Source organism: Rhinopithecus roxellana, chromosome 21 (assembly GCF_007565055.1).
Source record: "Rhinopithecus roxellana isolate Shanxi Qingling chromosome 21, ASM756505v1, whole genome shotgun sequence".
NCBI classification, from domain to species: domain Eukaryota; kingdom Metazoa; phylum Chordata; class Mammalia; order Primates; family Cercopithecidae; genus Rhinopithecus; species Rhinopithecus roxellana.
Window position 1 is genome coordinate 75,596,394 of NC_044569.1, and position 72,089 is coordinate 75,668,482.

General features: G+C 34.4%; 1 long non-coding RNA gene across 1 annotated transcript; it reads right to left on the reverse strand.

Annotated features, from left to right (window-relative positions):
• Nucleotides 1-37,565: 37,565 nt before the first annotated feature.
• Nucleotides 37,566-56,698, reverse strand: LOC115895477. The gene is made up of 2 exons (XR_004055662.1): nucleotides 56,564-56,698; nucleotides 37,566-37,856 (listed from the first exon to the last, which is right to left on the reverse strand). It is a non-coding gene; the product is annotated as an uncharacterized LOC115895477 (long non-coding RNA).
• Nucleotides 56,699-72,089: the final 15,391 nt, after the last annotated feature.

Sequence of the window (72,089 nt, forward strand, 5' to 3'; positions counted from 1 at the left end):
TTGGAGATTTTAATTCTGAAACTTGTCCACACCAAGCCTCCAGCAATTCATCAATTATAGTTTAAGTTTTCCTACCTCGACACTGGTTCCCACGGAGTTTCTTGCTCCTTGGCTTCTGCTCCCATAAGTTGAGATTCTCTGTATTTGCTTGTCTTTCTCTCCAATTGTTGGGGCAGTGGCTTGCTCTGTGATCTCAGTTCTCAGATGAATCTTTGAAGAGTTGTTGATTTTTTAGTTTTCTTCTTTTTTTCTTGTTGTGAAGGCAGAAGTGATGATTTCCATGCTGCTTACACGCTGGACCTGAGACTGGAAGTCTCTGAAGTACACTTTTAATGCAAAGAAAATTACAGTATCTGCGAGCCTTTTGTGCATATTAAGTGTTCTCATGTTTAGCTATCAATAATGCTGTATTTAATACAACGTTTCTTTTTGATTCCAGGACTATGTTTTTCAGATTTCAACAACTCTGAAATTGTGATATGGTGTCTTACAATTGCTTTGCATTTGATTTCTGCTGCTCCCAACCCTGACTCCCCCTACGAGGAAGCCCAGCCACTGTTAAGGTAAGGGCTAGGCAATTGTCCCTCTCCGCTTTGAACCTCCCTGGTCTGGTCAATGCAGTCCCTTTGAATTAAACCCTCTCTGTAAAGCATGAGCCTTAACATCCTTGGACTGAATTTTACACAAGGCAAGCACATTGCAAGGCAACCAAGATTTTGAGAGGCCACAACTTAGTTCCGGTGTCTATAGGCTGTGATAGCACAACTATCCTGACTTTTTTCTTCTCTCTTTGTCTCTCTCTTTGTTTTGCTCTGTTTCTCTGTCTGTCTCTCTTTCTATGTCTCTCTCTTTCTCTGCATTTGAATAGAGGATAGGAAACACTTCTGGAGTCAGAGGATTTTTTAAAGAGTTTTTTCAATAAGTGCACAATAAAAAAAAATAAATCAAATAATTTTTTTTATGTTTGTCATAATTTAGTTGGCAGCATTATTTCTTGCTTAGTGGTTCCTAAAATGATGTTGGACAGCAATGTATATTAGTTCAAATATCCCAGTGCTGTGCTGAATCCTAGTGACTTAGGATTCTGTGTATTTCTTCCCACAGCATTACCAGTGATCTTACTTGGCGACTTCAGGTTAGCCATGCTGGGAGTATTAGCCCTATGTAAAACATTAAAAATCAGCTTCCTTGCCCTACGGTGCAATTGTTAAACATTTATTAGAACATCACTGATTTTATATCTGTATTACAAATTACATTCTGAAAAAGCAATGTCTGTGTGTAATTGGTTACTTAAGATGCAAATATGGAAAGCTAAAACAAATTTCACAAATTTACATATCACCATTTTTTGGTATGAACCAGTCTTTAATTCTCAGAAGAGTTTAGCACAGAGTTTTTTTAAAAAAATTATTTGGGTTTATTATAAAGACATTGATAAAACTCTAATAATCTTTTCCTCACCTTTGATGAACACTAAACTTACAAGATTTTAAAGAATGCATTTTAATAGTAAAACAGTGTTGTGTTGATCTATTGGTATAAAAACGATGTGCAATGACTTCTCTAGGTCTTCCAAATTTACAGCAATTGAAGATCCTTAGGCTTTTTAACAAAGTGTTCCAGATTTAGCTAGTGGTTAAGGGATGTTTTTAAAATAAAGAAACTTTAAAGTTGAAAAACTTTTTACAAAAAGCAGCAATTCCTTTAGCTAATATTTTTCTCGTTGACTATTATTAAACCATGACCTTAGAAAGACCAGTTTCTTTTTCTTTTGAGATCTAGCAATGAAGAAGCAATCCTCTGTTTATGATATAAAGGAAACAATATCCTCTGGAGAACAGTAGGTGAAAACCATAATTTTCTGCAGATTCTCAGTACAAAATGAGTTCTTAAGATGGTAGCTTTTATTGTGGAATGTATGCTTTTAACTGAAAGGGAAAGTAGAAATTAAATAAAAAAGGTTACATACCAAAATTACTTCTTAATTCTACACATTGTTTCAAAATGTTTTTCTAGTTCTAATGGATATCCTTGGAAAGCTCATCATCCATTTTGCCTTTAGGTGTTTAGGTTTTGATTGTTCATCTATTTTAGTTGTTCATTGTTTTCATCAAGCATATCCTTAGTTCTTAGGACAATGTCTTATTTATAATAGGAGCTCAAAAAGATTTATTAATTGATTATAGATATTGTGATATATGTTAACATATATGTGCATATAATATCCATTTTGTGTGTGTGTGTGTGTATATATATATTTAACTTAATAAATTGAGGACACATTTATATTTAGTCTGTGACAGGATGTGAGTTTCCACAAATTGTTAAGGGCCTTTAATTCAGACTAAATGAATCTCTGTTCCTGCTCAAGTTCCACCTTAGCTTTGCTTTCTTTCACTACAAGTCTTTTCTAATTCTATTTCTTGAATGCTTTGCTTCTTCCCTTTGTTATTTTATTCACTTCTTAATTACCTTTTATTCATGCCACTTCCTTTCACAGGAACTGATGAATCATACAGGCATGGGAAATAGTAACCCTGATTCCTTACCTTCCTTCATATTAAAATGTATTACTGCATTACAGATCACAAAAATGCTTAGTGACTAGAAGCGCTTGGGCAGTTACGTCTCTATGCACCAAATTATAAATAAAGCACATAGTGCCTCAAAGCAAAAAAATACAATCACAAATTTCATTCACTGCCTTTATCATCTAACTGGAAACCATTTCTGAAATATCTAAAATGCTACTGTATCTCCATCTTTGATAAATAAATAATAAATCATTCCTTGCTTTTTCCAAATGGTCTATAAATCAATATTTTAGAAAGTATTAACTGCATTTCTGAAGTTTACATGAGGATATTTATTGAATATATAACAAATATTAACTTCCTTATTTTTAAAGGGTATATTTCTTTAACCTGTTTATTTAAATAATACATACAGAAAAGTTTTAGTTTGTTTTTCTTAATCTGTTAATGATTATTTATTCATTACATTTTAGATAAATAAAGATTATTACCCATGTGATGCATAGTTAATTATTTTCAAATATAAATTGGTGTATAGTAGGAAAAATTATTTTCAAATGAGTAAGATAAAACATTCAACCATGTTGAAATGACAATATAATTAAGAATATCAACACTAGGAAGTTAAAATAATTTGTTTAGAAAGAAAAATACTGAATGTTTAAATGAAGAAATGCTGCTAAATATACAGTGTACGCTAACTGACAACACATTTTGTTTGTAAGTGCTCTGGCCTCTACAGAAGACAGTTACTATATAGAGATGCATTCTAGAAATGCGTCATTAGGCAATTTTGTCATTATTCAAACGTTATAGAGTGCACCTACATAAACCTAGATGTATAGCCTATTATACACCTAGACTGTATGCTACAGCCTACTGCTCCAGGGCTACTAGCCTGCATAGCACATTCCTGCACTGAATAGAGTAGGCAATGGTAATATGATGGTAAATAGTTGTGTGTCAAAACATATCTAAACATAAAAAAAGTTAGAGCAAAAATATGGTACTACAATCTTATGGGACCACCATCGTATATGAGATTATGAGGTCCATCGATGACTAAAATATCATTATGAGGCATATTCATTAATTGAGAAACCTGAGTAGAACTCAGGTTTAAATGTAATTAATCACATATTATTAATAAACGTATCAAACTCAAACCTCAAAGCTCATATATTTTTCTAGTTAAACATTATGGCAATAACAAAGTACATAGAAGGGAAATATCTGCTGTTTATCTTACTCTTTTTCCTAAAGAGATACTCTTAGTCTGGAGCTCTTTTCCCAATTAGAAAATTCCACACCTGAGTGGTCACTGTGAGGTGGTTTTGAATGTGAGAATTGAACCCATTTATTTCCTTCCTTGATGCTATTTAAATTACATTGACCTAGGAGATAAATACATAATTTAATTAGGTTGTAATTATTTTTTAAAATATTCATTCTAATATTATGTGGCAATTACCTGTTTATATCTGTTTTAGTACTTTGGAGATTAAGCTTGAAGCTATTCTGCACAGAAGAGTCTCCAGGAGGCTTTGGGAAAGAGACGTGTGTGTGTGTGTTTATACATTTCTAACCTTTCATTCAGACAGTCTTAGAAGACAGATATCTTTTGGGGGGTGAGAGTGTTGTTACTCATCTCTTAATTAAATGAATATAAGTAAAAGTGGAAAGAAGAGTTAGCACAACTCAATGTTTCCTTACTCAAAATGCAGTACAACACACTGATTTATTTGCAGTTATTCTCATAGAATTGTTTATATTTAAAATTCATAAACTCCTATAGAGCTTTAAAATTTTTAAATCTCCCTGAACATATATTTTTTGCTTTTAACAATTAGCTATTCTCAAAGAATCTGAGAGAGACGGTCACATGTAACCAATAAAGATGATTTAATTTGGTAAAGGTAAAAATCCCTTTCATGCACCTCTTGAGATATAATTTAAACGTAACACTGAAGCCACCTTCTTTTGCTTTTAACCACCTGGAATCAACGTCTATGTCACAAAATGGGAGAGACATTGGTATGATCGTATTCAGAGTGTAAGAAAAAAGAAAAGAAAGAAAATAATTGTTTTTATTGGGCCCAAAATATGAATTCTAAGGATAAAAATCATCAGAGAAGGGTGGCAGTTTCAAATATTCTGAACTGACTATATAATTGGCACAAATATATTTGTTTCAATATTTGTGCTTTGCTTACACACAGATGAGGTGAGGAAGTTCTCACTGAATTGGACATGTGTATCCCTAGAGAAGGCGATCTTTCCGACCCTCAACAGCCTCCATACAATCCTATCACTAAACATTGTTTTCTGGTTTCCAAAGTTAATTATTTTTATGTAACTTTTTCAGAAATACATGGACTTAAACAATTATCAAAAATGACAAGATAATGAGTCAAATCAAATTCAATTAATTAAACCTGGAATATAATGTATATTAAAACCAAAAATGTTCTTATTGTCTGAGCTAATGATAGCTAATTTAGTTCAACCTGAGATAGGAAAAAAAATAATTTCACCACAAATGTTAATATAATGTATACCAAAGACAAAATTATAAGGTAGTCAAAATAGGTAAAAAGTATATATTTTGAAATAAGGAAAATCACACTCTAAATTGAACTCATTTCTCTACTCACTATGTGAACTTAAAACTGCTTCTTGCTTCTCAAAAGCTTACTTTATATTTGAAATTAGATAACATTCAGTTTGTTGAACCTTATAGAAATGACTTGGCTTATAAGAGTTACTCTGAAAAAGTAGTTCTTATAGATTTTAAGATGTAATATATCAAAAAAAGTACCATAGTTACAACTTATAAAGGTTTTATCTTCTATTTAATTCTGTAAGCTAGCAAATAACTCACATTGTTTTTTGAGAGATAGAAATAATAGTTACTTTTTTTACTTTTTGAATAAACTTTCCCTTGGAATTTCAGAATAAATACATACATACATGCAGGTGCACACACAGACACACATACACGCCCACTTGTTTTAAAATGTAATTTCTCTTAACTGTAATGCTTCAAGAAATGGCACCACAATTTAATGATAATTTTATCATGCTATTTTGATATGTTCATAAATTATTCCTAATGAGAAAATGTGTTTAGATTCAAGAAAGGAGAATTGCAAGCCTATAATATATTGGCTGGATCAAATCACAAAATTACTCTTGTAAATACTTTCGATTGTTTTTTCTGTATTTTCTTCAACTTTTTCTTGTTTTTGTAGTAAAAATGACAATATTTTTATCATTAATTTTATATCACAATCTAACAGAACTTAGAGCTTAACCTAGATTTTAATACATCAGTTTTTTAAAAGGATCTATACTTTTACCTTAGATATGTTTTTCCGTTGGATATTTGCTCTTAATTTTGCTGCAAATCTGTCAAATCTGGCTCACAAATACATTTCGTTTGGTCAGAACCATTGAGATGGGTGTCTCTGTGTTCATGTTTGTGAGACTAAATGTACAAATAAACAACCAACCAAATAAATCTCGTTAAACTGTTTTTAGATGGGCCATGCATTCTCCAGTTCACCACAGACCTTGCCCTTCTCTATTGCTTTATTCTAAGCTGCTTCACATTCTATCTGCCTGGAAGACAGATGAGTTTTGACTCCATCTTTCGAGGTCTTCAGATTGACGGAGCCCTGTAATAAATCACTGCCACTGCCTAGTGAAGATACAACCATTTTAGTGTTATCTAATACTTTCTGTCTGCTTGTATTTCTGTTGAACTTATTGCTTAAATATATGAGTTATTTATTTTTAAAACAATTCAGACTAAGCTCATGAACTAATAGAGCTCATAGCGTTCCATGTAACCGATGGCTAAATCTATGTAAAATATTCAGAAAGCTTTCATTCTTGTGACATTACATTTATCAGATATACAGCAAAACAGTTAATTTTTGCTATGAAAGCACTTTCAGAGAAGCTATGATATTTCCAGATTTTTATTTATATCTAATATAAAAATGAAGAGCCAAAGTTCACTAATTTCAAAATAACAATTTTACATATACTTGCCCTTTGTAGAAATATGCCATCATCATTGTTTCCTTGCAAGGGAACATTCACTCAATTTCAGTTATTATAAAATGACAGGCAGATAGCATTAGTTATTTCCAAGCCTAGTGTGGGTTTGTATTTGGTCCTTTTCCAAGAACAACTCTTCTAAGGGTCAACAGATTTTTTAAAATATTTATTTTTAAATCTTCAGGTTCTCTTAAATGGCAATTATACTACATTTCACAATTGTCTCTGAGTTCGTTTGTTAAAAAAAGGAATATCTGTAACTATATAATGTGAATATATGTACTTGTATGCATATTTATGTGTATGTGTATAAATATAGGTATGTATATACATATATACATATGTACACCCATGCATGTGTGTGTATATATATATTGCATTAGATTGGATTTGGGTGTTAAATCTAATAATTTATTGTGGACACGGTGATTTATCTGAAAAGACTGGGAAGATGAATTGGAGGGGCTGACATTAGACCTGCCAAATGATTGGCATTACAAACAATAGAATTTCAGACAAGTGGACCTATGAACAAAGTGTAATTTTTATGAAGTTTGGTCAATATAGAAGAAAATATTATTATGTGGGTTACAGATGAAGAAACAAGGATTGCACATAGTATCAAAAATCTGGGTTGTGTTTTCAGTTATTGCCTTCCAGGTAAACAGTGTCGAGAACTTTGTAGAAGGATGACAAGACTAAAGCTTAAGTTTTAAGGTAAAACAATAGTCTCGAGGATCTCTGGCAGGTAAGATGGATTTCAGTCCTCATCTGAAGGTGAGGTAGAAGAACAGAAAGGAAATTGACAATTATTGAGTGCTTAGTACTATATGCTGTGCTGGATGCAGGTAATGAAGAGTACACTTGAAACAGGAGTTGAGAGAAAGTGTCGATGAATGGGAGAGACAAGCTCCTCAGATCTGTAGATCCAACAGGCAGGCCCCCCAGGGCATCGTGTCCCAGAAACAACATAGAAACTGCCTCTGGCCAGTTGAAGAAGAGTGGAGGAATGCCAGACCCCCTAAATGAGGCACAAATGTACTGAGGCTGCTTCTTGGTTTAGTCAAGAATAGTTCAGAAATTGAGTTCAGGCTGGTCTGCAAGTAGAGTATTGGGTGGAGTGAAGGTACTGGAGAGTTGGAAAAACAATCTAATGCTTATGGCTAATATTTACTATCTAAAACAATCAAATTGAAGCTAGGAATGCTACAGATTAACAAAAGTACACTTTTTAATTTATGAGTACCATTCTCTTATATATTTGCAGTCATAAATCCTACTTATAAAATAGATGTATGCCTAAATACATTTATTACATAATAATCATTTTAATACATGGATTTGTATTTTAAGTAAATAAGGGAACTCACTTTTCAAAAAATATCCAGTGAGGTTATCACAAATAATTACTTTGTCCTCCAATGAATGGCCTTATATATTTTTTAGCACTTTACAATTTATCATAAACATTTTCACTTTTATTGTCTTATTTGAATCTCTTAACTGTAAGTTAGTTACACTGAGTGGACAGAATTAGCCATATTTTGTGTAAGAAGCAGAGGTTAAGGGAAAAAGAGAAACATGCTCAATAAACAGCATGTTAAAATTAGCTCTGCATCTTGAGACATTCTTACTGTTTTGTTTTTGTTTTGTATACCACACTGCCTCTATGTTTTAAAAAATCTATTCTTAATTTCAATGTGTGATGGTCTGTGATTGGGGTCTAATTCGTGACAGGAGGCAGCTTACTCCTTGGTATCATCATTAATACTTTAGCCCATCCTCTTAGTAGGTGGTAGCACCTTGGATCTTGGAGAATACATCTCTTCTTTCTCACACTTGATTCCTCTCTCCATATCCCTTGTTACTCAGACTCTTAGTTGCCACTCTGATGCTGATTCCAGGCCCTGGAAAACCCTCCCACACTTCATGCGTCCTTTCTCTATGGAGCTTTAACCATCTGTAGGAGAGCAGCCTGTATAGTTGGCCATGAGTCAGCAAGCTTGGTGGAATTTTCCTCTCTTTCCATTTCAATTCTCTGCTGCCACATAGATTCTTTTTTCTTATATCATAACAGACTGCCAAGCCTCACCTCCTACACTGCCTCAACAGTGAGGAGGGACTATGTTACACGGCTTTTTATGCCCCATAATTCTTATTGCTAAGCTGATCTGTTCGGCTCCTTAATGATTTCAAAATTCGATAAGCATACTTCAGGTATATCTATATGGCTTAAATATTTTTGTATTATTCATAGTCACCAGCAAAATGGACCACCTGTCAATCTTTTCCTTCAATATTGGCCTTTAAGATAAGTAATAACTATATTATTAAGTTTAATGTATTCACTAAATTTGTGACTAGACAATTTTTGTTATCAATTCTTGGAATTGTACAGTGTTTTATTTATAAAATAGGTTAAACATAAAGTGTGAGCTGATTTGCAGAAACAAGCTGCCACATACAGGAATGGTTCTTTTGGGAGACGTTAATTTCAGATTCCAAACAAATAATTTGAACTGAAATTTAAAAAGAAAATCAGCCTATTTGCAGCTTTGAGGTTCCTTATATTTGGTTGTTTTGAAATGAAACACACCTGCTTGACTCAAATTACTAATACCATACTTATTATTTCTTCTATTACAGCTGAGTTTACAAATACTACCTGCTCTGTGGAAGTCATTTATAACTCTGGGGTGGGTAATGTGAAATGCTATTACTTTAGAAGCTTTTGTTGCTCAATCATGCTTTAGTTGAATTCACATATTGTGTTTCAGAAAACATGGTTTGACCTGTGAAATACGAGAATTCACAAAATACCCCAAAATTATAACATACCTTGAAGAAAAATATATTTGAAAAGAAAGCTGTCTGTCAATCAAAAGATTATTACATTGATAAGGGACAAGGCAAGAGGAAAGAAAGTAGTAGAATTAAATTTAAAAGAGAGGATATTTTGGAAAACTACAAATATAACCAAAAAATTTAAAGAAAAGAAAGACTATAATGGAAAAGGAGACTAGTAGTTTTCTGTAGAAATTAATAGGAAGGGTCGGGCGTAGTGGCTCACGCCTGTAATCCCAGTACTTTGGGAGGCTGAGATGGGTGGATCACCTGAAGTCAGGAGTTTGAGACACACCTGACCAACATGGTGAAACCCCATCAGTACCAAAAAAAAAAAAAAAAGAAAATTAGCTTACTTGTACTTCTAGCTACTTGGAAGGTTGAGGCAGGAGAATCTCCTGAATCCAGGAGGCGGAGATTGCTGTGAGCCAAGATCGCACCATTGCACTACAGCCTGGGCAACAAGAGCAAAACTCCATCTCAAAAATTAAAATAAAATAAAATAAAATAAAAATAATAAGAATGTTGATTGGATACTCTAAAAATCCAGAGGTGGAAGCAAATGGAAAGAATTTTGGTGAAGATTAAAGTAATAGCAATGTGGGAGACAGCTACAAACTAATAAACTAAAACAAAAGGAATATGCATGATGCTTGTAATAGAGATAGAAGAGCAGAAACAAGAAACTGCATTGATGGAGGAAATCCACTCTTCAGATATCTGCTGCAACTTCATTTTTCTAAAGCAATCTGCCAAATTTCTGTCTTGTCAGTTTTATGTCTGACAGGCAATGAGAAAATATATATGTACTATCGGTGTTTAAACTGGAGAAGATTCAGAAGTATCATGATGGCTGTCTTTAAATAAAGGAAATGTGTAATGTGAGAAAGAGATTACTTAAACAAAATATACAATTCCAGAGTCTATAATTAGGATCAGTGCCCAAAATTGAAGGGGCATTAAATTTAATTTAATACATGTAAAATTGTTATTCATTTTTAATGAGTAGGGATACATAACAATGGAATGAGCTTTCCTTTGGAGAGTAAGATGGTGGTCATGGTGTATTTGTGGTTTGAAAGTTCAAATAGGAGAAATGTCTGTGCTTGAAGGACATTCATCTTTATTAGAAGTAAAGAAAATGCTGGTATTACTACTAATAATAGTGAAAGTTTATTGAATGCTTGTAAGCCCTTCGCTTATTTGAGAAGGGTAAAGGTCAGCAGAGAGCTGATAATCAGGAGAAAATCTATAAAGGATGGCACTTTAAAAGATCACCCGTCTCTACTAAAAATACAAAAAAACTAGCCGGGCGAGGTGGCGGGCGCCTGTAGTCCCAGCTGCTGAGGAGGCTGAGGCAGGAGAATGGCGAGAACCCAGAAGTCGGAGCTTGCAGTGAGCTGAGATCCGGCCACTGCACTCCAGCCTGGGCGACAGAACAAGACTCTGTCTCAAAAAAAAAAAAAAAAAAAAAAAAAGAATTCTTGATGGGGGAAAAATAGTTGTCATTATTGGCTGTTTGAATTAGACAAAAAGGCACTTTCAATGTATTATTGAGAAGAGTCTAAGCAAACTTAAAAGTTGGTAAGTACCTTAGCAATAGTAATTATAATTCAGGATTTTAGATGCAATAGTCAAAGATAATGATGGGTTGCAGGAGACTAATTAGAACATGAATTTCTTTTAAAGCCTATTTAGAATTAATACACTCAGATAGATTAAATGAACACAACTGGCTTCTATCACACTTATTATACATGTTTTTCCCTGAAAAATATTACTATTTATTTGTTTAAAAGTAATTTATGTGGTATAGTTATTTATCTCAGCACCAAGCTTGACTAGATACTACACTATTATATGATAACTAAAAATGTATTATCTATGTATTTTTTATTCTAAATAATGGTTCTATGGCACCATTAAATATCAAAATAGGCAAATTATTTATATAAGTGTTGTAGATGGTGTTTTGTCAGAAGCACTTCCATTTCCTTTCCTTTACTTATGAAAAATAGAAACCCATTCTGACCACATCAAATTAAAAACTGAGATGGAATTGTTGTAAAGAATCAACAGACAATATAAAAAAAATGTATATGGAAGGAAATTCACTATAGTGCAGAGTCACAGGAACTGAATGTAAGAAACAAAGTATCTGGAAGCAAATTATTTTAATTTATCATTTTTCCAGAAAGTTACTTTTTGTTTATTTCTACATAACCAACTTACTTAGCTTCCATTTCATGAACACCCTATACATAGAAAATAACAACAGAAGGTAACAGAAGTGTTCCTGAGAGAAGTATCTAAAGAATGAGCCTAATAAAAGTAGATTGCTTATATATCATTAAAGATATAAATTGTGACAATTGTTGTCACTTATATAATTAGTAGTAACATAGCCGAATATATTTTTTAATGAGGCAAATGTAATTTCTACTTCTAATGTTTTTCCTTCAGGGATTACATATACTTAGTAATTCTTCCTGTGGACCACAAGTTTTATCCAAAAAAATATTTTTTTCATTTCAAAATGTTGCATACACCCTCTATAAAATCTTAGATTTTGGACTGCACCCAATATCTTGTGAATAATTAATTAAGCATAAATTGATGCCTTGAGATATTTTTGATCAGTAAGTATATGAAATATTAATTTCTAAAGAAAGATATCAGAATTTGTGTGATGTTTCCCTCCTTGTTTTCAACTTTTATTATGATGGTAGGACCCACGTATTTAGGAATGAGGACTTAAAATGCTAGATATTAAACAATCTGACTTTAAGCATAAATAAATCTCTCAGACTTTGACAAGTCATTTTTTCGGGAAATACTGTTTAAGTTATTGTAACCTATACTTAACAGATGCTCTCTAGAGATATGTCAACTAGTCCAGAAAGCCAATTAATGAGAGAACAATTGTCAATAATGTATTATTTAAAGTCGTAACTGTAGCAACTACATAGTTTCTTTTGTTTTTTCCCCCCTTGGCAAAAACATGAATGCTCATGATTCACTGGTCTTTTTATTTTCTGGCTTTCATGTTACTTTAAAGAAATGTCTTACTATTTTATCCTTTAATTTGATAAAGGCTATCTACATAAAAGTAAACACAATATTTTATAGTGAAATGTTGAAAACATTTTCTTACATATTAGGAGCAAGATGCAGATGATTGTTATCACATTTTTTTTTTTTTTCCAATTTTGGGTGTTCGTTGCAGAGGCAAATAAGTAAATCCTATGCAGATTAAAAACAAAATCAACAACCAAAAATAATAAGCTTTCGTCAAACTGTTGAATACAGTCTGAGTTTCCTCAAACTGTTGGATACAGGCTTAATAGTCAAACAGCAAAAGCATTCTATACAAATTTTCATTAAGTTAAAAATGAAAAAAATAAAACCTTGTTTCAAATAACAAAAATACAAGTTATTTAGAAATTTACCATACAAAAGCTGTGCAATGAACACAAAACAACAAACACAAAACTAAATAAATAATCTACCATATTCATGGTTTGAAATATTCAATAATAAAAAATATAAATCCTTTCAAAATTGATCTATAGATTCAATGTACTTCTAATCAAAATTCAATGTGTGTGTTTGTAGTTGTAAATGTATATGTATTTATTTATATTTATTATTTTAACCTGAAGTTCATATGAAAGTGCAAGGAATCACAAGTATTTAAGATAATTTTAAAGAGAACTCTTGCCCTACCAGGTATGAAGATTTTTGGTAAAGTTGTAGTAATCAAGAGAGTAGAGTGTTGGTGAAGACATACAGAAACAAATGGAGAAAAGACATAACATATTTTATATAAGTGGACTAATGGAACTTTTTATCATGTTGTCCTGGAATACATAATTATCTCTATGTAAAGAGAAAGGTCGAGATTAAATTTCTTCTTTACATCATGCACAAAAATAAATTCTAGGTAGATTAAAAACATAAACATGAAAAGAAAATCTTTACAATTTTAAGAAGGCAATATAAAAAGTACTTTTTGCAACCTCAAAAATGAAATGGATTTCTGTTTTTTGGAGACAGTCTCATTCTGTTTCCCAGGCTGGAGAGTAAGTGATGTGATATTGTCTCACTCCAATCTCCATCTCCCAGGTTCAAGCCATTCTCATGCCTCAGCCTCCTGAGTAGCTGTGAATACAAGCATGTGCCACTATACCTGGCTAGCTTTTTAATCTTTTGTAGAGATGGGGTTTCACCATGTTTGTCGGGCTGGTCTCGAACCCCTGGCCTAAAATGATCTGCCCACCTCAGCCTCCTAAAGTGCTGGGATTACAGGTGTAAGCCACTGTGCCTGGACAATAAATAATTTTTTAATAGGTAGAAAAGCGAAATCATAAAGAAAATAATTGTGAAATGCAACCTCCTTAAAATAAAAAAAATTATGTATGAAAGTACACAATAAAAACAGGTAAAGTCATGCCCCTTTTGCAACATGTATAAAATATTTCCAGAATATTAAAAGAACTTCTACAAGTCTGAAACCATTCCTCATGAATTTAATGAAAGTTAATTATAACATTTTAGCAAATGTATAAGCCTTGAATAGAAACATAGCTAAGCATTAGCCAGCTTTACCTTTAGCTCACTTTCTTATAGTTGCTCACTGCTTGAAAGTCATGTACACTCTGTCAGGAGACACCAACTCCCCTTAATTGTTTCTATAAATAACGTCTTAAGTGTTAGAAAACTCATATTTTTCATTTGAGATGATTTCCAGATCCTGCATTCCAACAGATCTGTGGATACCAGCTAGTCTGAAGACACCAGAGGAGAAACTGACTCAGCACAAGAATGAAGTCTTCATCTTTGTAATTTCATCCTGCATGCTCTGATCTATCAGTGACCCATATGCCTCAAACTCCTACTCATCACGAACAATTAAAAACCCAGCCCTATACTCAAGTAGGTGAATTTAAGGTTTCCTCCCACCTCCTCAGTTTTATGATTATTAAATATTTTCTCTGCTGCAACTCCTGTTGTTTCAGAGTATTGGTATGTTACTGCACATCGGGCAATCAAATGTGGGAGTCCTCTAACAAGTCTATACAAGAAAGATAAAAATCTATTCATAATATTGGCAAGAGTTTTGCACATGCATGGCATAGAAAAGAAGATCTAGTTGGGACACAAATATGTGCAGTGTTATTCAAATAAATGCAAATATAATTACTGTTTAAAATATGCTTTTTTTCAGAAAGATAATGCAAATGACATGTCTTCTGACTAAATATATGCTTGAAATTGTCCCATTTCTTCTAAGATTTAATTGTGTAAATAATTAGTCTTCATGTATTTTCTTTATATAGATAGCCTTTTTTTAGTCTGAATGATTTTATAATTTTTTCTGTATTCACACAATTTAGAAATATTATGGGGCTGTGACTTATTTGACAGATACTACTGTGCTTTTTAAAATAAAGTTTTAGATATCTTATACTCAAAAATTTTAAAGTATATTTTTTCTTAGATTATTTGTTTTGCCCTCAGTCCCATTCTCTCCATTTGAAATCCTATATGTAAGATTTCCTAAATTAGTCCTCCTCATTTTCTTCCTAACTTCTATCTCCTTTTGTTATATTATTCTTGAAATTATGAGATTTTCCTGGCTTTCTCATTTCTTTAATTCAATTATTTTTTTCTGCCTTATTCAATTTATTACTGATTGCTTTTTAATGAAAACCTACAATTGTAATTTGCCTCTCCAAGAACTTCCTCATTTTGGTACTACTCCATTTCATAAAAACCAGCTCTGGATTTACCAGTGAAATGTTTTCTAATTTTCTTAAAACCAAAAAGAATTATCTTCTTTTTCTTGTAATGACTATTTTTAGAGAGTATGTTTTGCTCTCATTCTCATTTTGTCCTATTCTTTTCAATGCTGAATGTTGCTGTATTTTTGGATTTGTTTCCTTTTCCTTCTTATACATAGAGAGGTCTCTATATACCAGCACTGGTAGAGCTGGGTACTTATTACTGATCAATGTCTTTAGTTTCAAAACAAGTGTAAATATTTAAATACGTTGCAAAATCCATTTTGTCTGTGAAGTATTAAATTTCCTGGGGAGTGTTTGGCTTTGTGCAAGAAGAAATAGTTTTGGAACAGAGATAATTTTTTCTCTGTTAGAATCAATCTATATTTTAATTAGGCATTGAACCCCAAGGATAGATAAAGTCATCTCCTGTCTCTGACTGGCTAACTTGTCTATGTGCACTTCTGTGTTTTCCCATCTCGACCCAGTAAGCTGTTTCTGTGAATGTGTTTCCAGATCCCTACAGATTAAGTATTGATTTAGAGGCACAAACAGGGCCGCAGACTATTAATATACCCTGTTTCCCAGACCTTCTAATCATGTCTCCACTTATAAATAAAATAATGACGGCTGTAATTTTATCTGTGTGGCAATTTAATTTTAGACTTTTAGATCTCTAATGATTGATAGAATTACATTATAATCTTGATGACAAAATGGCAGGCAATTCCATTAATTTCTATGTGTGTTTGTGCCACATTTTTTAAAACATATGATGTAGTCTCAAAACATTTTTCTTAATTTTGAATCTAGTATTATTTTACATGGGGAATCAATGTTGACATTATAGCACTATTTTAGTTTTTTTTAGTTTATTTTAATCACTATGGAAACCCTTTTTTTTTTTTTTTTTTGAGATGGAGTCTGGCTCTGTCACCCAGGCTGGAGTGCAGCGCGGCGATCTCGGCTCACTGCAAGCTCCGCCTCCCGGGTTCACGCCATTCTCCTGCCTCAGCCTCCCAAGTAGCTGGGACTACAGGCGCCCGCCACCGCGCCCGGCTAATTTTTTGTATTTTTAGTAGAGACGGGGTTTCACCGTGTTAGCCAGGATGGTCTCGATTTCCTGACCTCGTGATCCGCCCACCTCCGCCTCCCAAAGTGCTGGAATTACAGGCGTGAGCCACTGCACCCAGCGGAAAAAAAAAAAAAAAAAAAAAAAAAGATTTTTTTTAGAAGTTTTAAGTTAATAAGAAAATTAAGCAGAAGATACAGAGATTTCCCATCTATCTCCTGTCCCACCATGTATGGCCTCTCCCATTTTCAACATTCTCAACCAGAGTCATGCAACATTTGTTACAACTGATGAACCTCCATTTATATGTAATTATCACCCAGAGTCCATCGTTTACATTAGGGTTCATTCTTGGTATTGTACATTCTATGGGATTTTACAAATATATGCTAACATATATTCACCATTATAATGTCATACAAAATATTTTCACTGCCCTAAAAATCCCCTGTGCTCCACCCAGTCATTCCTCCCTCCCGCTAACTCCTGACAACCACTGATCTTTCTACTGTTTCCTTAATTTTGCCTTTTCCACAATGTTTTATTATAATCAGAATCATACATTATGTAGTGATATGCATTTAAGGTCCCTCCATATCTTTTCACGGCTTAATAGCTCATTTATTTTAAGCACTGAATAATATAGTCCACTATCCAGATGTACCGCAGCTTATTTATTCATTCACGTACTCAGGGTCATCTTGGTTGCTTCCAAGTTTTGGCAATTATGAAGAAAACTGCTATACATATCTATGTGCAGGTTTTTGGGTGGACTTATGTTTTCAACTTAAAATGTATGTTTTCAACTCCTTTGGATAAATACCAACAAGTATAATTGCTGTATAGTATCATAAGAGTATGTTTTGTTTTGTGAAATATTGCAAAAATGTTCTCCAAAGTGACTATACCATTTTGCATTTCCATTAGCAATGAATGAGAGCTCCTTTCACTCAACATCCTCACCAGCATTGGGTGTTGTCTGTGTTTTGAACTTTGGCCATTCTAATAAGTATATAATGATATCTCAGTCTTGTTTTAATCTGCTTTCCCTAATGATATATGATGTGGGTTTTTTTTGTTTGTTTGTTTATTTGAAAGTGTTAATGGAATGCACTATTGGTTTAGGGTTATCATTTATATAGAGCTTATTCCTGAATTTTAGTTATAACTTAAATTTATATTATTTTATATTTAAATGTGTATTGTAACCATTTACATTAATTTTCAGTTAGAAATAGTCATGGCTGGCAGTAGTGCATTTTGATTAAATTAGACATATGCACACATATTCAAATTTTGGATTTGCCATTTACCATTGACTTTTTTTAGATTAACTTCACTGATGTTTCAGGTACATCTTCTGTAAAATGAAGAAAATACCGCTGATCATATTGTTTTGTGGAGTAAATAAAGAAATTATAGAATATAAATTGAGTGTTACTACATTCTTTCTGTGTCTTTTGTTTAGTTGTTTTGTTTAGTTCTGTCTAGTTGTGTACTGATTTTAAAAATTTTGTTTTTATTTACCTTGGTTTTGCTTGTTTTTATGTAAGATATTTTGTTCATTTATAGCTTCTACATATATTGTAAATTTGGTTTAAATACTTAAAATTCTTTAAACAAAGTAATTCAAAATCATTCTTTAATCCACATCTTGGTAATTATAAAAATTAAGGAGAAAATTATTAATTCTTGCTAAGTAGGACAATTGAGTTTGTAGTCCTTTATTCTTTTGTAACTATTGATATAATTTAAAATTTTATACACTATCTCTATTAATTTTTCACAATATTGAAAATATTGTTCTTCCATAATTTATGACAAATTTGTAAATAAAACTGCATTATATCTGTAAAAATTATTCATATTAACCTGATTCAAAACTGCTTTTGATGTCTACTTCATTATTTGCCTATTTTGTTCTCTTAAAAGCTGAAATTATGCTTTTGTGTGTAATAACATTATTTTTTCTTTCTCAGAAAGATATATTCGTAAACATATTTATTTACTTTACACGTAGACTACTTGAGTGATTACCGAATTCTGGGGTTTCAAAATATTTGGTATTTTAAAAGAGAAGCCGGTTTTACATTTGTATTTCTCTTTAATTTGATTGTATATTTTTCAAAGTCTATTTTCTGGTTGGATTTTTATAGAGTTTTAACTTCTTCATTATGTAATCCAAGATCTTTGTTTGGTATTTCTAGCTGTTGACCTTTATATGTGTAACTGGCACACAATAAAGATATTTGATAAGTACTTTCAAGATCCATTTGTAAGTCAGAAAATACTCTGCTCGTGCAATTTTACCATTTCTTATGGTGTATTTCCTTTGCATGCTTAATTAGTATTCTCAATTATCCAGACCCTTAATCTTTTTTCTTTGTGTTTTATATAAAACATTTCTGTCTTTGTTATTTTGAGATTTTGTGCTTTTACATATACTCTGCATTCTAGAGACGTTCCTCTTCCTCCTCCAGGAGTTTAAAAGGGAAACACTGTATTTTTCCATTTGCTATTCACTCTTTCTTTTAGAACTTCTTATGAAATATAGTAATTAAAGAAACTCTACAGTAGTTGTTGATTAACTTTGTATGATAAACTGTATTTCCTTTACAATGGTTTCATTTTTACAGGAAAAGTGTGAAGATAGGACAGAAGGTTCTCATAGAAACCATCTTCAATGCCTTCTATTATTAAGAGTTAACATTAGTATCACACATTTGTCGTGATTAATGAAACAATATTGATACATTGTTATTAATAAATGTCCATACTTTACATAGATTACAGTTTTTACTGAATAACTTTTTGCTGTTCTAGTTATTATTTGAGATAAACAATCTATAAGATGGTGTACATTTTAACCCACAGATTTCTTATGAGGATGACATGAAATAATTAATGTAACATGTTGCACAACCCTAATAAGGCACGTTGAACAAGTGCTGGCTCATTCGTTTTCCTAAGCAGTGGTCAACCAAATGAGAAACTTGTACTCTATGGATTATGCAGGAAAATCTACTTTAGAGGAAAGATGCTATATAAGAAATATCAAAATTTTAATTTTTGTCACATTCGTTTTAATTTTATTTTATATATCTTATAATAACATAACACATGAATATATTGGTATATATACTTACAATGGAATGCATAAAATAGATTTCTTACAATACTTTTATATTGATAAAGACGCATAATTTTTTGAAAATGGGGAACTCAAACAATGCCTTAGAAGAAACATACCTGGCATCTTAGACAAAATAACTAGGTTTATATAACTGTCTTAGTCTATTCTATGCTGCTAATAAAGACATACCTTACACTGGATAATTTATAAAGGAAAGAGAGGTTTAATGGACTCATAGTTCCATATGACTGGGGAGGCCTCACAATCATGGAGGAAGGCAAAGGAGGAGCAAAGGCATGTCTTACATGACAGCAGGCAAGAGAGTATGTGCAGGGGAACTGCACTTTATAAAACTATCAGATCTTGTGAGACTTATTTTCTATCACAAGAACAGTACAGGAAAAACCTACACCCATAATACTATTACCTCTCACTGGGTCCCTCCTATGACATGTGGGGATTATGGGAGTTACCATTTAAGATAAGATTTGGGTGGGGACACAGAGAAACCATATTAATAGCTGTTCAAATAATTAATAAGTGTATGACCTGGAATACATTTTTTAAATTGTCTAAATTTTCGTTTTCAGTTATGTAAGTGGGATGCTACCAACTAAAAGGGGTAATTAAAAGAGAAAACATTAACTAAAAAAGATAATTAAAAGAGATTATAACTGACAATTTTATAATTTCTGTAATTGTGGTTGATTTTATAAGTTGTTAGAAAATAATGAAGTCAAGTATAAAGGTATGATCTTCCTGAGTTGCATTTGCCATAGTAATCTATAGTGAGATGAAACCTAGTAATGTAGATCAATGAAGATACTCAAGATCATAAAAATATTCTAACTACATACTCATATTTGTTGTTAATAGAAGCTAAACCGAAGATAATTATCTGATTTAATTACTGAAGATTCAGCAATATATAGCAATTTTTTTAATGTCTACAGTGACTTCTAGTGTTACAGAGAATAGATGTTAGAGTTCTTTTTTGTATTGCATGCTTAATATCAAAATTTGTAAAGTAAATTCTTAAAATTATGTTTCTTTTTTATATTTTACACATTACTATAAATTCCTAAAATAGTTTGCTTTTTAAGATTTTCAGTTTTTTGATACTTGAAGAAATCTATGTATGCCTATTATCTTTCTAAATATTCTCTTGATCTTAGCAAAATGTAGATCATCTAAAAGTTCAGCTCACATTACAAACAAAATCATTAAGCTAAATTTAAATGTATTATTCGTGTTGGTATAAATTTTATTCTATATATTTTCATTATAAACACACATGTAGGAGAGTCTATAGTATCAATACTGAAAAATAAGATTGATTCATTAAAATGTAATATAACACATGTTACTCATGGGTATTTACTAAGTTAATACATTTATGTAAGAAGAGCTTCATAAACGCCCATGATGTTTAAAGGCCTTATCAATAGAGTTTTGCTCTCTCAGCTCCTATGCATTCTATGATAATGGACACTAAAGGAGCATATTTTTAGGAGCCAATGTTTTATCCAATGGAATGTTTCATTTGATTTGTTACATGGAATATTAAGATCATTAGGTAAGAAGACTTCTACTTCTGACCTAGGTGGAATACCAGGGACCAAATTGACCCCTCTACCTGAAGCAACTTTTAAAATAGAAAAACAGACAAAATATATAAGAAACGATAATTCTCAAGATATTGGCAATCAGGTCACAAAATCTCCAAGAGACAGGAAGCAAAAGAGTTTAGCTACACAACTACTCCAAAGTATTGGCTAAGGTAACTTTCTTTTTTTTTTTTTTTTTTTTAATTTTTGTTATTATACCTTAAGTTCTGGGGTACCTGTGCAGAATGTGCAGGTTCGTTACATAGGTATACAGGTGCTATGGTGATTTGCTGCACCCATCACCTCATCAACTACATTAGGTATTTCTCCTAATGCTATCCCTTCTCTAGCCTCCCCACCCCCCAACAGGCCTGGTGTGTGATGTTCCCCTCCCTGTGTCCATGTGTTCTCATTGTTCAACTCCGCTTATGAGGGGGAACATGCAGTGTTTGGTTTTCTGTTCCTGTGTTTGTTAGTTTGCTGAGAATGATGGTTTCCAGTTTCATTTATGTCCCTGCAAAGGTCATGAACTCATCCTTTTTTATTGCTGCATAGTACTCCATGGTGTATATGTGCCACATTTTCTTTATCCAGTCTATCCTTGATGGGCATTTCGATTGGTTCCGAGTCTTTGCTATTGTGAGCATTGCTGCAATAAACATACGTGAGCATGTGTCTTTATAGTAGAATGATTTGTAATCCTTTGGGTATATATCCAGTAATGGGATTGCTAGGTCAAATGGTATTTCTAGTTCTAGATCCTTGAGGAATCGCCACACTGTCTTCCACAATGGTTGAACTAATTTACATTACCACCATCAGTGTAAAAGTGTTCCTATTTCTTCACATCCTCTCCAGTATCTGCTGTTTCCTGACTTTTTAATGATCACCATTCTAACTGGCTGAGATGGTGTCACATTGTGGTTTTGATTTGCATTTCTCTAAGGACCAGTGATGACGAGCGTTTTTTTATATGTTTGTCGCTTGCATAAATATCTTCTTTTGAGACGTGTCTGTTCATATCAGCTAAGGAAACTTTCAATGCTGCAGCACATGATGAGAAACTCGGGCTGAACTAGGAGGTCCCCTTTAGCTGAAAAGACATAGCTGAGAGTCTGGCAAGGACAAGGCAGCTTGAGTCTACAGGTGAGAGTACCAGAGTGGACAGTGTTTTTAAACTAGAAAACTCCTTAGATCTGTAAAGAGTTCCATTAAAGTATTCAGATGAGTACTGATTAACAGATGATTGTGTGGCAACTCTGAGGCTGAACCCACTTAAAGTATGACAAGTAACAATCAACACAACTTAAACAGGGTCATGGATTTTGCCTATTCTCACCAAACAGTGTGATAAACCTCGTGATTCATATTGCATTGAATAGAGTCATCTCAAAGGTTTTGCTTCAGTAGTGGGAATAATTAACCTTGGACTAAATGCTGCCCTGATTCTTCATGACATGGCATAGAAGAAAAGACAGAGAACATCACACTTTTGCTAAGTAGCTTAACTTCCTCCCAAAACAAAACTGTAACATATATAGATTTTTTTTTTTGAAATCCTACACACAAGAAGGTAAAAGTACAATATCTTTTATTCAACTAAAAACTTTTAGACATAGAAAGATACAAGAAAGCATTGTCTAAGATGAGGAGGAAAATCAAACAATCAGATCTAAACCAGAATTGATATGGATGAGAGAATTAATAGATAAGAATATTAAAATAATGATTACTGTTTCATATATTTAAGAAGCTAGACAAATTTTGAATGTTTTAATTAGAGCTATGAAAGATACCAAAATACCCTGCAGCCGACTGTTACAGTTGACTACAGTGTCTGACATGAAAAATACACTGGATAGGATTAATGATATATTAGATGTAGCAACATAAAAGATTAGCAAACTTGAAAACATAGCAACAGAATGTATTCAAAATGGAAATTCCCTTTTTTTGTATTCCAAAAAAAGGGAACAAAAAGCTTTAAACAGAACTTCATTGCATTGTGGGACAGCTTTGTCAGCCTAATCGATATGAACATGGAGTCCCTGAAGAAGCATGAGGGAGTTCAGAGAAATATATGAATGAACAATGACTAAGTTTTAAAATGTGACTAAAACTACATATCTGCAGACCCCAAAATACAGTAAATCCTATCACAATAAAACAAGAATAAAACTACACCAAACTTGTCATCATCATATTAGTTAAAACCAGTGATAAGGAAGAAAATCTTAAAAGTAGCTGGAGGAAGGATACATTATGTTCAGACGAATACAAAAGAGGATTAAAAACAGATTTCTCACTGAAAAAATGCAAACAAAAAGGCAATAGAGCAACATAGAGTGTCCTCCTGTGACACCAAAAGTGTCTGCAGACATTGCCAATGTCTTGTGGATGGAAACATTTCCCATGGTTGAGAGCTATGTGTTTAGAGAAAGGGTGTTTTAGCTATCGTATCAAAAGCACAATCAATGAAAGAAAAAAATTGATGAATAGAACTTTATTATAATTAAAACTTTATGTTCTTCAAAAGACACTATTAAGAGAATGAAAAGGCAAGACAAGCCACAGGCTTGGAGGAAATATTATCAAATAATGTATCTGAAAAAAAAGGACTTGAATGCAGAATATATAAATAACTCTTAAACCTCAATAAGTAAACACATATTACAATAATAAAAGCAAAAAATATGAAGATACTTCATTAAAGAAGGTAAATGGCTCAATTATACCCTCCATAATGTTTATATATTTCAAAATATCACACTGTATGTGATAAATATGTACAATTTTGTCTGTCAATTTAAAAATGTTTAAAGTATATGGTTAGTGTGTCAGGCTGCTTTCTATTGCTATAAGGAAACATCTGAGGCTGAGTAATTTATCAAGAAAAGAGGTTTATTTGGCTCTTCATTCTTCATGCTGTACAGAAAGCACAACATTGTCATCTGCTCAGCTTCTGGTGAGGCTTTGGGAGCTTTTACTCACAGCAGAAAGCAAAATGGGAGCCAGGTATTATATGACAAGACGGAGAGCAAAGGAGTATGGGCAGGTGCCACACTCCTCTAAACAACTGGATCTCATGTGAACTACCATGGCTACAACTCACTCATCACCAAGGGGATGGTGCTAAGCTATTCCTAAGGGATCTGCCTCCATGATTCAAACACCTCCTACCAGGCCCCACCTCCAATACTGGAATTACATTTCAACATGGAATTTGGACAGAGCTAATATCCAAACCATATCAGATAGCAAATGAGCACATAAAAAGGTGCTTAACATAATTTGTCATTGGGTAAATGTAAATGAAAATCAGAGTGAGATGCCCCTATGTAACTATGATAGCATCTAAAATCATACAGATGAATGATACCAGGTATTGGCAAGAAGATGGAACAACTGGAACTCTCATGCTTTGCTGATGTAAACTGCTAAAATAACTTTGGAAAATAGTTTGGAAATTTCTTAAAATATTAAATCTATGCCTACTATATACTCATTAATTCCATTCCACTCATGAGAAATGAAAGTATATGTCTATATAAAAATACAAACAAATATTTGAAATTTTTTGCCTTTTAAAAATAATCTAAATCTGGAAAGTACCCAAATGTCCATCAACATGTGAATAAAGATTTGTGAACTACTCATACAATAAAATACTATACAGCACTAAATAGGAAGGAACTATTGATCCATATACAAACATAGACGAGTCTCCAAATAGTTACGCTGAGTGAAAGAAGCCAGATATGAAAGATAACATACCAGATAATTCTGTCTATATAATATTCTAGAAAATACAAATTAAAATGTCAGAAAGCGGATCAATTATGGCCTAGGGATGTGGGGGCTAGAGGGGTGGGATGTGGGGATTGTAAGTGGATAGAAGGAAACTTTTTGGGGTGATGGACACATTCATTAGATTGATCGTGGCAATGGTTTTATTAAGTGTATGCGTATGTCACTTTATTACATGTCAATTATACCTCGATAAACCTGTAAAAAGATAAGGAAGGGGGTTTGATTACTGAATAGAATACGTAAGTAAATCTACCACTCCACCAAAGACTTAACATTTGCATTATTGTGTTACATGTTTGAAATGCCTTGCAGCGAAATAACCTATTTTACTTAGTTTAAACTAGCATTTTTTCAATGCATTATATATTAGGATCTTTCACTCAACGTTTTTTTTCTTTTCATGTAATACCTATCATTATCCTTGAGTACCAGTTATGGCACAGATCTCACTTTAGAAAACACTGGTCTTGAGCTGTAAGCAATGGCACAGTGTCTGACTGGAAATTACAGTTATCGAGAGGGTAGCCACCATCTTTGGGTAAAGGCCTACTGAGAATTAAGTAGATTCTATGCAAATTTTTACTTGGATATATATATATGTACCATGGTAGCAAGTAAGTACAAGTAGGCATTATGAAAAAAGTTAGTGTCAGGATGATAGCTGAATTCCAGAAGGTCAACATCCAAGAAAGGGACAGGAATTTAAAAGAAATAGTAGATGGACAAAAAAAGCATAGGTGAGCACTAGGTGTCAGGATACTTAAAATACTTTGTATAAGGGGAAGGATCCACTCTAGGCTTAGTCAGAATAAGACCTGTGGGTAGAGTGAAAAAAAGCGATTTATTTGAGAGAAGACCTAAGCAAAAATTAAAGCATATGCTGAAAAATTGAGTATTTTTTGAAAGATTTGCATCGATCTTATATTGCATTGATCATAGATACTCTTAAAATTTATGATTATTTCATCAGACAATTTTTCTGAGAAATGCATTTACTGCAATGACAGGGTTTGATATATGTATACTCTGATCACTAAAATCAAATGGTACCTTGAGGAATTAGATCTAGTAGCCTTCTGCAAAATTTCGATGTAATATCGCTGAAGTGTTTGCATGCACTCCATGTTGAATAAAAAAAGATGTCTGCAGACAAAACTGTAAGCATTACCTGATTCTCCTACTACTTCCCTTTCCAAATACGTTCCTTTTCTTAATTATTACTCTTCCAGGATAAATAGACAGTAAGACTGACAAATCAAACATATTAGGGTATTTGGGGGTTTAGCTGGCAACACGTTGCAACTTCTCCCAAATCTGTTTAAATATTAAACCATAGGAGTGCGCTGAATGTGGTAAACACAATAATAACACACTTTTTCTATTCAAACTTCACTAATGAATCCTTGTCCTTTCAATGTAGGAACAGAGGCTCTTTCTGACTAAGAATCCGTATTTACAGTAAAACACCAAAATGTCGATGCACTTGTCTTTTTATTTATTTATGTTTTCTTCTACATGAGATATTGGTAGAGAGTACAGTAAACATTGTACCTTGGCTGGGTTCCTTATACTCACATTCTAAGATAAGAAATCAGCTATGTGTTATTTATTAAGAAAATGCTCCCAGGAGAAACCCATATGGGAATGGAGAAAGCAGGGCTTGATGTTGGAAGAAGCCAAGCAAAGGCAAAATGTCAGGCAAAGTCTCAGTCTCAACCTGATTGCACAGGGAAGCTGTGAAGTGTAGATCAGGCTTCAGAATTTGTTCCCAGTTCAGTCAAGGGAGCGAGGCTTTTATAATTCTGCACCAGTCATTGGCTAAAAGCTACCCTGGAGGAACATAAATTCCCAGGCGCCTGTGGCTCCCACCACTGATTGGCAAAGCAGCTCTAGTCCAAGGACATTCCTCCAAAATAAGTTGAAAGTGTAGGTGGAAAGAAGTAAAGCTCTTAGAAGCTGAGGCATTTTGGTCTGAACACTGAGAGTGCCCACTACAAGTGAGTTGTGAGTGTATGTGAATTAAATGGGGTGAGCTAAGATTCACTGGGGGTGGGGGTGGTGTTTCTTGTCACTATTGTTTTAAAATCAAGAACAGCAAGCATTCAGTGGTTTTGTGGCCAAGTGTACACCATCCATTTCCAAGTCTTACTTCAAGAATTTACATTTTTCTGTGTTCCTAAGAAGAATGATGAAAGCAGGAAAACAAAAATTTGCATTTTCACAGATACTAGCTAATTTTTCTTTTAGGACGGTAAGTAATATACACAGATAAGCCTTTGCAATTTATAAATATTTTCTGATTTATTATATGTGATGGCTGAGTTAATAATTTATTCACATTTTAATCAAATTCCACTTACTTTCCCCTTAAATAGAGTATGTCAGAAGTTCAGTAATGGAGAACTTTTTCCAATTGGTTATTTTTGAAAGACTTCCTATAATGAATATCCAGTTGAAAGAAATTTAACCCTTAAATTCTTTAAGGCAATGTTTTTCAGGTTATGATTCCAGGGTCACTGACATCAAAAATGCTTGGGGAATTGTTAAAAACCTCCATAAATAAATCCTACCCTAGAACTCCTGATTCAAATTTCTGATGGTGAGATCTTGAGTATGCCTTCTTACAAAAGATTCCTAGATGCCTACATACATGCAAGAATGAGAACCTCTTCTGTAAATGGTATAGATGTTATATAGAGGTGTTACTCTCCCCATGATAGGCCCCAGTGCGTGATGTTCCCCTTCCCGAGTCCAAGTGATCTCATTGTTCAGTTCCCACCTATGAGTGAGAACATGCGGTGTTTGGTTTTCTGTTCTTGTGATAGTTTGCTAAGAATGATGGTTTCCAGCTGCATCCATGTCCCTACAAAGGACGCAAACTCATCCTTTTTTATGGCTGCATAGTATTCCATGGTGTATATGTGCCACATTTTCTTAATCCAGTCTGTCACAGATGGACATTTGGGTTGATTCCAAGTCTTTGCTATTGTGAATAGTGCCGCAATAAACATACGTGTGCATGTGTCTTTGTAGTAGAATAATTTATAATCCTTTGGGTATATACCCAGTAGTGGGATGGCTGGGTCATATGATGGTGCTGGGAAAATTGGCTAGCCATAAGTAGAAAGCTGAAACTGGATCCTTTCCTTACCCCTTATACGAAGATTAATTCAAGATGGATTAGAGACTTAAATGTTAGACCTAATACCTTTTTTTTTTTAAAGGAAGCTACTAGGAGAGATTTACTGAAGGAGATTAAGCAGAAGAAGGTTCAGAGAAAAGTTCAGAAGTAAAGCTCTGCCCTATTACTTTTCTTCTTGAGTTTTGTAGTTGCTGCCAGGTATTTTCCCCACTTTCAGCACTGCTTCTCTTCCAATCCAATTTCAATTTCTGCTGATAGGCCACTCTCCTTAAGTCATAACTCTAATCATGCTTTACTTGCTCCCCGAATAGCCATGCCTAATAAGAGAAATCCAAATACTTGAACATGATCCTTAAGGACCTTCAAATATGGCTCTAATATATATTTTCAGTCTTATCTTTCATACATTCCTTAAAATCCTCTCAAATTCATCTACTCACATCCATCCTTATAGTTTTTGAATTTTTTAAAATCCTATTTGCCTATTACCTTACTATATTATCTTTCCATATCTACCTCAAAGGCCAAAAAACAATGCCATCTTTTGGTAGCTGTAAGTGTCCGCTCTAGCTTATGCTTTGTCTTTCCAATGAACTTCCAAGGAATTTTGGATTACATCAGTCACATGCACTTTTATGGTCTTATCTTATGGTTATTTTGTCTCACATTTATTCCCCCTTTATTTCATGTAGGGTCATCCTTATTAAATTGTGAGCCTATTTATTATATAAATGTGTATTTCTCACAGCTTGAACTTGTCTTTTTATTATATTTAGCAAGTAATAATAATAATAATAAAATAACTGTTAGATTATAGAACCTACTAAGGACTTCTACGATTAGTTTTCCTGGCTAACAATTCATTTCAGTCTTACAAATAGCTATCTATCTCATCTATAGCTATACCCACTCCATACATAATCCCCATAAATCACCCCTGAAACCATTCCATATAAACATGTAATCTAAGTTCATGCTTCCTGGTTACCAAAACTAGATTCATTCCAAAGAAAAATTCATTGGCCCCACACCAATCTCTTCCTTTCAAACTTATTTTCACCTTGAACACTACCTATATTGAAATTATGGTTTACTACAGCTTTGCCCTAAATCCTCTATTTTTAGTCTATAAGAAAATTGAAGAGTTCAACTGTTCAAGACAATAATCTCAGTTTCCTCATCCAGTGTTGTGGATGATGACACCTCGCCTTTGTCTTGTCAAGACTTGTGCAGTAAAAAAAAAAAAATTCAGCATTTAATTTTAGAGTAATTTGAGAATATAAGAACATAAGTAAAGTGTTGATTGGTTAACATTTTTCTCATGAAGCATGCTATTAAATATTTTTATCATCACCATTTCTGGGATGCTGTTAAAAACTCTTTTTGGTAGACTACAAATAGGGTGCAGTGTATACTGCTCTGATGATGGGTGCACCAGAAATCTCACAAATCACCACTGAAGAACTTAATTATGTAATGAAACACCACCTGTACCCTAATAACCCATGGGAAAAAAAGAACTCTTTTTGGAATAAACTGTAAACTGTACATATCTTTGTCTAAAAATTGTAATTTACTGTAAAAATTATGCAATATCAATTTTAGAAATATGTATACATTTTGCTGCTCTGATTTTAAGACCAATAGGGAATTAAATTTGGTAGATAAATGTACATTAACCTTGTACTAGCTATTTCAATTTTTAGTTACCATACTGTGAATAGCTTTAATAGAATATAAGATTCAAGTATTCTTAGCATTCTTTTTTTACTTTAGAAATAGCTACTGTGAAATGTAAAAATGTACTTTAAAAAGCTGCAAACATTAATCAAAGCTAGATCATAGCATATATTTTTGTATGGGCAGGAATCTTTCTGTTAGTTTAAAGAAAAAAAAGAACTTGTTTTACAAAGTAGAAATGTAAACTTAGGATTATTGTTTCAATCTAAATAAATCACATACTTATTAGAAATACAGTAAAGGAATAAATAGCATACTTTAAACTGTGCAAAAATATATATGAATCTCTGCTTGAATCTCTGCTACTGGTTCTGAGCATATGCTATGCTTTTGATCCAGCTTGATTTAGAGAGTCACCTAAATTCCTAGTCTGATTTGTATACCTCTCCCATGACAACCCTAGGAATCTGCAATACTACTATCACAATAAACTTAACGTTACCTCTTTTAGCTTTATGTCCCCAATATGAGGCAGTATTGCCAAGGAGTAGATGCTTAATACATAATTAATAAGTAAATGAATTCATTTCATAATTTATAAAATAAAATAAGCATGTCATAAAGAAAAAGTGTAAGATATTTTGCCTGTCAATTTTCCCGTGTTTATAAATGTAATAAAAAGCTACTGGAAGCATCTACTAAGGCAAATCTCAGGGTACAGAGATGTGTAGAAAGTGGCCTCTGCTCTCCAGTTTTTAATCCAATAGGACAACAGAGACACAATCTGCACACCGCAATGGTGCAAGACATTACACATAGTGTTGATATGGGTGTTGGTCCTGCCTGCCTCCCTCTCTCCCTGCCTTTCTTTCTATCTTTTCATTTTAAGAGACACACAGCAAATGAAGAAGAAATTTGAAGAAGGAAAAAGTGACTACTCATTGAGGTAATCAGAGGGTGCTGTTGAAGCATCGAGGTTGCTACCTAGAGGCAAGAGTGGGAAAGAAGTAAGGATTGGCATGAACAAAGCATTGCTGGCAGAATAGGGAGCACACACTTCTGGTACAGGGGGCAGCACAGGTGATGAAAGACAGCAGAGATGAGAGGATTGTGGCCAGAAATCCAACCAGGTTATAGGGACATAAGGAGCGGGTACTTTAGCAGTGAAAGAAGGATAGCTGGGATGTCATGGAGCAGTGCTGTGTGGTGCCCATCAGAAGAGGAAGTGAGAGCATCACCCAGGAAATAGAATGTAAACAGCCAAGCCCTCTGCCTATTACAGTGAAGCACAATTACATGTGTTATTTTGATTAGGGGCATATTTTAATGCTTTATTAATTAGCAATGAAAAGGAAAAAATACAATTTTGATGCTTCATTGACTTCAAACTTTTATGTGACACAGAATTTACTTTTAACATGATAATTATGGAAAAACATGTTTAGGAAAATAATAAAAGAAACTTGGGTGAGATAAACTAAAAATCAGCAAAGGCTGGTATGATGAATGATTTGAATATTTATGTCTCTTCAGAATTCATTCATTTATTGAAACCTAATGCCCAATGTGCCAATATAGAAGGTGGGGCCTTCAGGAAGTGATTAGCCTATCAGGGCAGAGACTCCAGAGAACTGGCTGCACTCTTCCACTATGTGAGCATGCCATGAGTAGGTAACATCTATGAACCAGAAAGCAGGCCCTCACCAGACACTTGGCACATCTGTAAGTGCCTTGATCTTGGATCTCCCAGCCTCCACAACTAGGAAAAACAAATTTCTATTGTAAGCTACCCAGTCTAAGGTTGTCACAGCCAAAAACACCAAGATAGCTGTTTACTTCTTATTTGACCCAAGTAAAGCTTATAGTAGTTTTGAACTTATTTGCTTAAAAATAAGGACACCTATGGAAAATAACTATTCTCCTTCATATCACATTTGTTATGTTAATTTTACATAAACACTTCACATACCAATAGTAAGAGGTAATGTTCATATTTTATCAACACATCTATATGTAAATAGTATATATTTAGTATATTGGCTATAAGTAATGTCTTAGTCTTATGAATCATTTGAAATAAACTCATTTGACATTGCCTGAAGTTTTTGTTCATCAATCAGTTTTCTGTGAGACATCATTATTCTGTGAGATAAATTCATGTAACTCACAGAAACTAAACTCACAGAAAGTTTAGTTTCTGTGAGTTACATGAATTTCCTATGCCCTTCAGAATAAAAAGATAGAAATGTTTCCATCATGCTAAGATGATGGAACCCCTAAAAAGTAGATAAAATCATTGCTATAGAGTGAACTATATGATCTGCCCAGATTACTGTGGTTCTATTTTCACATTTCCTTTACATTGCCTCATACCTTATACTTGGCATCCATTAATTCCCAGCTGCTCGTGTGCCCTTTGTTATGGCATCCTACTTCCACCTTTTTAGATTTATATTTCCAATTTATCTACCATTACCACTACCATCAATATTTTTCTGCTCTGTGACCTAAAGCTTAAAGTAGCCTTCTGCTTTTCAAGATGACAGCTTATATGGCATTCTTTCTCTTGTGCTCCATGAAACAATGACGAATTTCTTTAATCATCTTCTTCACTTTTCTCTTTCTGTAAATATCTACTAAATGAATGTTTGCTTGGCTTTCAATTCACAGGCCTCTTCTCATGCCATAGTTTTCCTGGAAGTCCATTTCATTCTTGTAATTTCCGTCCACCTCTGTTCTTAACGGCCTTTGGTCTTATAGATAGCTGTAGTTCCCCCTTGTGCTCAAATACACATTGCCAGCTTCCTGCTAAGTACCTTTTTAGGTCTCCCTCAGATCCTTCTAATTCAACATGTACAACATTGAATCAAGTGTCTTTATTTACAACTCCATCCTTCCCTTTTCTTCTCTGTCACTATTCCTTCCTCTTTCCTCTTTCACTATTCACTATTCCTTCTCTTTCTTTTCCATTTAACCCCACAAATGTTGACTGCCAGGGGATATAATAATAATCTAAGCCAAGTTTGGGCATAACAGTCAGATGGAATGACATAATTCCCAACAGACCAATATGTTGATTTAATAATGAATGAAATTGACATAATATAAATGTCAAAAGATAAGCTTCTGTAATACGAACTTGATAATGCTCTCTATTGACTTGCAGAAGCTTGCAATTCTAACAATACTTTGTTTGGACACCTTTCCAGAAGAGCACTTGGAGTGCCTCCTCTCCCCTCTTCCATTCCTCCACACCTGCAGATATTGGGCAAAGGTGTAAATGGAAAATTTGATTAGAGGGTCTCCTTTCATGATCTGCCAAATTATGAAGGACTTCTAGTTGGTTCAAAAGCTATACACCATGGAATACTATGCAGCCATAAAAAAGGATGAGTTTGCGTCCTTTGTAGGGACATGGATGCAGCTGGAAACCATCATTCTTAGCAAACTATCACAAGAACAGAAAACCAAACACCGCATGTTCTCACTCATAGGTGGGAACTGAACAATGAGATCACTTGGACTCAGGAAGGGGAACATCACGCACTGGGGCCTATCATGGGGAGGGGGGAGGGGGGAGGAGGGAGGGATTGCATTGGGGAGTTATACATGATATAAATGATGAATTGATGGGTGCTGACGAGTTGATGGGTGCAGCACACCAACATGGCATAAGTATACATATGTAACAAACCTGCACGTTATGCACATGTACCCTAGAACTTAAAGTATAATAAAAAAAAAAAAAAATCAATCAAAACTATGAAGTTGGACCCGGCAGAAAAATCCATCCATTGTGAACCTTTTCCCCTAAAATTCCACATTAGTGTTAATTAAATCAGCAAGACTTGGTTGTCCATGTGCAGCTTTGCGACCCATCCCCGGTGAGGCTTTTGCAGAGCAAAGCTAGAAAGAACTGTACTACCACATTTTTTAAAAAATTTAGTAGTTGACACAAATTTTGCAATACTAAAACTTTGAAAGCCTGCTGTAAATTCTACCAAACCATTGGCCTGTAAACTTTGTTTAAAGATACAGTGTAAATAACTCTACACCTCTAAGCATAGAGCAGGCCAATTTTATCCCCATTTGTCAAGGGATTCTTGTTAATTAGAATCTGTGGGCTGTGTTGAGCTGAAAACGGTTTAACAACAAAGCCTTTTTGGAACAAGCTGGTTGCCCGAGAACTAGAGACCAAGGCTTTTTTCCTCTTTCTTTTCTCATCTTTTGCCAGGATCCTGAAACCAAACATTAAATGAAAACACATTCACTATTCTTTAAAGGTGCTTTAAATTAACTATTTTTGATTAGATTTTTAATAAATACACTTCTAAAGATTTCAATGTTTATGTCCCCTTAAAGTAAGTGGGATTGTCACTGATAGATTAAATTTGTTATCAGTTTGATACCCTGAGAAAGTTGATGTAATAAAATAAGTCCTGAGGCATTTCATTGACTACTGCTAGAGTCTTACTCATTGGCTATTTTGGGATTAGTTTCAGGAAAGGCAAAGATTAAAGAAATTTAGTGTTTGTTTTAACTTTAGTTCTCTGATAAGGTAAGATTTTCTGAGCATGAAGGCTTATAAAACGTCTTAATGCTGTCTGTCCAAATGTGAGATGTAATGAAAATGTTCTGCCAAGAATTCTGTGGTTTGTCAGTCGTCTTCAATGTAGTTTTCTCTCTTCAGACATAACAGTCATTCTGAAGCTGTTGTACATTCTTCCCTTCCCTTCTCCATCTATGTCTGCATCCATAAACAATTCACAGTGCTCTATATGTTTTGAAGTTATAGCAATATCAAAATGAATATACTTTTCTTCAACATTGTTATTGAAATTTACTCATGTTGACATTCGAATTTAGTGTGTTATTCATTCTCCCTCTCAAATTTAGTTTCCAATTTACAAATACCTATCACTTATTTATCCATTTTCACATTTGTGGGAAATTAGGCTGTTTTCAATCCCATGTAAGCATTGTTATCATGAACAACTTTGTATGTGTCTCCTTGTATACCTGAGTAGTGATTCCTGTATGGCGTGTTCTCAGAAGTGGGACTGCCGTGCACATTTCCATGTTCACCTTTATTGATATTTGGTGGCCTATGTTTTTCAGGCCTTGAGGTTCAGAAATATCTTCTTGGTTCTTGGTGTGTTTGGTTACACTAAATATGTTTTTTCTTTGCTTTTTTGCTTGCTTTTAATAAAGATCTGTTTTGTTTTCATTACTATTTCTTTACTTTATTTCATTACTATTTCACTACTATTTGTTTCATTACTATTTCTCTCCAAATATTGGTTTTGTTTTGTATTGTTGGGGGGAGGGCAGTATATGTCTGATATACTTTTCTATTGCTTTGCTTTCAATTTTTGTGTCATTATATTTAAATGTGACATTTATATATAACCTAGTGGATTTTTAAAAATCCAATCTGGGAATTTCTGCCTTTTTAGTGGCTAATTTAACTTACTTAACTTTGTCATGATTACTAACGTATTTGGAATTTGGAGTTCCAGATTTATTTGAAATTAATTCTTTCTTCTTATGTTCTATCTTCTATATATGATGAGTTTTCTTTGCTGCTGCTGAGCCTTTGCTTTTTGCTATTTGAATTTATTAATTTTTTTATTTTTCCCTTTCTGCTAACTAGAAGGTTATACTGTCCATTTCTACCCCACAATTAGTATAATTCTTGAACCTACATAATTGAATTAAATCTAAAATATGTCAAACATTTCTCCCTCTGTTACGAAGAATACACAGACTTGAGAACATTTTGACTCTGATTATATTCCTCTGTGATATTTTTTCAGGTATTTTAGATGCGTGTATTTAATGTCCTCAGTTAATTGCAAATTTTATTGATACACGATTTTCACAATTGCTTCACCTTTGCTTTTAGTGTAACACCTTGACAAAATTCTGGGTTAAATTTCTTTTTTTTTTTTTTCCAGAAATTTATGTTTAGTTGTTAAATAACTAAGTTTATATGAGCAGTAAGTGCATAGGCTCTGTTCTTTGGTCTGAAAATACACTTTTCCTTCAGTTTTTATGATAATTTATAAGGTATCATATTCTACATTTACAACTGAAACACATTGAAAAGAGCATTCCCTTGACTTCACTTGTTGCTTTAGGGAAAATTCCTCTCAATTCAGCATTCTTCTTTGGAGGTAATTTTTATTTTGTTGCTCTTCATATTTTCTTCTGTTCTAAACTATTTGTAATTTCACTGCAACAGGTTTAGGTCTTACTTGATATTTATTGATTCTATTGGAACTCATGGATTTTCAATATTTATGACTTTCAACATTTCTGGAAGATTCTCAGCCATTTTCTCATTAAATAATAATTATTTCTATGTATTCTTCCTGGGTCTCATATTTAACCCATGTGTTAACTTCTCATTCTAATTTCTATGTCTTAACTGATCTTTCATATTTTTCATCACCCTTTCTTTGTGCTGAATTATGGGTTCGTTTTTCAGCTCTAGCTTTCATTCATTGAGTGTTTAATTGCAATGGTATTTTTTTCATTTCTACAAGTTAATGTTTTATGATTCTTTTCTAAGCTTGCTTCTTTTCTCCTTTTAAAAAGATTTCGTTATGGTTTCTAACTCTTCTTTCGTCTCTTCAGTAACTTTAAATATACATATTTTATAGTCTTTTTCAAAACCGCTCTTATATTGTAGCCTACAGCTTATTATGCATGTTGCTTCTCACTCATTGGATCCACTCATTGTGTGCTTTTAAGCTTTTTTTTTACATATTGACCTAATTTTTAGTTATTATTATTATTTTTTAATTATAGAGTAAATTTGCTTTGAGTTTTTACTTTCCTGTAAGTCATCCAGGGCTTTCACTGACTTGAGATCTGTTTAAAAAATAATCATCATTCTATAATTTTAGTTTCCACGCCCTTGTGTAAATTTGAACCCTATTTCTGTGCTGGTGTAAACTTAGTGTTTTTTGTTTGTTTGTTTGATGTCCGTGCTTAAACAGTTTAACAGGTTTCCTGGCCTCCTCAGATAAAGTTTAAAATTTTCAATTTTACTTATGAGTTCTTTCCAGGTCTTACTCTACTCATCCCTTCTTCCCACTGATATCTTTCTATTTTCACCTCCACACTCTCTATTCCAGTTGTGTTTTACTTTTTTTAGTTTTGATTTGCCAAGTTCCCCCTTGCTTCTGGGTTTTTAAACGGTTGTTTCTACTTCATATACTATTCTTTTCCCCTTCTTTTCCTAAGGTAATTAGGAAATCTTAAGCATTATGTAATATTCTCTGATATAGACAGTCTAGAGTTTTCATGACCCATGTGCTTCCTAAAACTTACCACCTGTCATTGTAATAACCTATTTGTCTTCCTTGCTAAAATGAATGTCTGTCATATTTACTACCTTGTACAAGGCAACATTTCCATATATAGTAAATATTGAATATTATTTGTTGTATGAAACAAATAATTGCACATATTGGATAAATGAATGAGTAATGGCTTTAGTTTCCTTTTGTTTTGGGTGGACACATCATACATACTCTTGAATCCAATTATGCTTGCAATTAACAAAAACCCCAATCTAATTTCATACATATAGTTGCTTACCTTGTTCTTTATATAAAATATGTTGAAGAAATTTATGTGAATTTTTATGTCTAGTTCCTATATTGTGGGAATATATTATCTACAGATTCCTGGATTTAATTTGTGTCTGGGCAATTTGACTAAAATGATTGGTTCTGGTGGTCAGAATTTGATGCCATATGGATTCTCAATGATCCTCTAAACTTGTGCAATCTTCCTTGTGCCTTGGCTCAACTTTGTACTGATCCCATGCCTAGATCCTGCCAATGAACTGCATTCTGAGCATAACAATGGAGAAGTTGGAACCATCTTAATATTTATTGTACCAAGTTTAATTTTTAATGATAATTTATGAATATGGGTGAGAGAAGTGGATTATCTTACTGGAAAAAACTAAAATAAATTCTCCCTGAAGAGAATGAAAGCCATCTTAGGTAGAAGATGAAAGAAGGCAAATACTGCATACATGATCCTCAGTTGGTACTGGCACGCCACTGCAGGAAAAAATTCTGAAATAGAATAACAGAAGCAGTCCTCATGCTGCTTTACCAGTGGGTGTCTGTGGATGAGCTGTCAAGAACACTTGGCCTGAGGTTCTAGGAGAAAAGAAAGCAAATAAAAATCAGTGTTTATCAGCTTACATTTTTTAAGGATGAGGTAATGAAACCCTTTATTTTTCACAATTATTCAACAATAGATAAAGATATAAAATATGTGCTACAAATAGAAATATCTGTATATGTATGTGTGCACACACACACACACATACATACACACACACACACATTTGAGCCAGGTTTCCAATAAAAATTTGGGAATCTTTCGTAAGAGAGATAATGTTATATTTTTCAGAACACTGTTGTTTATGAAAGAAACCATACCCCAGTGAAAGTATTCTATATATGTACTTTGCCCAGTTACCTAAAAAAAGGAAAAGAAATAAAACAAAACAAACCTGTGGTTGAATTTTGCTTTTAAAGAATTGGGAATACCAACAGAAGCAAGTTTATAAATTGTCTGTTCTGTTACCTTGTTCAGAGTAAATATGTTCTTGACTTTAGGATTTTAAAGTCCACCTAGCTATGACCTATGTTAATAAACAGGAGATACAAATTTGATTATAGCTTAGTGTTCTTTAATCTCCATATGTTACTAGCAAGCTGTGTTTAAAGCATCACATTTTTTGGTAGTGGAAAAATATCCAATGTCTGAATTTCTTATAAAATTGGGAGCAGTAGTATTAAGCAGAAAGCCAGACATTTGGATAAAGAAATATGCACAGTAAGGAAACTGATATACTTCTCTTCAAATGCCCCTAATACTCATGTCAAGATGGCAAAGATGATTTGCTCCGTGGAAATCCTTTGATCACAAATCCAGGCTGATGCCTCATGGGAGATGTGTTGATTTGTTTTTACATAGAATAATATGCATTTTGTGGTCGGTTCTTCATTCATACTATAGAGAATGCCAGGATACATGCAAGTGCTTTCTGTATGGTATGAATCCATCTGTTTTCTAAACATCACCTCTGTGAAAACTGCTTTTAATTTAGTAAACAAGTGCAATTACATCATAAGCTTCAAAGTGAAAGGGGCAGTAATGTAATAGTAAATCAATATTAGATTAATTTGAGGAATGGAACTTGAGTAACATTGCCAAATCAACCCTGAATTGAGATTCACCGTATGTATGTGTGTGTGTGTGTGTGTGTGTGTGTGTGTGTGTGTGTGAGAGAGAGAGAGAGAGAGAGAGAGAGAGAGAGATTACAAAGGCTGTTGAAGCAAATTGATGTTTTTATTTCTTTTCCTTCCCTTTTTTGCTAATTTCCACTGGAATTAACTCTGAAAAATACAAAATACCAAGGTTTGGCTGAGAATTGTTTGGAATATTTCTGGAATTAGCTAAGTTGATGACAGTGTTTGTCCTAGATACAAACATTTTGCCTTAGAGAACACTCTCAATTTTATTATCAGTTCAGCAATTTCAAGGCCCTCATAAAGCTAATGCATAGTATGATTTTGGCTACAGTAGCATTTTTGAAAGTGATATCAGATGCCATTAGAAGAAGAATTGACTATTTTTACAGGTAATGTCCCCCAAAATATTTGAGCTCTGATACAAAATTCTTATAGTTGCCTGAGGAAGAAAAATGGTCTTTCTGAATGTCTTGAGTATTCCATAATGCCTACGAGCACCTACTCTGGAGTTAGGTTGCCTGGGTTCCTCTTTTGGCTCAATACGTACTAGCTTTGCATCCTTGTGCCATTAGTCTTTTGTACTTCAATTACTTCCTTTGTGAAATGATGATATTACAAGTGTCTATCTAAATGGTTATTGTAAAGATTTATACACACATGGACACACACTCACACACAGAAGAATCCCTAGGCATAGTCCTTGGCAAAACAAACGTGGACCCTTAAATAGTTGTTGTTACTTTTTGCTATGTTTAATCAAGCTATTTGTGATGACAGTTCGTTAGCACTGCAAATAGATTACTTCTTAACTATGACTTGGACACTATTTTTGTTGTATAACTTCATAGAAAAGTCTGACATATGCTTTTCCTCACTGAACTTAAAGGTAACATTTGCAAAGTGAAAGAGTAAATAAAATTATCTCTGATTCTTTATCAGGGAGCCTGAAGTTTTGTATTGATTTCGCCACAGGTGAGTTTCACAGTCTGTGATAATAAAGTGATTTGTGGGCTGTCTATGTGGCAACATCTTTGCACATATCCAGTTTAACTGACAATGATGCTGCTCTGGAGACCCCAAGAACTATGGTCTCTGACTTGGGGATTTTCACCCCCTGTCATCTCAAATGTCATTTCAGAGACATTCCTCATGAGTCTCTGTCGCTGGACAAATAATGGTTCTCTGTAATAGTCACTAAAATACACATAGTTTCCCTGCTTGGGTGACAGGTCCTGCTATTGGCTCCTTGAGATTATGGAGAAGTTCAGACCCGTCAAATATCGAATGGGGAAGACATGAGCTGAAATGGCACCATGTATGTCACTGAGGCTGCTGATTAAATGAAGGAATGATATCAGAACAAGACAGCTCTCAGAGCTGCGATGACATTTTTAGAAATAGCAAACAAAACATGGCCCTCTTTCTCTTCGCAGTTTGCAGCAGTTGGAAAAAGGCTTTCATAGGGCAGTTACTACAGATTAGGTTCTTTAGAATCACCTGTGCATTGAGACAATCGTTCCCTGAAACAAAAGACTTTTCTTCTTTGTTCTACCTCCGGTCTTGAATGGAAGTAAAAGATTCAGGATTTCACATCATTGCAAATAATTGTCTTCCATTGAGCAATATGACAATGCTTTCTCATTGCTTAAAATGTTGTGCTGCAAATGTTAAGTGGCTTATATTGTTTGAGCTGTGTAGCTTGAGCTATTAGTATTAGGACCCTCTTGACTCGGAGTTACAACCAGGCTGGCTATTCAGGGATATATTTTAAAGCTTATCAAGCAAGCAATATTTGCCACATCTTCTGGCAATTGTTGAGGTAGGTGGGTTGCAGTAGAGGCTCCCCCAAATCAGGATGTATTTTTGGGCCCCATATGCCTATTATCTCCCTCTTATTTTGATATAACAGAGCCATTTCTAGCCCATTTCTGTCACAGAGCTCCCAGTCTACCTCATTACATTTATACTCACATGCTCTGAATATCCTAATTAATATGTGGGATAAATGTATTGCCTAGGGGAATAAGGTATGAGATGAGAAATCAATGTGGTTTTTGTTTTTTTTTTTTTGTTTTGTTTTGTTTTTTTTGAGATGGAGTCTTGCTCTGTCGCCCAGGCTGGAGCGCAGTGGCCGGATCTCAGCTCACTGCAAGCTCCGCCTCCCGGGTTCCCGCCATTCTCCTGCCTCAGCCTCCCGAGTAGCTGGGACTACAGGCGCCGCCACCTCGCCCGGCTAGTTTTTTGTATTTTTTTTAGTAGAGACGGGGTTTCACCATGTTAGCCAGGATGGTCTCGATCTCCTGACCTTGTGATCCGCCCGTCTCGGCCTCCCAAAGTGCTGGGATTACAGGCTTGAGCCACCGCGCCTGGCCTCAATGTGGTTTTTGTTAATGTCATACAATATTTTGTGTCATTCTTTCCTACCTTGTTCTTACAAAGTTAATGTAAGAACAATTTTCAGCTGTTGTTATCGTGGCCCCTGCCTTGCCCACCTTCTCTTTAGTTAGGATGACTTTTACTTTGGAACTAGAGTCTGTTCCATCAATATTAACTACCTTCCAATCTTTCTTGTACCTAACAAAATTATCATGTCAGGTAATCTCAACATATGACCAGACAGCTATCCAAGAATTGGCTGTTAGAGGCATAACTTTTCCTACAATCCAGGCTTTGTGTTTGTTTGTTTGTTTGTTTCCTTCCTTCCTTCTCTCCTTTATACAAAAATTAGAGCACATTTTTGTAGGTCATAAGTTAATTCAAAATTCTAATCCTTAAAAATAATTCTTATCTCCACCTCCAAAATGGAATCAAATTTCAGATGCTGCTACTGAGTGGTTGACAAGAAAACATGAAAACATTACTAGAAATGTAGGCTCTTCTCTTCAATTAAATTGTCTGGAAACTAAAGTAACTTCCACATTCAGTGACCCTTTTCCAGACTAAATACCTAGTGATTTGTCAATAAGGAAGGTAGTATTTGGCCTTGAGTCATCCTTCAATAAGTAAGAAAAGACAAACTTTTCTTACTTTGGTGGAAAATGATTTGATTACAGAAAGAACTCAGCCTTCCTTATTGCAATCTTGTAGATTGTCTGCCACTTAATTTATAAAGCACATTCAACTTTTATGAAAGCAGCTTTCTCTATGCACGTTACATGAGTTTGGTATTTGTGAAAACAAGTCTACCTGGATTCTACATCTTCAGCATTCCTTTGAGAATTTAAGAGGTTAGCCAAGGCAGGATGTTTAAATCTACTGATGCTTGCAGTTGGTTCACTTAATAGTCGCTTTTCTTAAATTTTATTCCTGTTAAAATGTCTTCAATACCCCATTTCATCAGGAGATACAATTATTTGTGCATCACAATACTGAAGGCTCCTCATGAGCAGGCTTATTTTTTTAATTAGTGTCATGTTCATATTAATAATATTCATATTAATACCTATTAATATTCATATTAATATTATTCAAGTAAATATCAAACTCACTATTTTTCAACTTATATTTGTTGAGTTGAAATAGATCGAAACTGTCATCTATGTTACAAGAACAACCTTTCATAATTAATGGCTCAAGTGGGAAAGATAATTTGCCTTTCTTGAATGTTTTCTGTTTTTGTTGTTTGCATTAAATGAAGGCATATCTTACTAATTTGGGTTATTTTCCTTTCTCTCTTCCCTCACTGCCCACACATGTTATTAAAGTAAGTCAACTTATAGCTAAAGTGGATACTATTAGTAGCACATTCAAAACTCTAGGGAAATTCAAGCTCATTCTATCCTCAAGGTAAAGGAATCTGACTATCTTCAAGTGTGTGATTTCTATTCTAGGCATGAGCCTTTATGCCACTGTACTGGGGGAAGCTGTTAGAGAGATAGGAGCATAAGTAAATGCCTCTTCAACCACTTCCACATGACCTTTGATCAACCTGTCTCTTTGTAGCTTGTGTTACAGTCAGAGGGGGAAAATGATGTGTTGGAGAGAGATGGACACTGCCCATGGAAGGCCAGGAATGAACAAGGATGCAACTCAAGGAGAAAAGAAGTGGGGAAAGGCCCTTAAGCTAGAATCCAAATGAGACAGCTGGGACTTTTTTTTTTTTTTTTTTTTTTTTTTTTTTAATACTTTAAGTTCTAGGGTACATGTGCATAACGTGCAGGTTTGTTACATATGCATACTTGTGCCATGTTGGTGTGCTGCACCCAACAACTCGTCAGCACCCATCAATTCATCATTTACATTGCATTGGGAGTTATACCTGACAGCTGGGACTTTAAAGTCTCTTGTGAGATCCAGCCCTTAGGTAATGACAACAAAGTACTACCCCACAAAACCACATTCTCTTACACTCGAGTCCTAGCAGCAACCCATGAGGCTAAAAACTGAGGAATTTCTGGCCTTAGCCTTTTCACTGTGTTCAAGTTCTGAAAGATGTTTACTACGAGCTAATACTTACCTTACTACTTACTTACTTTCTCAGGAAGTGAGTAGCAGCTCTGCTGAAATGGTGATCTCAGGACAGAGGTAAAATGATAAAATATGCGAGGAAGCATATCTAGTGTTATATCTGTGTTTTCCTTACATATTTCAAATTTATCTTTTGCTTTACCCCATCTTTGTTAAGGTTCTCCTCTCAAACTTTGGTCCTTTTCTTTAAAAATTGTACTATACTGGCTGGGCGCGGTGGCTCACGTCTGTAATCCTAGAACTTTGGGAGGATGAGGCGGGAGGATCACGAGGTCAGGAGATCAAGACCATCCTGACCAACATGGTGAAACCTTGTCTCTACTAAAAATACAAAAATTAGCTGTGCATGACTGTAATCCCAGCTACTCAGCGGGCAGAGGCAGGAGAATTGCTTGAACCAGGGAGTCGTAGGTTGCAGTGGAGCCGAGATTGTGCCACTGCACTCCAGCCTGGTGACAGAGAGAGACTCCGTCTCAAAAAAAAAAAAAAAAAAAAAAAAAAAATTGTGCTATATTGAGTTAACCTGAGGTGACGTGACAAGATTATATTTCAAAGTTATTGTCACAAGGCATTCAGCACTTAGAGGCTGTTTTCAGATCTTTTGGTGTCTTAAAATCAAGCACATAAAAATATACTTACTGATTTATTATGTAAACTCCATGTTAGAAATGTATACATATGGCCGGGTGAGGTGGCTCACACGTGTAATTCCAACACTTTGGGAGGCCAAGTTGGAAGGATCGCTTGAGTTCAGGAGTTAGAGACCAATCTGGGAAACATAGGGAGACCCCCCACCTCTATCAAAAAATCAAAAAAATTAGCTAGGCATGGTGGTGCAAACCTGTGGTCCCAGCTACTTGGTGAATGGGTCCCAGCTACTCCAGCCTGCGTGACAGAGCAAAACTTGTCTAGGAAAAAAAGATATATGTACACACACATATACATATATATACACATATATACACACACTATATATATATACATATAATCACACATGTATACATTATATATCAATAAACAAAAATATAGAACATCAGTTTTGAAAATTTTCATTAGAAGTTACTTTTAGTCCCTTACAAAATGTTTTTAAAAATCCAACATATCCAGAATCCTATATATTTAAGCAGCTTATCCAGTCACTGTAAATCTACAACTGGTTTTAGCAAAGATGTAACCTTTCCAATGACTAGATCTTACCTTTCTAAGCACTAGGACATCTACTATCTGTTAAGTGGCTCATTGCATCTTTGCTTCTTTCTTTTTGATTAAGGCAGGGACCTGGAAGTAATTGCCTAATTAAAGCAGTATTGGGACGATGAAGTAAGAAGAGTGGAGTCAAATTAGCTAATGGTTCTCAATTTTGGCTATATAATGGGAATTATTATAGGAGTTTTAAAAATAGATCCTACCTCCAGGGATTCTGATGTAATTGATATGGGGTGTGGCCTGAGCCTTGGGATTTTAAAAGCTTCCTAGGTGACTTTCATACGCAGTTAAGGCTACCAACCACCACATTAGAGGTGAAGCAGTATCATACTTTATCAATTAAGTTTTTCATAGCAGTAATAGTTCCACTAGATTGTATGGATGTAGAACATCAAAATAATACAAATTACATATGGAAATATTCTCTAAAATATAATATTTAACTCTTACAGAACTTGAAGAATGGAGCAAATCTCCAGCCAGGAAAAGCGCCTAAAATTCCTTGTGTTTCTAAATGACCTATTATTTATGTCATTATTTAATATAAAGTGTGCAATGTTATTTGGAACAATAAGTGCTCTCATTTTTCTGTATGAAGTTAACCATTATAAATGATTTTAAAAGATGCAAGTGACAGAGTAACATAAGTAAAAGTGAATTCCAAAGTAAACTTAAATGAACTAGGCATTATTCTACTAGAAATCATCCTCAAAGCTTTACCTAACAACAGTAGTAAAGTGCATACTAAATTGGAAATTTATGATTAGATTTGGAGTGAAAAACATCAGTTTGCAGCATGTGCTTCCTGAAGATTTGGATATTTTAGATTAGTATTTGTAGCTCTTAAATTGATTTTTTTCTTCTTCACTTACAAAAATAATAGCCAGGAAGTACAAGGTAAGATATGCAGCATGCAGCCAAGCGCGGTGGCTCACGCCTGTAATCCCACCACTTTGGGAGGCTGAGCAGGGTGGATCACGAGGTCAGGAGATCAAGACCATCCTGGCTAACACGGTGAAACCTCATCTCTACTAAAAATACAAAAAATTAGCTGGGTGAGGTGGCAGGCGCCTGTAGTCCCAGCTACTCGGGGGGCTAAGGCAGGAGAATGGCATGAACCCGGGAGGTAGAAGTTGCAGTAAGCCGAGATCGTGCCACTGCACACCAGTCAGGAAGAAAGAGCGAGACTCCGTCTCAAAATTAAAAAAAAAAAAAAAAAAAAAAGGATATGCAGCAGGCATTGACCTCATTTTATACATACTCACATATATATGTGAACCCCAAGAAATCAATAGTTATTAAAAATGTGGAAGATAAGTAGGGCTTATTTGGGAATATTTTTTCTGAGAAATGAGAGGATTATTTGCTGTTTATTTTTATGCTAATCGGGGAAAAAGGTAAAGGTTGTGTAAATAGGATTCACATTTCTCACAGATTGCTGTAAAATTTAATAGCATTAATAAAATCTTGGATGGAGAAGACATTGCTTGAATGATTTTATGTTTCTCAAATTATTCTTCACCAGGACTCTATGTAGATGACCATCAGACAAGGGAACTAGGTCTTAGACAGCTTAGTATAGTTTCCAGCATTACACAGTTATTAATTGATGAAGTCAGGAATGAAATCCAAGTCTGTGTAAATCCAAAACCTCTTCTATCTCTGTTGTAACACCTTACTGTGAGAGATTAACAAGGGGACTGTGGGATTATCTCTAAACTTCTTAAAATACATGGTGATTTTCAACCTTGCTTCAAAGTTGCAGAAAGTAGGGAATGTATTAAACATGTGATCTAAATTTTAAGTACTGAAATAGAGTGAAAATGAATTCCTCATCTATCTTAGTCAGTTCTGGCTGCTGTCACCGAATACTATGGGCTGAGTGGCTTAAACGATAACTGTATTTCTCAAAGTTCTCAAGCCTGGAAGTCCAAGATTAGGGTGCCAGCATGGCTGGGGTCTTGGTGGGGGCCCTCCTCCTGGTTCACAGTGGGCCATCTTCTCACTGTATCTTCACACGGAGGAGAAGAGAGATCTGTTCCCTTCATCTCCTTATTAGTACACTAATCCCATCACAGGCGGTTCACCCTCATGACCTCACCAAAACCTGATGACCTCCCAAACACGCAACCTCCAGAAAGTTCCCAGTTTGGGATTAGGGCTTTAATACATGAATTTTGAGGGTGCAGAGAGATTGTCCACAGCGTGATTGAACACTTTTTCTTCAAACATTATTACTGTTAAACTAAAGTTTGAATGCTGTGAAGATAGGAAAGGAGTTGATGACTGTACAGGCGACAGATAGAGCAAGGCTATGACCGCAGTGGATGCTGCCCTTGTCCGTAGTGAACTCCATTCTTGCTGTGTTTAAATACATTCAGCACCATCCCCAGGAACATTTTGTGTAGCACCTGCATTTTGTTTTTATTGTACTCTCTATTTCAATTTTTACACGTTTCTTCTGTAATACCTATCTTCCTATGCCTTAGGCTATTGTCACTCACTTTAGTGTCCTATTTTTAACTTGCAACTCTATTTATTTGGAGCTTACTTTCCTCTTTCCTAACCCGAGAATTTCTTTGTTAACACAATCTCTACTAAAATGAATGACTCAAATATGGGCATTTGGTCCAGTGACAAAGACTTTGAGCTTAGATTTGGAAGCATAGAAAATTTTTGCACACTTACAATTGTACTTTGAGAACGACTACTTATTTTGTTACATCTAAGGGTCCTGGTAGCCTTACAAAAACACAGATTCTATGAGTCTTTTAAAAAAATAAGATCACCTATATTTATATTTTAATTTTAAATATTACAAAACAGAACAAAACAAAATTCAAAACAATTTCCAGTACTTTCATTGTAAAAAATGCCAACAAATTTAATGTCTAACAGTTCACATGCTGTACTTCCCTCATTAAATAGATAAGAAAATGAGGACCCAAATGAGCTAAAGGAATTTGACAAAGATCACCAAGCTAATTAGCAGCAGAACTGAAATGCAAATCCAAGGCTGTTGATTTCTTTATCAATGTTCATTTCAGTAAGTAATATTGACTTTTTAGAAAGTCAAGTTATGAAGCTATGGAAGAGATATGTAACAACACCTCAAGTAAGTCAACAAAGTAGTTGCCTTTGCCAAGAATGTCATCAACATTTATTTTATAGTAATTACATGATTTCTTCCTAGCTCATCAATGATGGGCTTCCATTATGTTCTACCAAAAAAAAAAAAATACTATTTTGATTGTTTAAAAATTTCTTTTATACTCATTTCTCAGTTTGACAGTCGTGGCAAGTAATCTTTAATTTTTTTTTCCTCATGAAACACATTCAATCCATTGACAAATACAACTGATTCTACATTCTCAGTGAATTTGTGTCTCTCTTTCCTTCTCACTGTCAATGTCGAAGTGACTTTTCTAAAGCACAATGCAACTATTTCCTGTGTTTGTCCCTCCCAGGAAGATGGAAAGCTGGGGAGCACATAGTGCAAAGTTTGGATTTGAGCCTCTCAACTTATTCCCACTTACTAGTTATTACAGAGCAATTGGGAAAAAATTCATCATATCTGTTCCTGTGTCCTCAGCTAGAAAATGTGAATGATAACAACAATAATGTTGTGAGCCTCAAGTGAAAAAATTATATGCAAAATGAGAAGAGCATAGCAGGAAGATAGAGCTAATAGAAAGAGTTAAGACTTGGAGTCAAAGTACCTGGCTTGGACTTCTGTTTCGGCCTATACTTGAAGTAATTTAGGAGGGTTACTTTAATCTTTTATTTTATTTTTTCTATAAGTGAACTACAGTACTATTAACACTTTCATAAGATCATGGGGAAAATTAACTTAATTAATTATAAGCGTTTAGAAAACCACATATAGTCGGTAAGCACTGATATGATTAAATGACTTGTAAACTTTGAAGCATTATAAAACAACAATGTACCTAATATCGGGGACCAGATATAAACTCCAGACTCTACATTTTTATAATATATAGTATTTCATATACTATTTTTGCCTACTTGAAGTGAGCATTTAATTTAATCAAAAGACTTGCTGGTTTGATTAAATGTAACAATATAAACAACAGTTACTCATGAGAATGTTTTATAAAATCCAGGAAATAAGCAAATTTTGAATGACGTTAATTAGACAAAAAGCTCTGCAATGTTTACTTTGTGGTATTTGATAGAACTTTAAATTTGATTATCAAATAATTGTTTTGGTTTAAGAAAATAGTGGATTCATTACATTTTCTAAATATAGGCAAATTATTATTTTGAAAATATTTAAAAAATATTTTCATGTTATATCTTTGACGAAAAGCAAATCATTAAGAATTACACTTGCTCAGAAGTGCGAAAGATAAAAAAAGTATATAAAGAAAATCAATCAATTAATCAAAATTTAAGTGCTTATTATGTTTCAGGGTAGACATGAAAAAACGAATTACCCACAGTTCTTGATGCGATATTGAGCTACAGTGTACTGTGCCTACACTGATACACTGATCAGTTTAGATTACTCATTAGTAAACTCAGTTTGCTCCTTAAAGCAAGTCAAAACTTAAAAAGTTTCACTCGCTTGAATTTCTCAGTGTCTCTTTGAGGAAAGATGTTGAATAAAACTCTTTTTTTTAAGACAAGAGTCTCGCTCTGTCACCTCGGCTGGCACGATCTCAGCTCACCACAACCTTTGCTGCCCTGGGGTCAAGTGATTCTCCTGCCTCAGCCTCCGAGTAGCTGGGATCACAGCCACACCACACGCCTACATGCCCTGCTAATTTTTTGTATTTTTAGTAGAGATGGGGTTTCACCGTGTTGCCCAGGCTGGTCTCGAACTCCTGAACTCAGGCAATCTGCCCCCATCGGCCTCCCAAAGTGCTAGGATTACAGGCGTGAGACACTGCTCCCAGCCTTGTAAAACTTCTTTGAAATGCCATTAGCTCCTGTTATCTTTCCTCCTGTGCTTTACAAGTAAACTGACTGTGCCATTTTATTTGTGTCAAGTAGCTTGTACCTCCCATTTCCATTTTTGTCAGCTACAAATGCTATCTTGCAGCAGTGCTGTTCAGTGGGCCCAGGGGAGCCAAGCATCAGTTTTTCCAGATGGCGAGCTGCCAGTCTACAGCACACCGCTCAAAGTCACAGGCGGACTCCATTTCTTTGCAGAACCAAAAAACATCATTTACTTTATGCACACCTTTGTACATGACCAGCTCACAGTAGATGAAATAGCCCTGAAAAAGACACAGATTGAGAGCGAGACACAATGACCGACACAGGGAGAGAAAGAGAAAGATAAGGAGATGCAAAGAGACACAGGAAGATGCTATTTTAGTGAACTCAGCCCATTTTCTGGGCCATTATAGAATGACATACATATTTTGCAAATGGAAAGTTTTTAAACATTATTGCCAATTTACAGGAACTTCTCTCCTAATAGCTGGAACAAAATTCTCAATTTGCTCTAATTAAAATACTAGGTTTGGGGAATGAATTTTTCCCCTTCGATATTTAAACTGAACATTAAAAAAAGCTAAATCACTTTAAATGGTCTTTAAATTGCATTCTCTCTATCAGAATTGTTAACTCTTTTTGCCTAAGGAGAAAACCCACCATGTATGAATGTAATATGAGTGGAATAGAAAGTGGCTTTTCTATAATAAATATTTTGGCTTTTATAGTTTGTATTTAAATGGGAAGTATTATGAGTTCTACCAATGGGGAACGCTAAATGAGAAATATGTTATTTCCTAATAGCCATGTAAATGAAAACCTGAAGCATGGGAAACTGTATGATCTGAAATAATATATCTACAAGTAGAAAGGTTAAATGCAAAGGGCTATAAATCAAAAGATGCCACAGAACATAGCATATAGGTGGTGAAGGCTGCAACCAAGACAGGGATTTCAGTGTCAAGCCTACTAGATATCAGAAGATGGGCAATCCCTTTGGGCCTGATCTGTAAATAAGAAGTTTGGTTTGGTTCTTTAAAATTGCTTGCTTCTCTCAGGTGATATTGATTATAACTAAAAGTCAAATACCTACTGAGCAAGTATAAAGCATTACTTTGAGATAGTTTTGTTATTATAACGCATCTTCATTTTACGATATAGAAAAATGATATTATTGTGGAAGAGGAATTCAGAAATGCAATGTTTTCTGATGGCTCTGTTTCTTAATACAAACATTGATGGGCTCATGTATATTGAATAACCACAGTGTCATGTCAGCATCTGAGAGCTATGATTATTGTTGTTCTTAATTTTTTCATCACCTTCAAATGTCTTTAATCAAATAACTAATGAATTTTATTCATGTAAGAATTAAAGGAATAAATTATTTTTATACTGGAAAGAAGTTATTTTAATTCACAACTAAAAGTGAAATTGTGTTACAATGGGCAATGGCAGAAACATGATTATTTTTTAAATAAGATAGCATAAAGCTAGACTTTAAAAAATGTATTCTAAAAATAATAACATTTTTATTTATTGTATACTACTTTCTTCCAAGATAAAATTTGAATTACAACTTTGAATATTCTTTAAGTTATTATAGCATTTCAACTTTTATTACAAGATAGAAGGTTTATAGCAGCATAAACAGATAAAAAGAGCTGCAAAAAAATTTTTCAATTTAAAAAACCCTTCTTTATCATCTCTGTTTTGCTAAATCTTCCCATTTATTTATCAAAGATTTCCAAAAGTGTATGGTGTTAGTTCAGATGCTAAGAATTTCAAAGAAAAATGAATAATTTACACTGCATGTCAGAAGTTTAAAAGCTGCAAAATACCATGCAACCCTTGGAGTCCACAAATAGGCATCATCACCATACAGAACCAAATATACACTTTTTAAAAATTATGACTTAGGGAATTAATTTTATATTCTAAGTGTAGAGTTTTTAGATGTAGAATTGCTGGTCAGTAATCAGAGCACTAGTTTTTAAGAAAAAACCAACTTCAGTATTTTCATAGTAAGAGAAGCAGAGGGAAATTGTCGTTTGTTATGAATTTGAAACGTATATGTAGATAGCTTTATATTCTATATGAGGAATCTATGGCTCACATTGACTAAATAGCTTTCCCAAGATTCAAGTCTGATGATAGCAAGAGCTGTCTTCAACTCAGAGAATCCTGGATGTAGCACCAGGGTTCACTCCATTATTTCCTGGTGTGGTAAGACTTTATGGTGTTGGGAGGATTCAAAATGTTTTAATACTTTATTGCTTTTGTCCTCAGTAGTGTGAATGCAATGGCTGGTACATGGTAGGAATTTGTTTAAAATTTGAGTTGTTGAGGAAAGGAGTCAATAAAGAAGCTCTAAGGCCATAATTTGTATTAGTGTATGATAAAATATAGGGGGCAATGTGTACATGAGAGGATGGGAGTGGCAAAGACTTCTAGGAGACTGAAGAAGAGAGACTGAAGCCCAAAACTTTCTTTCTCATTGTTTTCCAGCCCATTGTCCAGGTTTCCTCACTATTGTGCCATACAAATCTAAAAGACTGAGTAATTTCTAGAGCGTGCCAATCTTCTACAAAACTTTCACCTACTTTTTCATTAACATAACAGTGCTTCATATGTTATTAATACAATGACCAGTGTTCACTTTAATAGGAAGTGAGCTCAGCACCCTTTCTCTTGATCTCATTTCATTTTCATAAAAACTCCAAGGTAGATGCTACTATTACCCTTGGAAAGCAAAAGAACAAAAGCTGAAGCCTTTGAAACTTTTCCAGGTCAAATTGTTAATCAGCAGTGAGCCTGGGATGTGGATGCTGAGCTGAACTGAAGGAGAGTTTCTGTTTGTATCAACTACAGGAGTATTCTGCATCAAATACGTACTCTGGATAAATTACTTTCATAGGTTATAATAGACAGAAAAAAAAAAAACAATAACAGCTCTGTTTTATGTTCAAATAATACATTGGAACCAAGATACCTATTTGGTTTATTCAAGATTTCTCTAGAATTTTAAATGGTTATATACATTATATTTTCAACAGAATAGAGGAATAATGTATGTTGCATTTCCTAAATGTATTTGACCATGTAACACCTGTTTAAAAAGTATTTTTCCTAATTTGTTAAATTGCTTTTCTGGGTTACTGTCTATTAACCTTCTTATCTTCTCCAAATATCTCAGCCTCATGTCATAGCTAGCCCCAGACCATTACTAACCATAGTAAAACATATACAAGGTAATTAAGAAATATTTCTTCAAAAATAAGTTCATATAGTAATCTGATATTTTGTTGCTATTGCCTTATTTTGAGACTACTTTTTTCTGAAAAACTGTGAAAGTCTAAATCCACTGTTTTTTTGTTTTTTTCATATACTTGCTAATAAAACTTTCATTATCCGTCAGCTGAAGCCATTTGTCACTTTGGACTTAAATTTTTTTTTCAATTACAGTGAATTTTTTGATGGCAGGAATGATATATCATTCATCTTGATGTTTTTCAATGCAAATGGTAGAATCTTAATAGATGTCAAATGTGACTACTTTTCATTTCCTCTCGGATCCAACACTCCTGTGAACACTTATGCATAGGCTATGTTTACTTCTATCCCGTCCGTAATTAAGGATATTTCGGATCTTGAGAGCTGAGGTTTTAGATCGCAGAGACCTTCTCAAGTTAGATTGATTAATCGTTCCAGCTTTCATACAGCTTTTCACTGGTAAAGAAAAAGAAATGGAATTTATTTCTTCTTCCCAAAGAATATTTCATAAACTATATTTTTTTCAGATTGTAACAAATATCAATTTGAGACATCACAGCATCTGCTCATACTAGGAAGCCTAGGGGAGAGGAGATTACAGTTATCCAGTTTGGATATGACAGGTCTTGATGCTGGGAATGGAAAGGGAATATCAGCTTCAAGCAGTGTTGTAAATAGGGTGGTGTGGTCACACTCCTTACAAACACAGAAGGAGAGAATAGGGCCAAAAGTATTTGATCTGGGTGCCTTCAGATAATTCCTCCCATGTGTCTGGGATGATGCTTGTTAGTCTGCATTGTATAGTGGCCCGGCTTCATCTTAAGCTTTTTGTTCATCTGTAGCCTGTAGCCTTGTAACCACCTTTACATGTTTGTACTGACTAGGCTTGTATCAAAACGTGTCTAACCTGTTGCCTACACAACGTTATCGTTCACTGAGTCCCTGAGAAATTATTCCTATGCCCTGTTTCTAATCCCACTCAGGTGTAGTATTTTTCTTGAGATATCTCCCCAGTCGTGGACTTAATAGATGTCATCATGATTCTAAGAATCATTAACTTATGGCTTTCTGTGTTTATGGGCTTGTGTTAAACTGGCTCAATTTTCCTTTTCTCTTAATTTTTTCCCTCAATTCTGTTCCTGGTTTTCTAGTTTGTATATTGTCTGAATAAATTCTAATCATTCCTGTCTCTACTGGTGGCACTAGGTATGTTTATAAAGGTTAAGTGATAAATAAATGTCTGTTCACTAAAAACCCATACAAATATATGTTCCAAATCTACGTATTTTGAGAATATTTTTGCTCTTGTTACTGCTTTTTAGCAGCCAGATATTCTTTCTCAGTCAAGGTTGTCAAGTCAGATTCAAATCAAGCATAGCAATATTCATTAAACTATGAGGATGCAATGGCATAAGAATGATACAATGGACTTTGAGGGCTTGGGGAGAAGAGTGGGAGGGGGAAAGGGATAAGAGACTACAAATATGGTGCAGTGCATACTGCTTGGGTGATAGGCGCACCAAAATCTCACAAATCACCACTAAAGAAGTTACTCTTGTAAACCAAATACCACCTGTACCCGAATAACTTATGGAACAATAAAATAAAATAATAAAAATTAAAACAAAACAAAAACAAACAAAGAAATACATTAATTAACTGTTATAGCAGAGCAAGAAAACTGATATTTTTTTTTCTGCATGGTTGATGACAAAAGATGTGTCTTTTTACCTATTTTATGTGGCTTATAAACTGGTTTTGAAAGTAATTTCAGATTTTTCAAAAGATAACATCACAACTAATCAGTCACTGGATTTCAGTCATTGAGTAAGAATATTTATTTTCATAGATGAATCCTGCCCAAGAATATACGAATTACTAATAGATTAGCCTAGTTTAAAAAAATAGTAAATAATCAGAGATCTCATCATATAAGTGCCATTCACTTACTCACGTGCGATGGGGACTATTTACTAGACTCGGTCCAGAAGCTGCAGTTCTAGCCAATCTAATGCCTTGGCTTGGTTTTGTTTGCCTGGACGAGTGGTGAGCTGAAGTCACGCCAGAGTGAAAATCTCAATTCAGAGACAGCAATGTTTTCTTGACTCTCAGGGCTGATCTCATTGTTGCTGCTAATTCCAACTTGGCTCCTGCTGATCACTGGCAAAGGGATCTGATACTGTTTTACTTTCAATTTGGGGAAATAGTTTAGAATTTGCCTTGGGGCAGAAAGCTCAAGTTAAAACTGGTCTCATGCCAGCAAAATGAGAAGTTGTCAATACATGTTCGTTGAATTGAACTGAACACTCCTGGATGCAATTAGTATTATGACAGGAAAGAGGAGGCTGGTGGCAATTACTCAATATTTGTGCATCACCTACTATATAATAGTGTGTATGAAAGAGAGAGCACAGTTTACATCTCTGACCTTCAATAGCTTCCAATCTTGTAACGGCTGACAGCGAGATATACTGCACTTCCTTACAAAACATAGAGAAATAATGAGGCAGAGTAGAGCAAACCTATCACCATGCCCCAAGCAACGTTATAGAGAAGTTTCAAACCATGTTTTCAGCCAAGGCTGTAAATACACATCCTTGGCAAATTATACCAATTATGCCTCCCTAGTAAGGTTGTCATGCATATAAATATTTTCCTGTTAGTTAACATAATGCTTGCCATCTAGTAAAAGCTCACTCAGCAATGGACAATCTTACAGAATCAGGGTTGGGGCTTCTTGGCCATTTGCAAGTTGCAATGCTTCCTTCTGAACATGAATTTGGAAAGCAACCTAGGTAGGAAACCACAGCAGAGCAAGGCTATTGCCCTAAGAAATTTATGTAAGTTATGACTTACAAGGCAGTGGAACTAAGCATTAGGTATTTTCTAGGTCTTTATAGCTTACATTTTCTCTTGCACTTTCTCATGCTGGCTACTTTGTAATAGCTCTGTAAGGATATTTGAGAAGTGTCCCTCTAAAGTCTTAATGAGATAGAAAATACAATTGGATAGCATCTTTAATACAAAAGAGAGAGACATGGAATTACAGGGAAGAAAGTAAGACCAAAATAATGTTCAACTTAATCTTTAAAAGTAAAAAACATTGTGTAGGGTCTTTTATTTTTATTTTTGTCTGAGCACAAGGAGCAGTATCAAATGTCTGTTCAGATAATTGGTGTGGTCCAGAAATGAAATGAGAGGCCTCTTATTCTATGTGCTGGGTAACACGTTTGGGTATGACAATTGTGTTTTCCTGAATAAAAATAGAAGCAATTAACTAAGAACCCTTCCCACTGATTTCCATCTCTTAGAATTTTACACCATTTACTGTCTAAATTTAAATTTGTACTTGGTTAAAAAAATAATTCTCCACTGATCTAATTTTCCCTAATTTATATATGACACACACACACACACACACACACACACATAAGTAAAACATCTCTAACTAGACTCTCTTTTTATTTTTAACTACCTCATATTGACTTCTTACCAATATCTATTTATCTTTGTATCCATGACCTGCTTGCTATGGTTTGTATGTGTCCTCTTCTAAATTCAGATGATCAAACTTAATTAGCTATGTGATGGTATTAATAGGTGGGATCTTTAAGAGATTACAAGGCCATAATTGCTCCTTCCTTTTGAATGGGATTAAGTCCCTTATAAAAGAGGGTGTTCTGCTTACTTACCCTTCTGCTTTCTGCCATCTGAGAACACAGTGTTCTTTCTTTCCAGAAAATGCAGCAACAAGGCTCCATCTTGGAAGCAGACGGCAGCCTTCACCAGACAATCAAATCTACCACTTGCCTGTGCCTTGATGTTGGCACATCTTCCCAGCTTCTAGAACTGTGAGAAAATAAATTTCTATTTATAAATTACCTGCTTTCAGGTATTTTTGTTAGAGCAGTGCCAAACAGACTAAGACAATGATGCTGGCTGCACTTTGATATTCATTTAAGTTTCTCTTTAACATCCTGTTGCTGTGGTAAGAGTGTTCATGGGACTGCAGTTGCTTCTGCAAAGATAACGCAAGGATACTGGTTAATAAGGAGCTTAATTTTTGCTTAGTCTCAGAGTATTGTTTTTCTTGGATCACTTTCCTCTACTTTGTCATAATTTGTCCATATTAGTGGCTCTCAAGCTACGGTGAATCTCTGAATCTTCTCTGGAGCTTCTCGAAGACACAGATGTCACCACTGTAGCCTAGAGTCTCTGAGTCAGATCCTGGATGAGATTGAGCATGGGAATAACAGATGCATCATTAGAAGGTTCCAGGGTGAGTTTTGCCCCCGCTTAGGTTTACTTACATTCCATAAGAAGGGTCTCTTCTATACACATTTTGCTGCCCCCAGCTGCACAGATTTTTTACTTTGGCTTCTTAGTAGGCCTAACCTGCCAGTCCAAATTTCTACTCCTAATGTATAAACTTGTGTATGGTCATTAATTCACAAGTTTATTTCTTCCATTTTGATAACTATTAAATCATATCGAATGTCCAGCAAATAAGTTTTATTTGAAAATGCTATTAAAACCTAGGTTTAGGCCGGGCGCGGTGGCTCAAGCCTGTAATCCCAGCACTTTGGGAGGCCGAGACGGGAGGATCACGAGATCAGGAGATCAAGACCATCCTGGCTAACACGGTGAAACCCCGTCTCTACTAAAAAATACAAAAAACTAGCCGGGTGACGTGGCGGGCGCCTGTAGTCCCAGCTACTCGGGAGGCTGAGGCAGGAGAATGGCGTAAACCCAGGAGGCGGAGCTTGCAGTGAGCTGAGATCTGGCCACTGCACTCCAGCCTGGGCGGCAGAGTGAGACTCCATCTCAAAAAAAAAAAAAAAAAAAAAAAAAAAAAAAAAAAAAAAAGAAAAAGAAAAACCTAGGTTTAAATTAATTAATATGTTAGTTAATGGTATAGGTTAGATAAATGCATTTTAATTTTGTTTTCTGAGAAAATGTTTTAAACGCTGTATTACATTAGTAAAGAAAATTCCAACATTGTAAACTGAGCTGTTGATATAATTATTTCATCTTGATTAGTGTTTTTGAGCCCTTCAAATATGGCCCAACAACAGGTTTCCTATTCTATCTCTGTGCATTGCTAATCTATTATCACTTTTAGGGACAACATTAGTTAAGAAGCCCACAACAATTATTTGGAATTATATCATAATTACTCTTCTCTCTGGACAATTTAACTTTTTCAAGAACACAAAGTAATACAAGAATCAAAATATTATGTCACAAAAAAATGGTTTTATAGTTTGTTGTTCCATTATAAAAATAGTTTAAAAAATTGAATGCAAGAAACTTATTCACATGTTCCAAAAAATTGCTTAAAATAGATGGGATGCTTAATGTGATTGCCATTAAAAGAAATCAATAATGAAACTCTTCAGACATTGAAGCAATCAAACACAGCTGAATAACATTAATTGGGAACCATGATATATTTTATAAATCAAAGATGGTAAATCAATATCAAGGTTGAAGGTGCGCCTGTGGTGATCAGTCTTGGTTGCATTTTCCTGACAGGTGACCACAAAATATTGATTGGGAAGAGGCTTATATTGAACAGAGGAGATAAACTGGTATCTGGGCCATTCACTGCTTACAGCCACAATGAAGATGGGAACTTAATGAATGAGTCTTCTTATGTGCATATAATTACATAAGCAAACAAGAAATACTCATGTGAGAGTAGGACACATTGTCAGATTAAATGGTTAGTATATGTTAGAGGTTCTAAAATTAAAAATAAGAAGCTGCATCATAAATCATAGAATCTGTGAAGCAAAAAGTACCTTAGAGAACATAACTCAACACTCCCACTTTACAGATGTGAAATAAAGAAGTGGAGCAGATAGATGATTTGCTCAAGCCAAAATAATAGGTAATATCTAGATCGAGAAACCCAGACACTGTTCTTTCTGTTTCTCATGTATATCTGTAATATCCAGGAATTACACAAAAACATACATAGACACATAGAATTAATATAATGTTTCTATGGTGAAAGATATTTAGCTAGTTGGTTTTCTGGAATTTAATTTCTATTTTCCCAGAGGTAGGTAGAATTTTATTTATAAAAGGTAGACCTCCAGAGAAATCCACAGAAGTTTTCATGCCAAAAAGTCATATTTTCCATTGCAGTTGAAAAAAGGAGTGGTGGAAAATTTTGGTTCCTGTAACTTTGAGAAGAAAAAGTTGAAATCTAAAATGTTTTATTATAAATGTAAATAGCCACAATAAATAAAATTTCTTATGTGTTTTCTAGATTGACATTCTATAATCTGTGTCTACCCTTCTCAGTACCCTAAAACTTCAAATTCAGTAAGTGTGAATTTGTAAGTGAGTAGGAATGTTCAAAATGGAACATATTTAAAAAGGAATGTTCTTTGTCTCTTTTAGCATCGAGATGAGCTATTTCCTTTCACTGTCAATCAATGTAATGATTTATTGTTGTCTTCTGACAAATACTGTAAATCACCATGGAGAATTTTACACCTCCAGTGTTTCTATTCACAAACTCTAATTAGTGTTGAATCATCTCGTACCCTAATTCTCAGTGATTCTGTGTGTCAGTTACCAATTGCTTTTAACAAGCCACCCTAAAGCCTAATGGCTTGAAGTAACTATTTAGTTCATGAATTCCATGGGTTATCAATTTGGTATCAGCTGTGTGGTTCTTCTGTTGGTCCTGACCAAGTTCACACATTCAATAGAGTCACCTGTCAGTCGTTTGGAAGACTGCTGCTAGGAACTGAATGGCTGTGTGCTGTGATGACAGAAGTGGCTAGGCCACATGCCACCCTCAAACAGCAGGCTGGCTGTGGCTTTTTCACATGGTGGTGGTGGCAGGGATCCAAATAGCATAAATAGCAAGAAAATATCATTGTGCAAAAGGTTTTAAGTCTCTGCTCACATCATAATGCTAATATTCTCTGGCCCAGTAAATACGACATGGCCAACCCAGAGTCAGGGGGTGAAGAAACAAGCCCCAACTCTTGATAAAAATGCCTACAAAATCACACCACAAGCCATAAATGCAGGATGAAAAGAATTTTTCATCAATTTTAAAATTTACCACATGTTGGTACTGCTCATAACTGAGAAGCTGCCTACATAGACTGTCATAAAATTCAATAACTTGTTCAATGTCCCATACATAGTCAGTTTGAGAGAAAGCTTCAAGCCAAGGTGTGTTTGATTCTAAAGCTATTGAACCATCTTTTGGAAGATCTTAAATGTATTTCACTCATATTCTACTTTCATCTCCACTGTATTATCCTAGTTTAAGCCATCATCTCTCACCTCGATATAGTCTTCTAATTGATCTTCCTGTTTCTATCTCCCCTACCTGCAATACATTTTCCACACATAATCTGAGCAATATTTTAAAATGTAAATCAGATTATGTTATTTCACTAATTTAAACCTTTCCATGGCTTGTCATCCTAGTTAAATAATACAAATCCAAACTTCTTATCTTGACTCACAAGATACTACAAGATTTCTCCCTTCCTTTGCTCCACAAACATCTATTATTCTATCTTTCGCAGGATTCGTTATGCTTGAGCTGCACTGACCTATTCACTATTTCTCCAATATATTGAGCTTATTCCCCTTTAAAGCTTTTGCAATTGCTGTTCCTCAAGATAGAACTTCTGAAAGGAAGCCTCTTTATTCTCTTAAACTACTTGGCTTTCTCTCTCATTACTCAGGGCTCGCTGCCAATGTCAACACCTATAGAAAGAGCTTTCTTGACTCCTCTGTATAAAATGCTCATGCTTCTTCTCTGGGTTCTTCTCAAAGGCAATTTATTAAATTAATTTGGGGGTGGGGACCAGGGAGGGGTATCAATATAACACTCATTCATATTTGAAATTGTCTTGCATATTCATTTACTTTCTTAAGATATATGTCCTTTCTAATCTTAGAAGCCAAATAACAATAGAGACCTTGTGTATCATAATCACTGCTACATTCTTAATGAAGGAACATTGCTTGACACAATATTTATTGAATTAAGAAATGATATGCTTCAGAACTTAAAAAAGCCCTGAAAGAAGTGATACAGGGTTTTTTCCATACTCCTTGAACTTTCAGTAATAACCCAAAGCCCAACGATTTCAAAACTCAGTCTCTTGAGGTTTATTTTTTTTAATTTTTTGTTATTTATGAAAATCTATATTGTTGTGCATGGCCCTAAAAGGATTAAAGCATTCATCTTCAGGGTGTGTAGGTCAGATATGCATTCAGGGAAGCTACATAACCAAGGAGAAAACAATGGTCTTCGTTTGAAATTCTTTTTCTCTACCACCTAAATGACAACTATATCCCTACCAGATATGACAAAGGGGTAGTGATAAAGGGTGAAGAAAATCGAAGACCTGAATGATGGAGAGAAGTAAATATTGATAGGAAAAAGCATAAATAAGTATTGATAGGAAAAACATTGTGGATCTATTGACACAGAAGACAAACTTTATTGACTTGCTCTGATTAGCCCTGTTTTCTTTCAACTTGCTGGAGACAAAAATATAAGCTATGCCTGGAGTATTTTTGTTATGCCTGACTGAAATATAGGCAGCTGTGTTTTAGATGATTTATGAATATTTTTTTAACCCAGATTGTGTAGAGGATTTCAGTCCCAATGGAATAAAGTATACTTGACAGCAGAGTTATAACTAGAAAAACTGGTAAGAACAGACTTATGAAGATTAAGAAATGTGTCCCAGATTTAAAAGTGTGTACACCAAATAGTTCAGTCCTATAATTACCTTAAAATATTGGTAAAGAAAGGAAAATAACCGTTAAACTGCAAAATATATTATCTTTTCTCTCAGTGCTGCTCATTGAGGTATATTTTTTAATGCTGTGTGGGCATTGTAACAAAATCAGCTTCTTGAGAATGCCTGTATTGGAATATTGATATTTTCCGAAGATTGCAACATGTCTAAAGAGTCTACTTTAGACCCTTACTAGAAGGGGCATGTATCTTACTCAGTTTGATTCTCAGTTGAGAAATGCAGAATACTCTATATACTTATTATATACTGTGTGTAGATGTATGTATTGAATGTTCTCATTTTTGAATTTTTCGTTTACTTTTTATTAAAATGGTAAAATTTCTGCTCCCAGATTTATTTAAATCTTTATAGGACTACATCTATAAGTTTAGTCAACAATGTGCTTTTTAAAAAAAATTGCTGTGACTGTTGCTCTATTTTAATGTATTTACACCCCTGAATATAGCAACTATTGAAACACAGCTATACATTCAAATAACTTAAGAGCATTTAAGAATCAACATGGTTTACTCAATCATTCAATAAAATTTGTTCACTGAACATCTACTAGGTGGAGGGAACTGGGTAAGTAACAATGGAAAATGCTGGATAAGAAGACATACCTCTTCTTAAAAAATAATTAAAATTATATTTTTGTGACGACAATACACATTCACAAATCAGCAAAACATCAGATGGCAAACACTGTGTGCAATTGTATATAATACTTTAAATGGGTGAATTTATAGTAAGTGAATTTTATCCCAATAAATTACTAAAAAATACTGCATACAAACTGATATTTACAGAAATGCAAATTAATGTTTACAGAAACATTAACGACTCCAGGTGGATTCCTTGAAGCCTGATATTAGCTGGTAGGGACAGCACAGCAGTTCTGTTCTTTACTGCTGATATCTATTCTGACTGGGGTAGCCTGTGTTCTGATTGGTCAGAGCAGAGAATTTGCCGGTTATTATTTGATTATCACCTCTGCTCTCAGGGAGTGGATTTGGAGTAGAAAAACATTAAAAGATGGGCAAATTTCTAGACAGAGATGTGAGAGCAAGGAAAATGCAAATGGAAAAAATTAAAAGGCAGTAGTCTACTGGGATAGAGGCTTAGGAGAGTTTCTTAGGGAATGATCATGGAACCACAGACCTCAGAACACCAGAGTAGCTTGTCAGAAATCCAGAGTTTCTAGCTCCACCACAAATGTAAGGAATCAGATTTCCCTTGGGTAAGACTAAGCAAATTGCATTGTAATACCACCAGATAATAAATTATTAATAAAATTATTATCATCAGATAATTTTTAATGTTTTAAACTAAAAGTTGTAGAGTCATTAGGTTAGAGCACATCTTTAGTACTTGCAGAGTTTGACTGGCATTATTGAAACAGAAGAATGACTGTAAAAACTAGACAGAGTGGTTTGTTTCACATTTGAGGATAGGAATAAAATGACTTACAGAGAAAGCAGAAGATGAAATTACTGGAGTTTTGCTTTATTTAGTTAAATCAATGGTATAGTCTAATCCTAAAAATTTGTTTTGGCAATTGAAAAACAAAACATAATGGTTGAGATACACTTCTAGACTCTCCTAGGGAATACACAGAGCTGGAAATAGCATCACTTCTAAACTTAGATGAAAAATAGTTGGACATACTGTAAGCTCATGAATTTTTTGAGTCCAGAAGAAACTTGTGGTCACAGCGCAAGAAACTGGCCCAAGATCTAAGGAAATACAGACACCTATAGAAAGAGATGAAATGCCAGAACTTGGAACAGATGTACCTTGACACAAGTAAAAAGAAGTAAGTTGGAATATTTAACAAATTGGTGAAGGTCAAGTGTAGGTTGGTGAAAGAGTGTGAACCCTTGGGTCTGGGCACATAAGGAGAGTTCATATCCTTTGCAGGTTTTCTCCTCTAGTAACCCCAATTGCCTACAATGGTGGTGAAGTGTCCTGTCTTGAGCAGACCTGAGGGAGGAAAAGTAACTACATGGGAAAGACACAAAACTCTACCCAAATGCTTCTCCCCATTCTCTTTTCGGAACAGAAGTCTTAATCTGTATTAAGGGGAGGGTATCAAATACAATCATATTTAGTGTATTTGAAGTAAGCCATTATAGCTGGTTGTAGGTAATGGGGAAAAATCCTACCTGAGGAGAGAGGGCCAGAATACATGCAGGAAACAGAACTGCAGTTTGAGGATGGGAGGTAGAAAAGCTAAAAAGATTTTGACTCTGACAATCAGGTACACCTTGCCTACTTAATACTGAGACTAAATCAACACAATAGAAAGGACCCCTACTCCTTCACTCCTACTCCCAACCACCATCATGAGCCTAACAAGTATCAAGTAACAAATAGCAACGAATACTGCAAGAAGAGTTTCAAGAGCATGAAGACAGACCAATCCCGAAGCACAGTGCAAAGGGAACACCTAAAGCTAAAAGTTAAATGAACATTTAAAGCTATCTTGCAAATCTGCCCCCACCTTAAACCTAAGGGAATGTTAAGGTATCTGAAGAGAGTGGTACTCTGAGGCTAATTAAGCAAGAAGATCACCAAAACAAAAACAAACAAACAACAACAAAAAAATCAATTTACCTCTGTCTCTATTATTATACATGTGATGACCATCTTTCAACCAAAGATTAATTAAATGAAAGACAAGAAAAAAAAGACACAACACTAAGAGATAAATTAATCAGTAGAATTAGACTCAGATCACACCTGTAATCCCAGCACTTTGGGAGGCCGAGGCAGGCGGATCATCTAAGGTCAGGAGTTCGAGACCAGCCTGACCAACATGATGAAGCCCCGTCTCTAGTAAAAATACAAAAATTAGCTGGGCATGGTAGCGCATGCCTGTAATCCCAGCTACTCAGGAGGCTGATGCAGGAGAATTGCTAGAACCCAGGAGGCGGAAGTTGAGGTGAGCTGAGATCGTGCCATTGCACTCCAGCCTGGGCAACAAGAGTGATGCTCCATCTCAAATAATAATAACAATAATAATAAAAATAATTAGACTCATCTCAGGGCACAGATGTTGAAACTATTTTACATTAAATATAAAATAACATTTTAATATGTTAAGTTTTCTAATAAAGAAGGAGGACAACATAGTATATGGATTAATTCAGCAGAGGAAAGAGACTATAAGAAATAATCAAATAGGAATAGAAGATTTTTTTAAAACACAATAGCAGATATAAAGACTGTCTTATATAGGATCATAGTAGACTCAACAGCTGAATTAAAAGTCAGTGAATATGAAGACACAAATTTGAAACTGAAATTAGCTGAACAAAGTCGCAGTAAAGTGAAAAAAAAATAAAAATAAAAAGAACAGAGAGTACAAAGCTGTAGGTAAATAGTAAAGTTCTAATACACACAATTGGCACCCTAGTAAGAAGAGAATAAGAGAGATAAAACAAGGCAGAAGTAATATTTGAAGAAATAATGGCCCCAATTTTCTGTAATTGGTAAATATCAAACCATGGATATAAAAATTAAAGAAATACAAAATCAGATAAATATCAAACAAAGCACACTTAAATATATTATACCTAAATGGCTATATACAAAAGAGTAAAAGAAAATCTTGAAGGCAGTTGGCAAAAAATATAGGCAAATTACAATCAGAAGAATAAACGCAAAAATTACAACAGACTTTGAATTTGGAGTGATATATTTAAAGAGCTGAAAAAGAGCAACAACAAAAGTAACTCAGAGTTTTATACCCAGTGATATATGTTTTAAAGTAAAGTAGAAATGAAGACAGTCTCAGCTGAGAAAAACTTGGGGAACTCATTGCCAGCAGGTCTATTCTACAAAGCTATTAAAGTTCACACACAAAAGAAATATAAGACCATACAGAAAATTTAAGGTCTCAAGGAAAGGAAGTACATTTGAAAATACAACAAATAATGGTACGATGGATTTCATTTTGTCTTCATTCTTTTAATTGCTCTTACAGGCAACTGCCTGTTTGAAGTAAAAACAAAAAGCAAAGTATCACATTTTTGTTGTATGTTATAAGAACATTTTATGACATTAGCACAAAGGATAAAAGAAAGAATTAGTTACATATTTTTCAAGGTTCTTACACAGCAGGTAAAGTGGTATAATGCTATTTGAAGGTGCAGATAAAATGCATTTACTGAAGATGTATGTTATAAACATAGAACTACCAATAATATTTTTTAAAAAGAGGTATAAAAATAAGACACTATGGGAGATAAATCAATGAAAAATGCTCAATTAATCCAAGGAAAGAAATATAAAGGAGTGAGTTGTAACAAAGGACAACAGAGATAAATTGAGAACAGCTACCAAAATGTTACATTTTAATCCAGCAATATTAAAAATGTCACATTAAATATGAAGCAACTAAATCCACCAAATAAAAGGCAGAAATTGTGAGATTGGATACAAAAACATAATACAAATTTATTATTCAACAAGAAACTCATTTTAATACAAAGAATAAATTATTAATATAAAGATTATTTTCAACAAAGTTGCCCAGACAATTCGATACATAAAAACAAAACAGTGTTGTAAATAAGTCATGCCAGGACAACTGCATATCTACATGCTAAAGAATAAAGTTGAATCCCTACCTCACACTATGCACAAAAATTGAGTCAACATGAATCATAGACTTAAATGTCAGAGTTAAAACCAGCACAGAAACCATCGTGGATGTTTGTGATCTTGAGTTAGGTAGCAGTGTTTCCAAATATGACATCATGAAGCACAAGTAACAAAAGAAAAAGAAAAGATGAATTGGCTTTAAAAAAATGAAAACTTCCATGATTTCAAAAGATGCCATCATGAAAGTGAAAAGAATGGAAGAAAGTATTTGCAAAAAAAACAAAAAACAAAAAACTTATACATACATAAATATATATATGTGTGTGTATATATATATTTATGTATGTATAAGTTGACAAGAAACTATGACTTGACAAGAAACGTACCCAGAATATATAAAGAACATTTAAAATTCAAATATCAAAAGACAACTCAATTTAAAATGTGTAAATAATTTGAATAGACATTTATTTAAAGAAGATGTAAAAGTGGCCAATAAGCACACAAACAGATGCTCAACATTATTTATCATCAGGAAAATGCAAATTAACATCACAAAGAAATCCTACCACTCACCCATCAGAACAGGTAAGACAGGATAAAAAAGACAAGTAGTAACAAGTAGCCTTGTAGTATAGTTTGAAGTCAGGTAGTTTGATGCCTCCAGCTTTGTTCTTTTTGGTATTCATGGAATAAGTTTAAATTGTTGTAATATTGATGCAAATAACGATTTCAATATGAAAACAATTTCTTTTCTCTATTGCAAAAATCAACAACAACAACAACAACAAGATCATGTTATTTGCAGGGACATGGATAGAACTGGAGGCTATCATCCTTAGCAAACTAACACAGGAACAGAAAACCAAATAATACATGTTCTCACTTGCTAAATTATGAGAATACATGGACACATAGAGGGTAACAACACATACTGGGACCTTTGGGAGGGTGTGGGGTGGAAGGAGGGAGAGGATCAGGAAAAATAATGTATACTAGGGCGTAATACCTGGGTGAAATAATCTGTGCAACAAACCCCATGACACAAGTTTCCCTACGTAACAAACCTGTGTACTCCTGAACTGAAAATGAAAGTTAAAAAAATTTAAAGCAACAGCAAACACACCTATACTCTAAAGTAAAATGCAAGCATAATATTTTCTTTAATTTAAGTGATAATTTGTCCACATGATTATTTATCTTAGCCCAAGAATGCAATACTATGAGGGTGGTGCAAATATAATTGCAGTTTTTGCCACTAAAGGGATGGCAAAAAAAAGTGATGACTTTTGTACCAACCTAAATATATAGCTATACTATTGTTTATCCCCTAGATGTATTTGAATAAGTATATGCTACTAATCTTGTAAAAAATTATTTAATACCTCTGCCTATCTTTTCCACTTTTAAAAATGTTGGATTTCTCTTTTGAGTATGTTTTCTAAATTTTTTAGTTTGTTCATAATTGAATGTTATCCTGATGTGAATAAAACAAACCAACTACAACAAAGGAGAAAAAAAAAGGAAAAGGAAAAAAGAAAAAAAAATACTGAATTTAATTTGTGCCTCTACTAATTACAAGCTGTGTGATCCTGAACATATTGATACTTGACCCTCAATTTTCTCATATTTTAATTGGTAATAAATAAGAAGGCCTTCTCTACTAATTTATTTTTATTCTTGTTAGTATCAAATGGGAGCACTGTAATATGAAAAGGGCAAACAGAATATAGAGATATAACATAGATTAATACCCTAAGCAAGGCAGCAAGCAAACTCCTTTTAACCTTCCAAGCTGCAAATTGGAGGCATCTGGGGGCAAAAAATAAGAACTATTCTTGAAGAAAAGGATTTCTGAATAGGACAGTAGAATCTTCCATGTGAAATTTATCCTGGAAAAGCGCCTCCACCCCCATTTCCCATCTAAAGACAGAGGTTATATGTTTCACCTGGACAGCTGCAAAAAGTAATTTACAGAAATGCTGTAGCAGTCGTTTATTTATTGATTTTGCTGGAAGTGTTAGCAGAGAACATTCAAATATTTAGGTAACTCAAATATCAGCTGCACCCCAGCCTTCATGGATCGCACTGTTTTAACCTTGTGCTAACTTGTGCAGAGATCAGATCTTTTCTGCTTTTCAGTAAGTAATACATTTTACATTTTTGTGGCTATTTTGTAGGGGAAACTCTGTTGTGGTGAGGAGGAGGTTGTGGATGGAGATAGTGTTGGTGGTAACATTACATCACCTCACAAATAATACTTCCTTTTACATCACACATATGCGTTTATTTTTCTTTTTAAAATTCTTCTTGAATCATATAGAAAAGTAGTGGTGCTTTCTTCCCTAACCCTTCTCTCCATTAAATTTTTAACTGTGTTCCTGTCTTCTACTTTCATCTCATGTTTTCTTCTTTGAAATATCAAATTAATCTCCTACAGTTCATGAAGAGTAACTTATTTTTTCCTTAGGGAAATGGGATACCCACTTCAAACCCAGGCACTTGGCTCTTGTATTTACCTTGCAGAGGCATTGTTCTCAGAAAAGTTCTCTTCCGCTGATAGAATTATTTTACCAGGTGCTAAGAATTCAAATATTTCTCTAAATTATCAGATTACTGGATATATTGCTGTTCAACTTTCCCCATGCCCTACCAGCCTTCTCTTGAATGTGTGTACAGGACAGCCAGTTATTTGCACCCTGTCTTCACTTCCGAATAGCTAACAAAGTCTATTAGCACACAGTATCTCTGGCTCTCTTTCTAGCTAAAATAGGGTAATGCTTTCATTGTATATGAGTAATTGTCTGCTTTTAGAAGTTAGCAATATTTTAGAACACAATGAACTGAACTCCTCCCAAGAACAGGCAATGGTGGGACCTGCTTACTTCTGATTCTATCTATTGGTTCTCTGAGATTTCTATTTTAGTGTAGTTGCTGACCAGTAGAATATTTTACATGTTTCACTCCTGGTTTAGGCCCATATTTATGTCTAGTAAGAATCAACTGTGTTTTCTTGCGTTCAGATTCATTTTGGTGAGATTTCCCCAAATACGACTTTGCTTGGTATTTGACACTTCTAATTCCTTTTTAAATGTCTTTTGAAAGCTGTGTCCAATCTCCTTTTCATTGCACCTTGATAAACTTTGTTACTGTACGTTATTTTTAAAAATTTACATGCAGCAAAATTCACTTTTTTGGTGTATAGTCATATGAGTTCTTATACATAGATTATCAGAACCACTAACAGAGACAGAATACAGAATAATTCTATTATCTCAAAGAATTCCCTCATGTTGCCCCTTCATATTCAGACCCTGCCAAAAAATAATATAGAAGAGAACCTGGCATCCACTGATATTTTCTCTTCTCTTGTATTTTTGCCTTTGCTAGAATAAATGGAATCATACAGTTGGCAACCTTTTGAAACTGTATTCTTTCACTTGGAAGAATGTATTGAGATACATTCATGTGTGAATTGGGTGAATCAATAGTGCTTTCTCTTTTTATTACTGAATAATATTCCATTTTGTGGATATACCACAGAGTATGCATTACCCATGGAAAAACATACGAATTGTTCCAGTTTTAGGTCTATTATAAGTAAAGCTGCCAAAACTTTTGCATATAAGTTTCTTTATTTCTTTGTGTAAAATATATATTCATTTCTTGTGGGTGAATACCTTGGAGTAGGATTCCTGTGTCATATAATTTTATATTAAAAAACTGCCAAACTGTTTTCCAAAGTAGTTGTGTAGCTGAACTTTCTTTTAAATGTCTTTGTCTTACTTAATATTTACATGAATTTTTTTACTCAGTAAAAAAAGAAAATTGCAGCTGTTTTCTAAATATATCTTTAGGCAATTAATATAATCTAAGGAAATAATTTTGAGTTTTGCTAGGGTTGAACTTATTTTATGCTACAGAATTTAAAAAATTCATTTGATATGATTTTTTCTGTTCTCTTTAAAATTTCTTATTTGTTTGTCACTAATAGTGTGCAGAAATAATAAAAACATACTTCTGATATCCTATCATCCATCTTTCAGTTAAGGCAGTTAGGCTGATTTGGCTCTTGTGCTGTAGAGAAAGATCTTGAAGTAGTATCACTTCTGTAATTTGGATTTCTTGGCATGTGGCAGGTATTATGAATTTGAAGTCTATTTGTAGCAAGTCTATGAATTAAAAGGAAACATAAACTGATAGTATAGGTATTATTTATTTTCCTCTAAAACTTTTCTTAGTTTTAATGTGATTACTCTTGATGCCTTTCTCCCGTGACTTCTAATCCATGCAGGTCCTGGAAGAAGAAAGGGTACTCATGAATCTGCAGTCCTTATCTTTCAGACAGTGACCTTTTATACACTGCATATCAAGGATCTAGTATATGAATGAAGCACATGCTAAAGCCAGAGTTGGAAAATATTTAAAACCTATGTAGTTTTGAATACGGTTATGCTTGTATTTGACCACTTAATTCAATTATTTCTAAATTTCAGGTAGGTTCTAAAATATTTTTGTAAGATGTTTTCTCTCAGATTCCAAGACTTTGGATTGCACATAGCAGTGGCAGACACTTTATTTCTTAGAATGTTCTTTTTATCAGGATGTTAATGAAACTGGTAGGAGAACTTTCTAACGTCTTACTCCCACAAATAACTCAAACATAATACTGGAAAAGGCAGTCTTCCAATAGGCACCTGATTTATCTATCCTCCTGATATGGTTTGCACCTGTGTTCCCGCCAAATCTCATGTTGAATTGTAGTCCCCAATATTAGAAGTAGGGTCTCACGGGAGGTAATTGGAACATGGGGCAGATTTCTCAAGAATCGTTTAACACTGTCAGCCTTGGTATGTCCTCATCATAGTGAGTGAGTTCCTATGAGATCTGGCTGTTTAAAATTATGTAGTACCTCCACCCTTTCTCTCTTCCTCCTGCTGCAGCCATCTGAAGTGCTTGTTCCCTCTTTGCCTTCCGTCATGTTTATAACTTTTCTGAGGCCTGCCTAGAAGCTGAGCAGATGCCTGCATTATGCTTCCTGTACAGCCTGCAGAACCATGAACGAAATAAACCTCCTTTCTTTATAAATTCCCCAGTCTTAGGTATGTATCTACAGCAATGTGAGAATGAACTAATACACCTATACATGAAGATGCTGACTCCCACCCTCAATTGGGGTCCCTTAGGTCAGGTAGTTGCTGATACAAATGCCTGAGAGCATGCTCAGCCAGGACTATGTGAAGATAAAGACTACAGGGTGACTGATTGAACCCACATAATATAATAGGAAGTATCCATTAATTACAAACAATACGTCTAATTATAATTATGCAAGAAACCCCACATTTTATCCTAATTAGGAACATGGTAAAGAGCTGCCAGATATGGCGAGAAGAATGCTTTATTCTTTGTCCTAAATCTGTGCTTGTCTGAATTTGCATCTACCTTACTGCTTTAGTTCTATGCCTCACATTATTTTTATCCCTGCTAGCATACTCTGGAATGGTAATTTTCTTATTACTATCTCATTTCCAATCTATAATTGCTCAGAGTTTTACTATCAAGAGACTTCACTATTCATCAGTGCAGCATTGCTTTTCTTTAAGATGCTCAGTAAAATGTGACCTCTTCATTACTTATTTTTTAAAGACTTATACTATTATTAAACCAACAGAGGCAAATGGCTAAGCTAAGAGTATTATGCTAAAGTGCTTCCCATCTCCCATGTTGTCCACAGGAGCAACACATATAGCTTTTTATTTTATTCTTTCCGATAAATCAATAACCCTAAATAATATGCTTCCACACAAGTTTTAGT